The sequence below is a fragment of the Capsicum annuum genome, chromosome 7 (genome assembly GCF_002878395.1).
Source record: "Capsicum annuum cultivar UCD-10X-F1 chromosome 7, UCD10Xv1.1, whole genome shotgun sequence".
Lineage (NCBI taxonomy): Eukaryota > Viridiplantae > Streptophyta > Magnoliopsida > Solanales > Solanaceae > Capsicum > Capsicum annuum.
In genome coordinates, this window is record NC_061117.1 from 121,340,630 (window position 1) to 121,412,718 (window position 72,089).

The following is a 72,089-nucleotide window of genomic DNA, read 5'->3' on the forward strand; positions in this document are numbered from 1 at the left end:
AGAATATTCTAAAATTATACCAAGTAAGTAGAGGTAAGAAAACCCTACATTCTTTCAATGACCTCCATGATTACTTAGTTTCGGCCTACAGCTGAAAATAAATAAACTCCATACCATACCTTTCAACAATACCTATATTATGTAGACATTCATGACAATCTATCAAAAATTCAAATGCATCCTTAGATGTACTCTAGAATACTTAGGGTTTTATTTTTATGAAATTGCAGAATAGTCCATGCTCATCATCAGTCATCACTTACCCAAGTAACTGTCGGTGATACGTTCCTACTTCAGAGCCTTCACCCATCCTTAATGTTAAAGCAGCGACATGTTATAAGGTCGGGCACAGGAATATTGGAATGACTCAAGTGTTATCGGTGCTAGCCAAGCCACTTAGGAACCCAACACTTTCCAAATCACTTCTATAGGCAAAGGCATCGGGGCTGCACTATTCGATATTGACACCATATTCACTAAGGCTACCATTTCATCCTCCTCAACTACCACTTCTTTATCTTGGGCAAGGTCTGAAGCATCCTATTATGGAGGAGGGGACATTGATCTCTATTTTGTCGATCTTTCGACTAACTAGTCTCCATCCCTAACTAGTCCTGCCCTCCATCCTCCTCTTCTAGCTCTACCCTTACTTGAGGCCTACCCCAAACTGCGTCCCTTCCGACTAGTAGGGTGCTATTATTGGTACTGTTGTGGATATGGCTGCTACTGTTGCTGCTATTTTGGTGAAATGAGTATTCACTATTTGCGAACAAGAACAAATGAGTCAGATATCAATTTGGATCACTAGATACAAATCGAAATCAAGTAATAGCACGAAAGAAAGAAATTCATTTCCTAAAGCCCTATAACCTCTCGAAAAAAGTGTAGACATATCTATACCATTCTGCAAGACTCTGCTATACTTGTTCTTATACGATTAGATCTACGAACTCAGTGCTCTAACACTATCTTTTTCATTACCCAAACAGTCATGATAGGTACCCACCCTAATCTATGGTGGGAGAACCCTACCTAACCCAACCCTTGCTATCCAAGTGTTAGATTCACATTCACATTATACTAACTTCTTCATTAACAAGTTCAAAAAAATTCTTTATTCAATAGATATGTAATAATATCAAACTAACGAAATTATCAAATCGTTAATAAAGTGTGAAAACATCTATTTATTACATCCCCGAGACATGAATTCATTGTACAAGAACAACTAAGAATGTCCAAACATGTAACAAATAGATTATCTAAAATATGAAAGAAAATATGAAAAAGTCTTAGTCCCAAAACAAGGAACATGAGCACAATTCAAAAGACTCAATGGTTACCTAGTCATGGTGCTCACCCTTGAACCTGAGTCTAGAGTTACTGGCTAAGGTCGAAGTCTCATCTCAAATGGTAGAACACGCCTTACACTCAATAAAAAAAAAAAAGCACGGATAGCATAAGTACATCAATAAGTACTGGTAGGCATCATAGGTTTACTAAATTTGACACCATAAATATAAGCAAACCAAATAAATGCAAAGCGGTCATCACATAGCTTATAATCAAAGACAATAACACAATTATGATATTTTACTTTAGAGGGAATACAAACTCATACTCATATATGTTTACACTTAGTCAAATTCAGCAACAAGTTGCATCACAGCATATGATTATAACTGAACATTCAATGTACATGAATGAATGTATACATTCAAGATATGCACATTGTCTCTTTCACTTCTTAATCTCATGATTTCAATAACCTTATCATTATCGTCTCATCAACATCAACATTATCATCATAAACAACATCATGAACACCATGATTTGTATATAATCATCTCACCAACATCAATGCGTATGAATATGCAATGTAGTCTATAATCACAAGTAGGGATCGAAAGTAATTATAAATATTTAATCACATATAAGCACAGAGTCAAGAAAGTCAAACTGCTACAATAAATTGTAACCTACCTCGATTTCTTGATAAAAGTCACTTTTTAGGCCATGAATTTGTCTTTCCTTTCTCTTTCACCTTGTTCTTGATCTATAACAATAAGATTACACACTCATTTTAATAAATTCATCCCTTTTAACCACTAAGAATTAATAACTAACAATTTTAACCAAAAATTTCCCTAATTCATCATCTTAGGGTTTTCCATCCTTTAAACCTCACCAACCCCACCTCATTTAGCATGAACAACTATGATTTCACTCCCATTTGTGTATTCTAATACCCTAGAATCATTATTCACTGATTTTATACTCATTCCCATAAATTCGCATTAAGTTCTTAAATTAGGGCTAAACCTCAGTTTTCAACGTGAACAAGTTTTTGATGATTTTCAGTAATTCTTAAGAAGCAATTCAAGTAATTTAAAATATTTCTTTCTTTTCTTAACACTTAAAACTCATTTGAACTCGAAAAAATAGTTAAACCTATAATTTTTAAAAAAGATTCCAGCATTGGCATCAAAAGAAAATTATTTCATTAAACCCACAAAAATCCAACTAAAGAAAATGATTCCATTAAATTCAAAAAAAAAAAATAATAACAAGGGTATTTTTGATAGTCCGAAGTCAAAAGGACTACTTTTTGAAGATAAAATTTCAGTTCTAATCAAAACAGATAAAACGTTACAGATGCAGCGACAAACAAATAAAACGTTGCAGGTCCAGCGACAAACAGATTGCTTTGACTTTGGCAAACTCTTTCAAAGAAATTTCTTTTAATTTGCTTCCTAGTCCAGCAATGTCACACGACAAATTCGGTTTAAATTAAAAAAAAAAAAATCCATCATGCATTGTTACACTACTCCTTTGATTCTATTTTTTTTTCTTTTCGACTTTTTTGGTATGTATTTCATTTTCTATTTTCCAAATTTTATGTCTTAGTTTTCAATTATCTGTGAAAAAAAATACCCTTACCATAAACATAGTCGAAATATTTTTAAGAATCTACACGCAAATTAAATCTAAAAAATACATTTAAAAATAATGTTCTAGTTTGGATACATCCCTTAACAAAATTACAAACTCCTACAACAAGTGATTTATCTTAGAAGGTGTTTGGATTGATTTTTTGTAAGTAGCTTATAAACTAAAAGCTAAAAGACATAAGTTGGGCATGCCCAACTTTTGAATTTTAGCTTATTTTTATACTTATTCAGTCTTAAAAAAAGTGCTTAAACACACTTTCTGTCTTTTCCATACACCTTCAAAAATAATAAAAGAGCTTGAAAGCCAAAAGCTACTTAAAATAAGGCAATCCAAAAACCCTCTTAGGCTTAATCAAATGTCTTGAGAAAAAAGTGGCTTTTAACAGTGTAAAGTTCTTTATTAAGCCAAGGATAATTTTAGAAGAAAAAATTTAATTCTTAATTGTATAAAATATTACTCCATCCGTTCACTTTTACTTGTCACGTTTTATTCCATTAGAGTCAATATAACTAATCTCCGAAGTTAGATTAAATTATATGAATTAAATATTTAAATTTAAATTGCTATCCTTCTCATATAATATAATAAAAAAATATATCTTAAAATATTGATCAAAATCTGTATAATTTTACTGAAACTTGACTAGTAAAAGTGAACAGATGAAGCACTTATTTTGAAATAAATTGAATAAATAAAAGCATCATTTATTTTCAAACGGAGGGAGTAAAAATCAGAAATCTAAAAACTATACAAATACAAAGAAACTGATCGCTTAGTCAAGAAAAAAAATTGCAAGAACCTACACAAAATCACATGCCTGCAATCAATAATGCACGACAATTAAAGCCAAATTTGCGGTGTGGCATTGCAGGACAAGGAAGCAAATTAAAAGAAATTCTTTTAAAAAAGTCTGCCAAAGTCAAAGGAATCTATTTGTCGCTAGACGCTATTCAAAAGTAGCTTTATTTTGATACCAAAAGCAAATGAAGGGTACAATTAAGCTACTTTTGGTAGTTCGAGGGCAATTTTGGCCTCTCCTTTTGCCATGCGGGATTGCCATGCCAGCTTTCTAAATGGCTCCATGTGGTCATCACATTAGTTTGGAGGCACTTATGATACAAAAATAGATGGGGAGGGTATTTTTTGATACCAAAAATAGATGGAGGATAAATATGAGTTATTTCGAATAGTTGGAGGGTAAATTTAGCCCTTTATAATGCAAGGCATGCACTGAATTACAATAACTAACTACACACAAGAAAATGGATACTTGATGGTACAATGCAAAATCTCAGATTTAATAATACTGGGAGCCGAAAAATTACAAGCAAAGACGTACAACACGATATGATTTTGACCTAGCTATTCTACCCATCGTCTATGCTCTCTAGTCCAGTGTTGCATAAGGCGGCTCTATTGACTCAACAGATTTTCCTGGCATCCAAGAGGAGATCATATTTGCGTAAACTAAAGTAACTCACATTTTCAAGGCACGTCACCCTAAAACTCTCAGTTGATCTTAGGCTTGGCTCTTCTAGGCTTTAGCACAAACCAAAGAACTAAGAAAACAACTAGGAAAGCAGGTATTGTTGTCATGTCAAACTCGACCTTCACTTCTCTTTGACGGGTGCAATGTATTGGATGGAGACTGGCTAGAGTTGTATCAACATAATTTACAAACCTGCATAAGAGGAAACTTTTAGCAAAGCAAATTTATAAAACATATCAGTTAAGTGAAAAGTGAATAACTTTTGGATGCCAAATGGAAGTTACTACTTTCAAATGTAGTGAAACATAGTATTCTATCATCTCAAATTGATTGCACATGTAAAAGTGTAACACCAGCAATAAGGGTGTCTGGTGATAATTGTCACATAATCAGCCACACAACAAACAACAGATGCTAACCCTCTTGATGCTTCCTCTAAGGTATAGAGAAGTCTCAAGGCATCCAGATAACGCACTTCCCCACTGACAGTTGAAATCTGCAAGGACCCATAATATGAAATAAATTGGTCAGGAAATTGTTTCATAAGCAGGCTGAATTTAAGACAACAAAAGCCAACACATCAAACTATTTCTTGCAAGCATCATTCTAACTAATGCAGATCAAGGAGATCGAAATAAGAAACAAATCATTCTACCGAAAATGATAGTGCGCCAAGTGTTATTTATCAGGAAAAAATAGTGCAACAGGCGATTGGCAAAAATATTTGCATATATAATCTTTTTTTAAAAAATAAAAGGGTAAGGTAAATATTTATGTATATTGTACTTACTAAGGATTGGCAAAAACTGTAAAGCACTTACTCTTCTCCACAAGCTAACAACATAGTTGTATTTGTTCACCAACTCACGCTCATGGGATTTAAAAACCTTAAAAGTCTGTTCTGCTGTTCTAGATTAAGCATCCACAAAGAGAAAATCTGATAAATGGGTAATTACCTAGAACTTATATGTAAAAAAAACAGCAATTAATGCAGAAAGTCTGAAACTAGTCGTCCACTGTCCAAACCAACGGAAAAGAAGTGCTGAAACCTATTAAACCCAAAGAACCCATTAACCAACCTGAAATTTTAGGACAGACATTTTCATCTTCACAGATTGAGATAAGTTCCGATGCCATAAGATGACTGGGGACCAAAGAAATTTTCACAATGGCAATCACCATTCAAACAGATTGAAATAAATCTTTTATGCACTCTGCTGAAGACAATTCACAAAACCTTCTCGTGGAATACATCCAATGAAACAACTCACAAAAATGACAAATTGTTAAAAAAGGCAGCCCGATGCACTAAAGTTCCTGCTATGCACAGGGTCCGGGGAAGGGCCAAACCACAAGGATCTATTGTACGCATCCTTCCTTGCATTTCTGCAAGAGGTTGTTTCCACAGTTTGAACCCGTGACCTCCTGGTCACATGGCAGCAACTTTACCAGTTACTCCAAAAGTGACATTGTGCAATCAAATAATCTTACTTATACTTGTGAAAGTAGAACATTCATATAGGATACATGTCCGCTCCATAACAAGGCGATGAACAGCTGAATTGACCAATTGAATGGACTCTTCAAGAGCTGTCAATACGTAGCTTCGAGCAACAGTGTCTGAATGGAACTTGGAGAAATGCCAGCCTTGGGACGTGATGGATAAAGGGTTGCATCCAACTGACCAAATCCAGTCCTGTTTAAAGTGTAATGAGAAGAAAAGACGTAACTTGGAGACACCAGAATCAAATTACCCAGCTTTTATCTCAACGCAAAATGTTAAACCAAAAACGTGTTACCACTTTTGTTTCAAGAAAAAGAATCAAGTAAAGCATATGTAAGAATGAAGTAGACTCTTATTGTCTATATTTCATTCTCATGAATAAAAAAAAATAAAAAAATAAAAATACTTTCTTTAAAAAAGGTCCCCAGAAATAAAAAAAGATGCAATAAAACAGAAACTTTGGATTAGTGGAACTAAAGTCACATATACGCTTCAACTAAATTACTAGTAGAAAGCATTCACTGAATTCCATTGATCTCTCACAAGAATGAAACAAATTACTAAATAATAAGTATCATACTAGTGTGACAAACTTTTTACATCTTAAAATTTGGGCTCCAAGTAGGAGGCAAGAAAAAGGAAAAAAAAAAAAACTATCTTAAATAATGTCTTCTTGTTTTTGGAGAGCTTGTCCTGTCTCACTGTCAAAAGAAATAATTTGTCGAGCAAGAAGAAAAAAGGAGCAGAGGAAATGTGTGAGACACCCAAGAAGTTAGCAGCCCTCAAAAGAAGTTAATTGCATGCAAGAAATTTAAAACATTCAGGTTACAAATCTATAGACACCTAAGTTACGAGTCTATAGCCATGGTGAGATCAGTGAAAGAATCATATTCATGTCTTCCAATACCTCAATTGCAGTTTCATGGGCTTGACTATAAACAAGATGAAGGGGAAGCATTCCTGCTAGATGTTCTGACACAGCAGCCAAAGCAGCTTTGATAGGCTTCCTGTATCACAGATGAGAAAGAAAATGCCAGATCAGCATTCTCCATTTTCATAATATCTAAGAAAATCACCAAAACCCACTCAACAGAGAGTTCTTTTGAGATGAGAATTCAGGTAAGCTAAAGAAAGAATAAGGTAAACCTGAAATCACATGGAGGAAACTTGTCTCAAAACTCAAAAGCTCAACAATATCTCTAAAATCAATCCGGAATTAACTAAGAATATAATACAAGGAACGCAAAAGGTCGTTGCTGTACACCTAAATTAGGTCTGGTATTTGCCACGAGCCTTTTTAGTTTAAGTAGAGACTCTATGTTAGTGTCAAGATAAGTGTGAGAGTTGGGAAATCTAGTCTTAGAGAATCCTAATTTGCCTTGAAAGAAAATTTATTTACTAATATTGGAAGGAAATTGACCTGAATGAAGAGAAATGAATAGAGGGATATATATAGCCAAGCCAAGAAGTTAGGTCCAATTGATAGATTGAGATCAAAGATGAGCTAATTTATAGTAGTATTGAGTGTCATGAGTAATGCTTCATCTTGACATGTAATATGAGAGAGGATGCATTGCACAAGATTACTCAAGGTAAAAGATTTATCAGAAAATTACTTGCAGAGAGTTCCTTCCCAAACAATTCAAATTTGGAACGTTATCAACCTCCCACCCACCCCACCCCCACCCCATGTAGCCAAAAGAAAGAATTTAGCATTGCCGCAGTCTTATTTTGGAGACTTTTATATTCTACTTTCCAAGTTCAGAATAAAAAATATTCCAGTTCTCTGTCGCTGTCTTCTCTTCCATTACCTTAACATTCAATCAGAAGATCTCGTCGGTAATAGAAGTTTTGATTCCTTTGTGAAGTTTAGTTATAGGTCTGGCCATTCGTGTTTGCTCGACCTAAATAGTGTATATAAGAGAGTTCATCCCTAGTTGGTATGTGAAGTCCTCCATGAAGTAGGATGGATCTTAATCGTCAATAAAACCATAGTTATGCTTAATTTTCTCAAGCAAGAGTGCTTTATCAAGAATCCATGCAATTCTACCTTCTCATGTTATTATGCCTAAGGGCTCAAGTAGAGCTCTAGAGCAATTATTTTTCTTTTCCTTTTTTTCATCAAATTTATCACTTTAACCTAGCTTTAGACCAGCCTCAATCTGCATGCTTAAACCTTCGCTAGGCCATTGCCACTCTGATCTTTCCTCCAACAAATTTCATTATCATTTGCAGCCCAAAATATGTGCTTAGTTTCAACCGAGGAACTACAGAACACTTCTAGTAGCCACCCAACGGAAGAACAAAGAGAGATCAACTACTAAAGTTGCCCATTCTCTTTACATGAAACTAGCAAAATATAAGCCTAAAGCATCTAAAAATAAATGTTCTTACAAATTGCCTGAAGGTAAATGTATGAGACAGAAAATTTATGCACTAAGTTGCAACATATAATCTAAATTCATCTTAAATGCATAACATAATAACCTCAAATCCCAAAGGAGAGACCGCCCATTACACTGCAAATGACTCTCCCAGGATGGTTCTTCTGACTGCACCACAATGACCATATCAGAAAGCGCTTTGGCTTGATAATGCTTGTCAATTAACAAGGGATCACTGTGAATAAACCAAAAGATAGGCAGTTCAAGGGTAGATCTGCTATGTGCATGTGAACCTGCACTATGAAGGAAATCAAAGCATTATAATTTGCAAAACACAAGATCTAACCAGCTTAGAAGATTTGACCCAAAAAAAGAAGAGAGGGGGATAAGATGGCAGACATGAACTTGAACCATAACATAAAACAAATAACAAGATTATATAGTTGGTCTTAGGTCTCATTCCTTTGCACTTAATAATGAAGGCCTGAATCTTAAGTATTTAGATCTAAGCCAGCCATTAAACGCATTTGTTTTTTAGGTTTGAACCTAATCATTAAGTGCATTTCTATTTTTTCTTCAGCAACCACTTAATGGGTATGCATATATTTGAATAATTGAGATCTATAAAATCTTAATATCATTATGATGCATATCAAGTAATTCTGTAAAGATGGCATTTCACCACTACTACATCCATTTTCATTGCTAACAATCATCGTCACCCAACTTTATCAGCTATCACCATCCACCACCCACAACCCCATTGCCACCAATCACCATAATCAACTATTACCACCACTAGCCGTCATTTACAATCATCACCACCCACCACTATTACCACAACAACCACCAATCGCTATCGACAATCATCAGCATCAACCACCACTATTTGTCATCTCCACAGCCATTAGCTACAACTATGATCCACCACAGTTATCAGCCGCTACCACTAACTACCACCACCATTACCTACTATTGTCAGCCACCATCACCGCTAGCTACAACGTACCCACCCCACCAGCTAACAACACCACCAACCACCACCCCAGTCAGCACTCACAACCACCACCATAAGTCATTGCTACTACCAACCACCATATAATATTTTTAAAATATTTTGTTGGTATAGTATTAAATAAATTAGTATTTTATATTTATTTATTTTTAAACAAAGTTTTTTGCATTCATTTTCAGAAAATAAAGAGTCTTAATTATATAATATTCATATCTTGATAAAACACCTCAATATTCAAATGTATATTCAGCTTCAGACATCTTAATCTTGATAAACATCTTAATATCAGACGTGTGCATTCTTATTCAGATGACTTAATCTAAATAAATACAAAAGAGGCCTTACTCACCTTCAGAACTCCATATACTGATGTAAAACAAAGGAATATTTGATGCAACTACGCTTATACGATGCAACTACTCCATTTACATATTGATCACTTTGTAAATTGTCAATCATATCTAAAACTCATTTCACTTCAAATGGCTACAAGAATATATAAAGAATAACCATATGGTTATCGTTCTAAAAAAAGGGCAGCCCGGTGCACTAAAGCTCCCGCTATGCGCAGGGTCCAGGGAAGGGCTCCACCACAAGGGTGTATTGTACGCAGTCTTACCTTGCATTTCTGCCAGAGGCTGTTTTTACAAGGCTTCAACCTGTGACCTCCTGGTCACATGGCAGCAACTTTATCAGTTACTCCAAGGCTCCCCTTCATATGGTTATCGTTCTACAGATATAGATTAAACTGCCTTTCTTGGCACCATGCCTATTACAATACCGACGGAAGAGAAGAGGTGAAAAGGCTAGCAAGACAGAATGCTTTCTCTTTCATAGCGCCGCACTATGGAGACATTGTAGTGGTAGACCAGATTTACCAGAGGACAGTTGAAACACTTGCATGGTATTAAGAATGAATACTCAAAGTACAAGCTGAAACAGAAAAAATGACTACTAAGTCAATTATTATCCATATAAAATTTACTTATTATCCTCCAAACAGAATATAAATCTACAGGAAAAAAACACACTTAGATTTTCTAATTGATCACCCTAGATGCCTCTTCTTTCCCTCTCAAATGGAATCGGATTTAAGAAGAGTTGGCACGTGTTTTTCAATCTCAACAAACACTAATGGAGTACCGTAAACCTGTGATCCAAAAAACTCACCTTTCAAAGAACCATGATCATTCAATCTCTGCAACTGATGCTGGAGAATGGAAGAATCCAGATAGGAACGAACAGTTTTCCTATATGTTCCATTCACAAGCAACAGGGGAACAGCTGCCGCCCTCCGGGCTACTGAAAAAGCCATGGCTAAAGCAGGATCCTCTGACAGTGGCAACCTTTGAAACAGAGCAGACTGAAAATAAATGTGGGCATATCCAGAGAGAAAGTAGAGATTTGTATTGTGTGAACACATATTTAGAACAGAATCACAAAATTAAAGAGGAGAGTAAGTTAAATCCATGAGGCAGAAATAAAATATACACTTATTCGGACATTCATTTCATACAATATCTGTATTTAACACTCTTACTTTTACACCTCAACATATAACTAACCTACATTTAGCTTGAGACAAATATAGAGAACAATATTTATCTGGAAGGATCAACGGATAAGAGAATGAACCAAACGCATACATGTGCGCACTGAACATCACTTCCTGAGAAGATAGCACCAATGATGAAAGACCATTCCTGATAGCCTTGAGGTCAACAGGTAACTGCTTAATATTTCTGAATTTCTGCACAAACGCATAGAAAATGTAAGTACTAAGAAATGCCATTAGTTTAAATTCAAATTAACATCATACCTCCTGTGTGATAAAGAACAACTGAAAAGATATCTTCTCATAGTAGTGGAATGCTCCATCAGCAAGTGATGGAGAAATGATGTGTCTCATTGACCCCCATAAGGTTGCCCCCAAATGTGCAAGGAAAGTGTCACGAGCAACTGTATAATTTTTGTAATCCTGCATGACCATGGATATAATCAATGATGATCATTATCTTCATTCTCATGATTTTTCATCATACCATGTGAAAGAAACAATGCTACTATAAGAACTTGAAATTTTTTCGGACAAAAAAACAATATCAAAACAGCAACAATAGTTTAGCCTTCTCATAGAAGTTACTGAGTACAACTTTGCAAAAGTAGATACCTCATAAGATTCACTAAACAGGTTCCAGTTCTCCATCCTTTTCAGTGCATCTACAGCCTTTGTCCTATGGCTTTCTTCAGATCCTTCATTCTCAAAAGACTCTAGCTCATTTTTCAAATCTTGCATTCTCTCATCAAGCTCTGGTATGATGGTTTTTACAGTCATGAATTTCTCCAAAATTAAGATAAATTTGTGAATAACAGTTTGAAACTTTTCAAAAAGAACAGGAAAAACTTCGACAACGCCAACACCAGATACCTAGATATTCAGATAATTACCAGGCTTAACAGAAAGCAACTGAATGGCAAAACGACGATTTTTTTAGAAATCATGCAGGATTCTACAGTGAATGACAATGGGTTACCTTCACAAAGAGCAAGCTTGACCTTCCTTCCCTTGCAATGATTGAAAGCAAATAGTTCATATATATCTATTTCAGCTAAAAGAATATCAATGGCTTGATGATCTTTCTGGACCTACATAACAGGATAACCAATATCAGAATTTAGCACCCATACATTCAATGACAAAACATAGTCACCCCAAAAGTCAGAAGGAAAAGAGAGAAAAAAAAAAGAAAAGGCGGATATAGAAAGGGGAGTTCATAAAATTATAGTTTCAAAATTAGTAAGGGGTACAAGATAAAACATTTGGTCTTTAAAACAAGAAGAAAAAATTTAGATGACAAGTGAGAATCATTAAACAGTTTTCATTCTTTATTTGGCGGAAGCAGAGTAATCAGATTTTGAATTTCCAAGAACTTAAGCTCCAAGAATTCAGCCCATTCTACTTGACTGAGAACTCGTAATATTATTTATCCTCAAAGAAATATAAGGAGTATTCAGCCTATAATATTATTCCTAAGATGAAATTTCATCACCTAAGACAACTACTTTCTAGGTAGAGAAAAGTGAAACGAAGAGCCTGTACAGTAAGTGATTGTACTGTATCTATTTATCCTTTTGTTTAGTTAAATCTTTGCTTTTCGTACATCAAAATGTATCTTGGTCTTGCATATCCTTGTTCCATCTATAAAATATTTCTACTGGTTACTGATCAAACAATTCTCTTTTGAGCCAGGAGTCTGTCAGAAACAACCTCTCTACCTCAAAAAGGTAGGGGTAAGGTCTGCGTACATCTTACCCTCTCCAGACCCATCTTGTGGGATTACACTGGGTATGTTGGTGATGGTGGTTACTGATCAAACAAAAACCTTCCCCTATTCATGTGAAAAACTAATCGACTTTCTTTCCTAGAACGCAACTTAAAAAGAAGACATCCATTGTTAGTTCAACTATTTCTCTCCGGAACTTTTCCGCCCAGAAAAGACTTCTAGTTTCCACAGTTACTCCTAAGATTTCTCTTGACCAATTAATTAACTATTAACAAATAATATTGAAAAGCAGACTCAATGATATGATAATGAAAAATAAACTATTTTGTATTATCATACATCACCAAACACAGCAAACTTCTCTTGAATAGCCTCTTGCAATAGATCTTCAGCTTGTTCTTCTGAAATTTCTGAAAGCAAACAAAGAAACACAAAATAAGAATGCATAACGACTGTGTTTTGAGATCAAGTAAACCTGAAAAGATTTTAAACAGGAACTGTAAAGGGAAGATTCCTATTGTTTGAGACTGAAGACTCATATTTTCATCAACTAAAATGGAGTAAGACCTTCGCTATGCATCAACCAAGACCATTATGTACCCAACAGGGAGAAAAACAATCTCATCTAAAACATCCGCAATCAACTTCAAAAATACAATCTAAGGTGTATAGATCTTTTCTGTGCATCAACCAAGACCATTATGTACCCAACAGGGAGAAAAACAATCTCGTCTAAAATAACCGCAATCAACTTCAAAAATACAATCTAAGGTGTATAGATCTATCTATGAAGGCTCACAATGAATGAAAACATGTGTCTACCGCTATAGTACCTGCAACTGCGCCAATGGTTTTCTCCACGTTTGGTAAACTTAGTTCTGTGCGCACACCTTCTCCACCTACAGCAGGTCCCCATGAAAAAGGGCCCGCAGTCAAATCAATAAAAGCCCACCTGATATGAAGTGAAACAAAAATCAGAAATATGAAGGACACTGAATGAGGGAAGTAAGAGAAATTTTAACCTCTGATTTCCAATCCATGTATCAGTGATACATTCAGCATGAAAACCACTATACTGCCCAGCTTTTAACTCTCTCTCAAAACGAAGCTTCAATTCTCCATTTCTCCCATTCAGAAACTTGAAAGGAACAGAGTATCATAACAACAAGAGTCAAATAAAGGATTCAGACGTAATGTTCAAAGAAATAGTTAAAGCAGTATTAGTCATACTACCCTTTAAAATGATCAATTAGCAGGACATATCCAGGGGGAAGGGGAAGAGAATACAGTGGTGTAAACTAATACCTGCATAACCTTGTTCTGAACAACTTCAGCCATGTCCTTTCCTTGAGATACCTTCTCGACATTGTTTAATACATCTAGGCATCTATTATACCATTCTACCTGGTAAGTATATAGGAGGAGAAATATGGTGTGAGAAATATAGAAGGAGAAAAATATTATTGAATTGTGTATCTAAATTATTACATTGAGACCCAATTTATAGATACTACATTAGACTCTTTTTCCAACTAGGAAACTGACATTACAATCCTTTTCCTAGTAGGATTCTATATATTATTCCTATTTCTACTCATATTCTAACACTCCTCAAACTGGTGCATACAGGTCATGTGTACCAAGCTTGTTACAAATGTAATTAATACAAGGACCAGTGAGGGATTTGGTGAAAATATCTGCAAGTTCATCACTCGATTTCACATATTTTGTAACAATATCTTTGAAAAAGTTTCTTCTCTCTCACAAAGTAACAAGCAATCTCAATGTGCTTAGTCCTCTCATGAAACACCGGATTTGATGCGATATAAAGAGTCGCCTAATTATCACACACAAGTTTCATTTCACTTATTTCTCAAATTTTAACTCTCACACCAGTTGTTTAATCCAAATTAGCTCACAATTGGCTACCATCATTGCTCGATATTCTGCTTTTGCACTAGATCGAGCAACCACACTCTATTTCTTACTCTTCCTGGACACCAAATTACCTCCTACTAAAATACAATATCCAAATGTAGAACGTCTATCACAAGGTGATTCTGCCCAATGAGCGTCTATATATCCAACGATCTGCTCCTGATCTCAATCTTCGAAGAGTAGTCCTTTACCTGGAGCTGACTTAATATATCGTACACTGTGAACAACTGCATCCCAATAACTATCACAGGGAGAATCCAACTAAACATCTATATCTTCCAGGATCATTGATTGGCAACCCTGTCCTAGCAAGAGTTTAGTATTCGGATCCATAGGATTGTCAATAGGTTTGCATAATTGCATCCCATCATTCATGTCTCCAATGTCTAAGGTATACTTGCGTTGCAAAATAACAATACCTTATTAGGATTGAGCAACTTCAATACCTAAAAAAATACTTCAGTCTACCGAGGCCTTTAGTATGGAAATGTTGAAAGAGGTGTTGCTTTAAACTAATGATGCCGTCTAAATCATTGCGGTAATAACGATATCATCAACGTAAACCAAGTAAATACATATATTTGAAACAGAATGTCGATAAAACACAGCGTGATCTGCTTCAATACGAATCATGTCAAACTTCAAAATTATTGTACTGAACTTCCAAAACAAGCTCAAGGAGATTGTTTTAGACCATAAAGTGACCAACGCAATCGACACACAAGACTAGACTCCCCCTAAGCAACAAAACCAGATGGTTGCTCCATATAAACTTCCTCCTCAAGGTCACCAGGGAGAAAAGCGTTCTTAATATGCAACTTAAAAAGAGGCAAGTGTCGAACACCAACCATGGATAGAAAAAGACGGACGGATGCAAGTTTAGCCACATGAAAGAAGGTATCATCATAATCAAGCCCAAATATCTGAGTGTAGCCCTTAGCAACAAGGCGAGCCTTCAATCGATCAATTTGGTTATTCGAACCAACTTTCACTGTATAAAACCAACGACAACCAACAGTTGATTTTCATGAAGGGAGAGGAACAAGCTCCAACGTAGCACTCGTATGTAAAGCAGACATCTCGTCAATCATAGCTTGTCGCCATCCTGAATGATAAAGTGCTTCTTTTGTAGATTTAGGGATGGAGACAGAGGACAAAAATGATATAAAGGCATAATGGGGTGATAATAGACGATGATAACTTAATAAGATATAATGAGGCTTAATATTACTAGTGGACCATATACCTTTTCGGAGTGCAACTGGAGGAGAAAAGTTTGTAGTAGGTGTAGGGTCAAGTGCATGATGGGAGCCTGATGCTGTACGTGGACAACGATGATAAGTCAAGAATGGAGGCACGGTGATGGAATTGTAGAAGGTATTGTCGATTCCTCAAAAGTCGGTGTAGGTAAGACTAGTGGCACTGTGGATGGCGATGTAGAAGGTAGGATCCTCAAAAGTTGATATAGATAAGACCTCAAATATGTTAGGATGATCAGAATCAGAAGATGCAAAGTAAGGTTGAGACTCAGAAAATGTGACATCAACTAACATAAGGTGCCGACGAAGAACAAGTGAGAAGCAACGATATCCCTTTTGCACTTGAGAATACCAAGAAAGACACATTTGAGAGCACCAAGGTCAATTTTATCTTTCACTAGGGTGAAGTTATGAACAAAACCTGTACTTCCAAAGACATGAAGGGTAAGGAGTATAAAGGTGACTGAGGAAACAATACTGAATAAGGAATTTGATTTTGAATGGAAGATGAAGGCATCCGATTAATTAAATAGCAAGATGTGATAATTGTATCACCCCAAAAATGCAGCGGAACATGGGATTAAATGAGAAGAGTGTGAACAGTCCCGATGAGGTGCCTATTCTTTCTCTCTGCTACTCCATTTTGTTGAGGGGTATATGAACAAGTCTGATGAATAATTCATTGATGAGTAATAAATTGTTGAAATTGGAAGGGCATCTATTCTAAGGTGTTATCACTATGAAAAGTACGAATAGAGACCGAATTGATTTTGTATTTCCGCATAATAACTCTTGAATATAGGAGAGAGATCTTTCATTAAGAAAATCCTAGTACATCTTGAATAATCACCCATGAAGCTAACAAAATAATGAAACCCTGAGGTAGAAGTGATTCTGCTAGGACCCCAAATATCAGAGTTCACTAAGAAAAAGATAGACTCTGCACGATTCTCAATACTACGTTGAAAGGTAGTTCGAGTGTATTTCCCAAGTTGGTAGGACTCACAATCTAATATGGATACACCAGACAAACTAGGCACCATCTTTGTAGTTTGAACAAACTAGGATGTCCTAAAAGTTTCTAGATTATGTTGGAAGAATCTGTAATTGGACATGCTATGGAGGAGTTAGGAGAGGTGAGGTAGTAAAGACCTTGTGATTCATATCCTACACCAATTGTTTCTCCCGTACTACAGGCATGCATGATAAAAGAAGTCCTCAAGAAATAGCATGCCACAATTTAGGGCAGGAGTCAAACGACTAACCAGATGCAAGGTTAAAAGGACAACCAAGAACATAAACAAGAGAATTTAAAGTGACAGAGGATAAGAGGGTAGCTTGTCTAACTCCTTTTGCTTTGATTTGGTTACCATTGGCTAAAGTGACGGTTGGAAGAGAATATGAATAAACAATATTTGATAGAAGTGAATTATCACCAGAAATATGATCAGAAGCGCCAAAGTCCACAACCCATGATCCAAAGGTAGGAGATTGTGCAGTTGAGGCTACTGGTAAAGATATCTACTTACTTGCTCGATACTGAAGATACTCATTATATTTCTTTTTAGATAAGTACACACATTGATTACTAGTGGTGTTAGCATGCAAATAAGAGCATATTCCACGAGTATGTCCAAGCCTGTTATAATGACTATACTTAGGTTGACAATAGCATACGTCATAAGTGTGTCCAAGCCTTTTAGAATAACTACACCTAGGTCGAGATCCTCCAAAACGACCTCCCCTCATCAATTCTTCATGGACTGTGACGTTTGATTTTTTGATCTCCTCACTGCACCTAGGTCGAGATCCTCCAAAACGACCTCCCCTCATCGATTCTTCATGGACTGTGACGTTTGATTTTCTGATCTCCTCATTAAAGGCTCAGACTTAATCATAGGACTAAACCGAGCAAAAAAATTTGGAAATACATTCCGGAAAAATTTTGGCTACAAAATTTTGATTTCACAATATGATTTGACTTGAAAGCAGTAAGAAACATTAATGAGATATGAAGAAAAGATCTGAATCAACAAAAAAAACAGATGCTGAAAAATCTTACAGTCATCAAAACCCTAACTCCGGCGATCAAAATCTGGAAACAATTTCACAAATGAGGTCGGAAGACCTAGGCGTTTCCAACAGAAGAAGAAAAGCTCAAAAAAACAGATTGAAAAAGCTCCCATGCTCTCGACACGTGACCCAGATCTCGCCAGAAACCTCACCCTTGCCGGCCGCGAGAGCGCGTGAGGTGGTGGTTTTTGGTGATTCTTGTCGAGGTTTTGTCGCCTGAGATTTTTGAACCTTCTGGTAGTGTTGGTTTACGCACAACACTCACCGAATAGAAGATGACACAATTCAACTACAACAGTCGCCGAAAATTGACGCACGATGATTGAGTTTTCTTTTCTTACACTTCTCACCAATGCTCTGATAACATATGAGAAATATAGGAGGGAAAAAATATTATTGAATTGTGTATTTAAATTATTACATTGAAACCCTATTTATAGACATTACATTAGGCTCCTTTTCTAACTAGGAAACTGACATTACAATCCTTTTTCAAGTGGAATTTAATATACTATTCTTATTCCTACTCATATTGTAAGTACTAAAATCACAGTTTTTCTATTCATCTGGCAATTATGTGGACCTTTTAACTGAGCAAAGAAATGCTTTTGATCATCGGAAGGACATTGAAAGGTTAAGCTATCAAGATAAAAGAATGTTACAAAACTAAAACATGAATGATATGAAAATTTAGAGAAACAAGTGTATGAACTGAAATCTATTAACAAACCTAATGTATTGGAACTTAAGTACCAAGAATGAGCATTTGTCACAGTGATGCTCTTTTGAGTTTTGGCATACTTTAACCTTGTCAAGAAAAGAAAAAAGAAAAAAGTGACACTTCACTAATTCATGAAATACCAAAAAAACAAGGAGCTTTTGGTGCATAGCTACACGTTTGTTGCTAGCACATTACATTTTTAACAAAGTGTGTGGACTGAAATCTATTGATAAACCTAATGTACTGGAACTTAAAGTACCAAAAATGAGCATTTGTCACAGTGATGCTCTTTTGAGTTTCGACATACTCACTTCAACCTTGTCAAGAAAAGACAACAACAACAAACCCAGTATATTCCCACATAGTGGAGTCTGGTCATAACCTTGTCAAGAAAAGAAAAAAGAAAAAAGTGACACACTTCGCTTTACTAATCTACATGTTTGTTGCTAGCACATTGCATTTTTAACAACTAAGGAAACAGTGAGAAATACTAGAGAAAAATATTATTGACTTGTTGTATATACATTATTACACTGAGGCCTATTTATACACAATCTCTTTCCAATTAGGAAATTACATTACAATCCTTTTCCAAGTAGGATTCCTTTTTCAAGTAGGATTCAATATATTATATTATTCATGTTCCTACTCCTACTCTAACACTCCCCCTCAAACTGGTGCATACAAGTCATATGCGTCGAGAGTTTGCTACGACGTATATTCTAAGGCATTATCACTACAAAACGTACGAATAAAGAGACCGAATAGATTTTGTATTTCAACACAATAACTCTTAAATATAAGAAACAATCCAGAGCGATCTTTCGTAAGAAAATCCAAGTACATCTTGCATAATCATCAATAAAGCTAACAAAATAACGAAACACTATAGTTGAACAGACTCTACTAGGAACCCAAATATCAAAGTGACCTAAGGAAAATATAGACTATGCACAACTCAGCACTACGTTGAAAGGTAGTTCGAGTGTGTTTGCCAAGTTGGCACGACTCACAATCTAATGTGGATAGACTAGACAAATTAGACACCAGATTTTGTAGCTTGAACATACTAAGATGTCCCAAACGTTTGTGAATTACGTCTGAATAATCTGTAATTGGACATGCTATGGAGGAGTTAGGAGAAGTAAGGTAGTAAAGGGCTTGTGATTGATATCCTACACCAATGGTTTGTCCCGTACTACAGTCATGCATGAAAAAAGTCATCCGAAAAATAGTATGTCATTAGGGCACGAGTCAAATGGCTAACCGATGCAAGATTAAAAGGGCAATTAGGGACATAAAGAACAGAATTTAAATTGACAGGGGATAGAGGATTAGCTTGTCCAACTCATTTAGCTTTGGTTTGGCTACCATTGGCTAAAGTGACAGCCGGAAGAGACTGAATAAACAATATTTAACAAAACTGATTTATCACCAAAAATATGATCAGAAGCGCCAGAATCCACATCCTATGATCCAAAAGTAGAAGACTGTGCAGTTGAGGCTACGGGTAGAGATATCTGCTTACTTGCTCGATATTGAACATTCTCATTATATTCCTCTCTAGATAAATAAACCCATTGACTACCTATGTTGTTAGACTGAGAAATGTGAGCATATTTAGGTGGTGACCATGTAAATAATAGCATATTTCACGAGTATGTCCAAGCCTATCACAATGACTACACTTAGGTCGAGAATAGCATACGTCACGAGTGTGTCCAAGCCTATTACAATAACTACACCTAGGTTGAGATCTTCCAAAACGACCTCCCCCTCGTCGATTATGATCTCCTCATTAAGGGTTCAGACTTAATCATAGGACTAAATTGAAATCAGTGATGAACGTTTGCAGAAATTGTACTGAAAAATTGAAAAAAAGAAGGTTTGGCTACTGAAAAGTGGTCAAAATCTGAGAAAAATGATACGAGTAGGGTCGAAATGATGAACAACCCTACTGGAAAAGATAAATTATTGGGAAAGAGGCCAGATTTCGCACAACACTACACTGACGGAAATAGACGATGACGCAAATCATCGTTGACAGTAGCCGAAAATTGACACACGTTGACCTATCTGACAGAGTTTCTCACTAACGCTCTGATACCATGTGAGAAATATTAGACAAAAATATTATTGAGTTGTTGTATCTACATGACCCTAGATAGCAAGGTGTGGAGGTCACGAATAAGGGTAGAAGGCTAATGGGAATATGTGGGTTGTAGCTTGCAGTCCGGGGTGTTATGGTGTAGCCGGGTTAGTAATCTGAGGCTTGTACATAGGTGTCCTTGGTTTGTGTGTGTATGGTACGACATGGTAGGGGCCCTATGTCTTATGTCTTAGACCCTATTTTCTTTTTCGTGTCGCTCTTATTTTCGCGTAGTTCGTATTTCTCTGATTTCCAATTTACTATTCTTATTCCTAATTTTATTATGTCATCTATCCACTTGTTACTATCCTTTAAGCTTGAGTCGGGGGTCTATCGGAAACAGCCTCTCTACTTCTTCGGAGGTAGCGGTATGGTCTACGTACATCTTACCCTCCCCAGACCCCATGGGAACACACTGGGTTTGTTGTTGTTGTTGTTGTTGTACCTACATCATTACACTGAGACCCTAGTTATAGACACTACATTAGAATCCCTTTCCAACTAGGACACTACAATAAATCATTTTCCAAGTAGGATTCTATGTACTATTCTTGTTCCTACTCCTATTCTAACAGAAACATATGTTGTTCAACAACAGAAAACATTGCATGATGAATATTGATTGCACCAAACACAATATATAAAGGAGAATAAGCTATGACACCTGCAGTTTATTCCCAGCCACTGATATAGTTCAATGAACTACAACAATTACAAAATTCCTTGATCTGAAAGTTGACATTGTTCAGTCTACCTGAACAACAACTTTACATCCAGTAAAAGTGATATCGGCTTCATTTATAACTCTAGAGCATTGGCATATATTCTAGAATAAATATCAATGCAAGCCCCTCTAATAAATTATACAACTTCTTGCATGAACAAAACATTTCATATTCAGATTACTTGCTCATCTATTTCTAACAAGAATTGAACTTTCTCCCAGTAGATAGTAAAGAGCATCATATTTTCGTGTGACAAGTAAAATAGGCACATGCATAACTAATAAGTGCACATTGGGTCTCTATAATACCATATACAATGACATGCCTGAATTTAAGGCCTCCAATGATATTAAGGGGGTCAAGGAGAGATAACTAACTGTATCTGTATCTTCGGTGACAGTCCAGGAAAACTTTGCCATCGGATGCTTGGCATACAATGGTCTTGTCATCTTTTCGAGAGCTGTCACAGTTTTTGTACAAATAAGAATCAGTCATTAATTAAGCTTATCAAAGGACATAAAAATACCAATCATGCTACAGTTAAAAGAATCTGAACACACGTTTACCTACCAAGAATACTTTCTGATGCTCTTCCTGAGTGAAGAATTTTCGATTGTACCTCCTTGTTCTGTATTAAGCATCAAATCAGAGAGAACATTTCCCAAAAATAGATCTCGACAAATCAAGAACCACTGACTGAAGCATATGATCAAAAATCATGAAGCTGATGATCCATGTCCAACAAATATGAAGGGGTATTGAAATTACAATTTTACCTCCCTGAGAAAGTTAATTTCGCTCTCAGATAACCCTTGCCTACATCAGGAAATCCAATACAGATGAATCAGAAAATAGAAATAAAGAAACATGCAAATAAGGAAAGCTACTATGTGATCAGAAATAATCCGGATGCAGCAAATGGACAGAATATTTCAGCAAGAGTACATCCTACACAATGGCGTGTTGCGTTTCTTATTTTCTAAATCAGCCTGAGGACAACCTTTTCTTTCTCTTTCACTCTTCATTATACTCATTTGTATGTCTAATACCAATAAAAATCACCTAAGAAGAAAATGTGAAAGCCAGTTGAAGCAAAAGCTCAAACATATATGCTGCTAATAAGAGTCAAGACGATCTTGACCAAGTAAAATTCCAGTTGCCAGGGAAGTACTGCAAGAACTAAGAACCACATGGATAGCTTCATGGATTTTAATCCATCTCCAGCTGCCACAAAGCTTTTTAAATACTTCTTAACAAGCAAGTAGACTAGATAGCAGAGGACCGAGTTTCTAGGTAATGTAAGATTGATTAAAACAAAACCGGCCTAAGACACATAGATCAGTTTTAGATTTCCAAAACCCTTGTATGCACAATGATAGAGAACAGTCATGGGCCTGCAATGTATTAGATCGGAGCTTTGCATAAAGCCAGATACACATTACATGCTCTAATACTTGAGTTTCAAATCTGACAAAACCTTCAGAAAACTCCGTCAGTTCCAAAAATAGCTGGCCTACCTTTCTTTTTCACCATCCAAAAGAAAGTGACCTCTTTCTTAATGGAAACATCTCTCCCTCCATAAGTTCAGTCATAATGTTTAAACGTGGAAGCTATTTGTTTCTTTAAAGGAGGTTGTGTTTAACTCAAAGTCTCATATACTCATTAACTACTACACTTTTTCACATTTCTTAAATAAAAATATTTTTGAAGGTTCTCTGAAAAATTTATCTAACTCAATACAATCTACTTTAACATTTTAATCTTAGTTTTTATCGTAGAAGCAAGTCATATTTTTTGGAACAAAAGGAGAATAAAACTGTATGTGCATGTGAGCCACTAAAAATAAGTAAAAAATTTTAATTCTTTATTTTACTTTTTACGGAATCATAAATATTACTGAGGATAACTATTTGCATGAGTTCTACTAAAGAAAATAGCAATTTCAACTTGTTCTTTTTCAATTGAGTATCATATTTTTTTTGGTTTAAACTACGTCATTTTGGTTTAAACTAGGTCAAAATACTATCTAAAGGGCAGCCCGGTGCACTAAGCTCCTGCTATGCGCAGGGTTCGGGGAAGGGCCCCACCACAAGGGTGTATTGCTCGCAACCTTACCTTGCATTTCTGCCGGAGGCTGTTTCCAAGGCTTGAACCTGTGAGTCACATGGCAGCAACTTTACCAGTTACTCCAAGGCTCGAGGCTCCCCTTCAAAATACTGTCTATCTTCCAAAAATAGAATATTTCACATGAAAGTTGAAACCACGTAAAAGTGAACCTTTCACACTTCAAAAACTTGAACAAAATGAAATTTGCAAATACTTTAACTCCAATGTAATCAATTAAATCAAGTAGATGTTTTACTGAACAAGTGAGCATGGCCAATCAGTATAGGTTTACTTAAATATAAAGGTGTCAATAAAGCGATTAAGCATTGACCACACCTGTGATGACTCGATATTACATATTATAGAACTAAATAGGTTAACCATGCATTTACACAGCAAAAGAAGAGCTGTCAACCCTAATAAATAGAGCGTCATGTAACACAAGGCTTCAGCCTTAAGCAAGGCATACTTGCCACGGAATGGAATAGCAGATTGTTCCAGACCTCCAAAATGTATTCTCTATGTCACAAAATAGAAACTTACTCAAGAGCACAATGTTCACCATTATCCAATATTAATTCAACTGTCAAACCTAATCCTACATGCACAAATCATCTAAATGTGTAGATAGAAAGACAAACATATGCATATTTGCACATCCATACATGTGTGAATGGCGTTACAATAATAATCAATGCTTGATCATTTTACCCTTGTTGCAACAACTTCAAAATACTAATAGACTTGTCCTCCTTTACGAAGTTCCAACACATTCTTCTGACAGTTAAATATGGACCTCTAATCATCTTTGTCTAATTCAATAACTAAAACCTTAATAACTATGTTGCATACATAATCTTATGTGATCACACTGGATATGTTGTTCTTCTTGTTGTATTTGCTATTTGAAAGATTATACAGGTTTAGATTGCACAAATCTCTTCAGAATTCCCTGATCCTCTGTTGTCTCTCTGCTGTAGTCAGCAAAGAGGAGGCAATTTGCACCTTTATTTCTGATTATCATTGTGTTAGTGCAACACATGTAAAACTACTATAAGAAGTTCAACTTTAACAAGAAAAACCTGTATCCATATTTGACTCTTTTTCCCATGCGCCTGGGATTCAAAACAAAGATGTTATAGGCATCTTCCAGTTGTAAATACTCCACAAGGCTGGCGAAGAGAACATCCATCATATCCACATCAACTTGCCATAGAACGGTTCCATCATCCCTGAAAACATACATTTATATAGAGGAACTGAAGAAACACTGCTAAAAAATAATAATCAAGTCAGGGAAAGTTTTGCAGAGAAAATCATGAATTCTCTAATATTACAAAGAACTCCAAATACCTGTTGTCAGACATATCATCCTTGCGTCCAAAGACGTCAATGGCACGCTCAAAGATGGATGTGACCTTTTCACCCATTTGAATTGCATGAACGGAAAAACTGCACAAAGATTGAATACGTTATATCAGATCAGTCTATAATGCATTAACTATTTCATACTCATGCGATTGTATGGTTGCTTAGGGGAAGGGAAACAAAAAGTACTTGTAATTTATGTGGCTGATAAGAGGCAGATGGTGACGCTGTTCTCTGTCAATGCTAGTTTTGTAAAATGGTGTCAAAACTTCTCCTACTTGAGGAATCCTTGTATGTTCAAGGATGTGATCAATCTTTGTAAACCAGCGCTCTAGCTCCTCTGGCTGTAGCTTAAATTCTGAGTAGAAACCACATCGTAGTAGTAAAGAATAATATATTCAATAGTTACCAAATAGAAAAATAACAAAGAGAACGGTCATCCACAATTGTGTGAATGAACAATTGCATACCTTTTTATAGAAGGTAAAATAAAGGAATAATTTCATACCTTGATTACCCTTTCCTTCAAATCCAACAAAAATGAAATTCACAGGTACTGGAAGGTGCATGGAATCAACTTCGAGAAGCTTCAAATAATTTGCTATATTACCTGCAGTACAAGAGAATAATACTTTATTCTACTCCACTTTTAAAATGATATACACCCTCCCTTCCATCTTAGAATGTATTAATATTTAATAGTATGCAAAAGCACGTCAAGCATATAGTTCTTTTAAGGCTTTTTAGGAATATACACTAACATAGTTATCTCAAATAGGTAGTGCAAAAGAATATAAATGGGCTTATAACCGTCTTGAGTCTGTTCATCTATTGTCTTTGGTCACGTTTCATTAGATGTATAAGAATAATGATGTTGCATTGTGTATCATATGTTTGGTAGCAATTTTTCCATTCCGACATGATTAATACATCTATAGCTTATACGATATTTCCTGTATTATTTTGTACCAAGAACAATGTGGTATAAGCAACACTAAGATTAATTAAACATGGATAAAACATTCAAAATGGCAAAACTACCCCCTAAGGTATCCAATTGTACGTTTTTACATCAAACACAAGTTTAGAGTGTATACATTGTATATCCAATTTAGTAATATATGTATTACAGTTCCTGCATAACTTATTTCTGAACCAAAAAACAACCCCTAAAGGTTTCAAGTTGAACGATCACATTCTTCCACACAATTAGGGAAAGCTAAGGTCATGGGCGAACATCATCCCCTGCTGAGGAGAGCGTTTCCAATATCTTGGTGGCCCAGAAAAATAAGCTTGCACATTGATTAAGGGGCATTGAAGACAAATAAATAAAAAGTACCACGTATTTAAATTCTTAAACTCTTCGATGAGTAAATCAGACAATGTTACAATATCATAGTCAACATTTGATAAGCTCATTCACACTCTAGAAAATCACATGTACTGGAATCATATTACACAAGCAAAATGTTGAGTTATGTCCTGCATGGGTGGTGTGAAAAGGAATTTAATGGTATTAGACTACTTCACCATTGCCTCAGGGCCCATTTGACCATGATTTGAAATTAGGTTGATTAAATTTGAAGTTGAATTTTATTTGGATATCCAATTTGGAGTTCTTAAGTTAGATCTTTTTCTCGTACACATGAAAACACCACAATTTGTGAAAACTATCAAAACTTCCCCCAACTAAATGAGCAAGCCATAGTTTACAAACAAAGGTATCAAAATATCCCAAGGTGCCACATTAATAAATCGCACATCTCTATGTTCCTTTATAAATAAACATTTTTTGATAGCATGTTATTACAAACTTCCAAATACACACAATTATACTAAGATCCACTAGTCAAAAAAATAAATAATTGAAGTAACTAGATATTAGGTAACATAATCCTTCCATATGGCTCAGACAATCTATTCACATCTAGCATGAGTTTTTTTTTTTTTTTTTTGGCAAAATTTAAACTGATGGGTCTTTTTTTGCAAAATATAAACTTGTATTTTACATTTAGAAAATATTGAATTCACAACTTGAAATTTGAAATCCAACTTTTTGGAGAATTTGGGATTTTAAATCATAAGTTGAAATTTTGTTCACATTTCATAAACACATGTTGATTTCAAATCAACATAGAAAAATTGAATTCACAACTTGAAATTTGAAATCCAACTTTTTGGAGAATTTGGGATTTTAAGTCATGATTTGATATTGAAGTTGAAATTTTGTTCACATTTCATAAACACATGTTGATTTCAAATCAAAATTTCAAATTCAAGCCCCCAATCATATGGCTAAACGTTGACATAAGATTTTCGGTTGGATGATTAATTATTTTTACCTTGCTTTTACAAAACAATTCATTCACAGTGTTGAATTATATAATTGTCTCATATAGGTTGTGCAAGCTTTACTTCGTAGACAAGGATCATTCCGTACTTTACTTACGAGCTTGTGTTGTCCATTGTAATAGTCTAACTCTCTTATAGTGTACGACATTACATGAAATGAAACTCATCCTTTCTCGAAAGTATCTCTTGTTAGTGAACATGGTCAAACAAAAATTATTATGTTTGTTGTTCTTCATAAACCAATGGATAACAAGAGATTTACAAAAGTCTTAAAAGGATCCACTGCTTTGAACACCTTTAAGGTTTTGGGTTGGATGCTCAAATCCTTTCACAGGATATCAACGCCAACAATTTTTAAACTAATGGGTCTTTTTATGCAAAATATAAACTTATATTAAATTTTACTTTTAAAAAAATTGAAATCACAACTTGAAATTTTTAAAACTGGTAACTTTGTATATTTCTCACATACAGTACAACTTATGTACTAAAAAACCATAATTACAACATTTACTTCCAAATCCTACTAACTCCTAGCTAAATTGCATCTAGAACATCAATTAGGGAGATAGATGTCATTTGAATATACTTAGTTACACCAAAAACAAAGTAACAAAAGACAGTTTAGCTTAATCTGTTGCATACTATTCTCTATGCTATCAAAACACCTATCGTTCCTGTCCTTCCAAATTGTCCATCCATCTCTGTTTTTTACCTGCGCACCCTCCCAGCTCTAGATTGCTTTTTTTGAGGCATAGCCCATGAGATGCCTTTGAGATTTAGAAAAATCCTCCATAGTTGTCCAGTGACTTTGCAATGAAGAAATAAATGGTTAACTCTCTCGGCATTTTCCCCCCAAAAAAACAACTAGGACAAAGTGGTATCCCTCTTCTCATCAGGTTGTCTTCGGTGAGAACTGCTTCCTCGGCTAGCAACCAGATGAAACAAGCGACTTTATGAGGGATTTTGTTTTTCCAAATGCCTCTCCACTGAGGTGTTTGAATCATCCACCTGTAAGCATTACTTACTTTGAACTGGCTCTTCTTATTACCTTTCCACCACAAGGTATCTTGACCTGCGTCTAGTCCATTAACATGTTCGATGGTACTGAAGATATTTTCTACTCTTTAAATTTCCGAATCATTTATATGTCTTCTAAAGTTGAAGCTCCATCGATGGGGTGTCCAGAACTCCGCAATAGTCTTTTGTAGATAAGAGACTAATGCATAAATATCAGGGAGGGAACAGATTAACCGATCTTCCTGCCTCATTCCATTCATCTTTCCAAAAATCAGTTTTAGCTTTAATCTTAATGTTGGTTTTGAATTCACTCCACAATGCTTTGGTAGACCTCTACAGACTAACTCCGTAGGTAAAGTTATTTCCTTGGTCATCCAGTGGTCTTCTTCTTCATACTTTGCATTAATGACATTACTCCATAGAGTCGGGTTCCAATTACTATACTTCCATAACCACTTCATTTTAAGGGCCTTACTTTGGAATTTCAAGTTCTTGATTCCCAACCCCCTGTCTTTTTCAAGTTATCATTGTTTCTCATTTGACCAGATTATAACCCTTTCTTTCATTGGTTCCTTGCTAGAGAAACTTCCTCCTTATCTTGTCCATTCTATTAATAACCCCTGCCGAAATAGGAAAAACAGACATCGTGTAGGTAGGGAGTGAATCAAGAACTGAGTTGATGAGAGTTAATCTGCCTCCTCTGGATAAATATTGAATCTTTCATCTTGCAAATTTCTTTTAACACCTTTCAATCACATTATTCCATATTTCGGTTGACTGTGATTTTGCTCCAGTGACATCCCTACATCCCTAGATAGATAGTGGGTAGATTTCCCAATTCCCACCTAAGATTGCATTCAATGACTCCATGTTTCGCACCTCATTAATAGGATATAGAAAACTTCTCCTCCAATTAATGTGCAACCCAGAAATCCCTTCAAAAAGTACCAAAATCACCCTCAGGGTCATGAGTTGATCCTCTTCAGCATCATGAGAGTATCATCGGCATGAGTATTATCGGCATATTGCAAGTGAGTTATCTCCAGGTTCCTTTCTCTAATTCTAGCCACATTAAATCCTCTGAGCCACCTATTCATGTTTGATGTTTTGATCATGCTATTAAGACCCTCTATAGTTATTAAGAAGAGAAAGGGTGACAAAAGATCTCCTTGTCTTAAACCCCTTTATGCACGGAAAAATGTGCACTGAAAAATACTACTGGCGAGCCATTGATAAACACAGAAAATCTCACAATTAAGATGTAGTATTTGATCCATCGTATCCACTTCTGACCAAAACCCATTCTTCTCATAGAATCCAATAAGTATTCGAGTTAACATAGTCCTATGCCTTCTCCATGTCTAGCTTACATAGGAGCCCGAGCTTCTTCTGCTTTAGTTTGGAGTCAATGGCTTTATTAGCTATTAGCATTGCATCCATAATTTGTTTACCTTTGATGAAGGCCATTTTTTGTGAATCAATCAACTTGGCTATCACACCTTTAAGCCTTTCTGTCAGTACTTTGGCAAATAACTTATATATATATTGCCTATCAGACTGACTGGTCAAAAATCTCTCAACTCTTTGGCTCTTTTTTTTTACTTTGGAATGAGAGTTATGAAAGTGGCATTAAGGCTTCTTTCAAACATTTCTTGTTCATAGAAATTCTGAAAGGCCAGCATGATGTCTTGTTTCAGTATCTCCCAGCATTTTATGAAGAAACCCTCTGTGAAGCCATCTGGGCCAGGTGCCTTGCCTGTTGCACATAGTTTTGGGCATGTCAAAACTTCACTCTCCTCAAAAACCCCTTGTAGCATTTCTTTTTCCTCATTTGTTAGTCGGGGATAGTTAGGGAACATATAAGCTGGTCTCCAGCTTATGGTTTCAGAATACAACTTTTTGTAGTACTCCATAATTTCCCCTTCAATTCTTCCTGGATCTTGGGATAATTCTCCTTCAATAATGAGTTGATCAATGTTGTTGTACATTTTGTGTGCATTAGCCATTTTGTGAAAAAAACATGGTGTTTTTGTCAACCTCCTTCGGCCACAATGACCTTGACTTTTGCCTCCATGAAATTTCTTCATTTTTAATTAATTCCTCATACTCAAGCATACTTGTTTCCCTCCTTTCTGTCTCCTCTTCTGTCAAACTTCTTTCTTCCATTATTCCGTCAAACTCTGCCAGTATATTAAGCACATTCCTCCTTCTTGTTCCAAGGTTTTCTTGTTCACTCTAGCTCTATTCCATCTTTTAGAGCTTTAAGTTTGGATGCAAGAATGAAATCCGACTTTCTAGAGCTCTACAATTCCTTGGTTCTATCATTGAATCCTTCTGTCCTAGACACCAAATTTCAAATATGAAGTAGTTTTTGTTCTTATTCCACTCACCCCCTTGTAATACATAGGTAAATGATCAGATCTTAGCCTCTATGGTGACATTTGTATTAGATTGTTGAAGTTGTCATCCCACTCTTCTGGAAAAAAGATCCTATCAATCCTGGAGGCTATCTCATGGTTATCCTCTTTAAACCAAGTATAGTTGCAATCTTCTAGTTGTATATTAATCAACTTCAGGTCTTCAGTAACATCAGAGAATTATCTCAAGCCCCTTGATGTTCTTGGACGTCTTCTCTTTTCAAAGACGAATCTGGCTACATTAAAATCGCCACATACTACCCAAGGACCTTTCATCACCCCATCTCCTCCCATACTAATCTTCTTCCAATGTAACAATTGGAAGCATATATCCCAGTGATATCACAAGAAAAGTCTTGCAATTGTGCCTCGAATTTGCAAGTTAATGAGTAAGCACCTATTTCCAAGATTTCTCCTTTCCATGCCCTGTTGTCCCATAGCATTATAATACCCCCTCTAATGTCACTAGCTTCTAAGCAAGCAAATCTAACCCATCTTCCTCCCCAAATTTGTTTCACCTCTTCAGATAAATTCCCCTCCAATTTAGTTTAGTTTCTTGCAGACAAATAATATCTACATTCCATTCTACTAGTAAAGTTTTAACAAATCTCCTTTTATCCCTATTGTTCAACCCTCTAACATTCAATGATACAAGTTTGAATTTCATCAATTACTACTTGTCTGACTTCTTCCCTTGCTCCTATTCCATTGTTTTTGAATTTGACATCAAAAGACACAAGACTTTTCAGCTCTTGAGAGCCTCTAAAACTTGTTTTCTTACAAAAATTCTCATTATCCATTCTTCTTGCTTGCCTAGAACTATCCAAATGTAAAAGTATATCCAGAGCTTTTTCTTCATGGCCCTAAAAATCTGCTCCCAGCACTTTACCCAGTTAGATCATATTCTACTTCACTCATAATGATGTCTCCCTTTTCTTGCATATTATCAATTGTTGTTGGATTTGCAGTGTTTCTGCCTCCTCAATATCCCATTCCCCCACTATAGGAAGTGAATTTCTCTGCCTTGCCTCAATTAATTTAATTTCAGCATTGTTGGTCTCCATCTCCCCCAACTCCCTTTCAATTGTTTCCATTAATTGATGCCCACTGTTACTTCTCCCAACAGTTTTGTTGTCTTCCTCTCCTCAGTTCGCACTAGATTTCTAATCTGCATGTTTGTTGGCTCTATTTTTAGGAGGTATCGCACTTCTGAAGTCTCAATAGAGATGTCTTTATTCTGTTCCAAAGCACAACTATTGTTTAAGTTATTAAAAATGACTTGACTTGAGAAATCAGGCCCACCTCTTCTTGAAATTGTGGACTTTTTATTGGGCTTCATAAGTTGGCCCAATTTTTCAATTTCATTTAAACTGGTCGCATGCTCTTTTTTTTAGCACTGTGACAGCTTTTGAATTTACCCCCTCCTCGTATTCTGTTGCTGGCAGATCCCTAGGAAAGTGGGATTGTTATACTTCAGAACAGTACGAACCATTTATTATCCTCTGGATAACTGGGTTCTTATTTGCCCTCCTTTCTCTGACGTCTCCTCTGTCCATTTCCGGCGATGATTCAAATATGATTTTACTTTTCTACCAAATAAGAAAATAGTACTTAACACTATTTCTGGATATCGCCACTTCTTTTGGTATATTCCTTCCATTATTCGAGATCAAGACTCTAGCCCATTTCATGTGGTTCTTCAGCTCTGTTTCTTATTCTGTGGCCACCCATCCCCACATAGGTTTCCAGTTTCTTGAAAACTTTTTGTGACCATAGATGCAAGGGGATTCCAACAATTCTGATCCAAGTTCCGGTGGATATTGTACTATTAGGTACACAACCTACTATTGGGTTCCACCACTCCAGGCTGAAAGTTCGGTTCTTCCAACTCCACTGCCCTTGTAAGGTTTGTACAGCCATGTGCTTGTTGGGGAATACGAAGAGGAATTTGTCACCGTACATTTCATAAATGTTCACCCCAAAAGCCTTCTTCCACATCATAGTCTACCATATTCTTATCTGTGTCAAGGATGACTTTTCTTTGCTTCTTCCTTCCAGTTGCCCTACCAGACACCTCTCAATAGTCCAGTGTCCTTGTTATCTTTTTGAATCACAACTTCAATGTGTCCCTCCTTGTTTTTAATGTCCGCATCTCGTAGAGTTATGGATTGCCATGTACTATCACGTACGACTCTCGTGTATGGGTAGTTGGCATCAATAAGTCTCGGTGGGCCTACAACTTCCATCCTTTTAAGGCATTCAATGAAGTTCTCAATTTTAAATGTCTTGCCAATCCAACATTAATGGCTAACTCTGAGATGACTAGGACAGATCTCCCCCGTTATTAATAGTTAGGATGCTTATAAATCTCCATATTCATTGTACTTTCTTGTGCAAACATGCTCGGCAGCTCCCCTCTCTCTGCATTTTTTCACCTTCTGATCATCTTCTTATGGTTGTCGGAGGCTTCTCTTAGAATGGTACAGATCCACTCCATGATTTTACGGCTCATGGAGGATCCCCTCATCATCTTGCCGCTTCTTTCTACCCACACAAAACACTGAATTTTCAGAGTTCCACCTCGTAATATCAAACGACTTGAATCCTGCACTGAAATAGATCCTATTTTCTCCCATTATTGAATGAAGTTACTGGTCTAAAGAAGAGGTAAGGAACTAGCCTTTATGTAAGATGATAACCCTGGGTAGATGAGAAAAGAAGGCTGGGAACTCCAGCAGAAATCCATCCAACTTTTTGGAGAATTTGGGATTTCAAGTAGGTGTTTGGCCATGAAAATTAAATTTTTTTAGAGTTGGAGTTGTGTTTGCCCATGAATACAAATTGGAGTTGTTTTAAAAAATTTGTGAGAGAAATGGTGTTGAAGATATGTCTCAGAAATAAAGTAGAAGTAGATAACTATTAGTAGTTTTAAATTATTAGAGTTCTATGTGGCCTAGACTTACGAATTAGTTATACCTTTGTTATTTGAATTTGAATTGAAGTCTAGTCAGAAATTTAGCTATAAATATATGTTTTGAGTAATTAATAAAACAATTACCTTCGACAATACAATTGCAGTATTTTTTCTCTCCAAGTCTTTCTTTGTTATTTCTTTAATTTCAAAGCTAAAAATCAACAATTGGTATCTAGAGTCATTTCCTCGAGGGATTTATGAGTGAGATGAATTATAAAAAGAACTTTTCCCAAATAGCTCTTCTTGCTTTTGATAGTGAGAATTGCCAACTTTAGACAGTAAGAATGGAGACTTATCTTGAAGCTTTAGATCTTTGGAAGGTCGTGGAGGAGAATTTTGATGTTCTTTTACTGCCCGATAATCCCACGATGGCCCAGATCAAAAGTCAAAAGAAAAAAAAAATAAAAAAATCAAAGGCAAAAGCAACTTTGTTTGCTTATGTCTCCAATAATTTTCACGAGAATTATGGCCCTCAAATCAGCAAAAGAAATTTGGAATTATCTGAAGGAAGAATATACAGAAGATGAAAGAATACGAGGCATGAAGGTGTTGAATCTAATAATGGAATTCGAATTGCAAAAGATGACGAAATCTGAGACCGTCAAAGAGTACTCAGATCGACTTCTTGGCATTGTTATCAATGTATGATTGCTTGTCACAAAATTTAAAGATTCAAGAATTGTTGAAAAAATTCTTGTTACAATGCTTGAAAGATACAAAGTATCAATAACTACTTTGGAAAACACAAGAAACCTGTCCAAGATTACCTTGGCCGAATTGTTAAATGCATTGCAGACACAAGAGCAAAGGAGACTCATGAGGCAGGATGGTATGTTGAAGGAGTTTTGGCAGCCAACCACAAGACTCAAGGCAAGAATAATAATTCAAGAAAAAACTACCCACCTCAGCACTGTGTCCTCCATTTAAATTTTGGAAAAAACCAGATGCACAATGCAAGATCCACAATCAACTTGACCATGAAGCTGTGATTTGTAAAAAAAAACTCTCAAAGAAGCTATGATTTGCAAAAAGAAATCTCAAAAATATGAAAAAGATGCCCAAGTCACCAAAGAAGAAGAAGAAGAAGATCACTTATTTGAGGCAACATATTCTTCAATCAAGAAATCTGATTTTTTCAATGATTAACAGTGGTTGTACAAACTACATGACATATGACAAGACTCTTTAAAGAGTTTCTGCCTTTGAAAAATAAAAAAATCAGAATTGAGAATGATGACTATATTCCTACAGAAGGAAAAGAGAATATTGCTCTAGATGTTTTTTGTGTAATCAAGATGCAGAAGAGAATAGCCACCTATTTTTGCATTGTGACATAGCTGAAAAAGTGTGGAACATGTTTTTTTTGTATCCTGGGGATCAGCTGGACAATGCCAAGATCCACACTGGAATTTCTAAACAACTGGAAAGGAATTAGGGAGAGAGGTTCAACAGAAGATTGGTGGTTGAGTATTCCAACTAATGTCCGGTGGACGTTGTGGAAAGAAAGAAATGCCAGGTGCTTTGAAGGCAAGAGTTGCAGCATCCAAAAGATTAAAAGTCATTGCCTTAGCTTACTTTATTTTTGGTGTAAATAGGAAATAGGGTTTCGGGGGGGGGGGGGGGCGCGACCGTAGATTTCATAGATAACTTGTAAGGTTTCTTTTTTGGGTCGTCCGCTAAGAGGAAAATCCATTTGATTGGGAGTTGTAAGATCGATCATCATTGGGTGATGAGTTTTTGTTAATACAAAGTTACCTTTGACTCAAAAAAAAAAAAAAAAAAAAAAGAGAACGTTGCAATTAAAACAATTTCATGCACAAAAATAATTTCAAATGTCCTTTATATGTCCGATATTGATAAAAGTTTGTTAAGTGTTGAGCAACTAATGGAAGAAAAAAAAGGGACAACCCGGTGCACTAAAGCTCCCGCTATGCGCAGGGTCCGAGAGCTAATGGAAAAAGGATTTAAATTATTATTTGAAGACAAATATTATTGAATCTTTGATTCCACTAATCATGAGATTTTACAAGTTGAAATGAGAGGTAAAAGTTTCTTATTTAGTCCATCAGAAAATGCACGCAAGCCTTTCAAGACCAAAGATGAATTGGCAGATTTATTCAAGGGGTCAAATTTAGCCGAGCTTGCAATCTACAATTTTTGATCCAAGGAGGAGTGTTGAAGATATGTCTCAGAAATAAAGTAGATAACTATTGGTAGTTTTAAATTATTAGAGTTCTATGTGACCTAGACTTAGGAATTAGTTATCCCTTTGTTATTAAAATTTGAATTTGGATGGAAGTCTAGTTAGAAATTTAGCTATAAATATAAAGTTTTGAGTTATTAATAAAACAATTACCTTCGACAATACAATTGCAGTATTTTTTCCTCTCCAAGTCTTTCTCTGTTATTTTTTTAATTTCAAAGCTAAAAACCAACAAGTGGGAGCGAAAACTAGTTTCCAAATACAACTTGGAGTTGTATTTGGAATTCTTATGGCCAAACACCACTTTTGAAATAAAGTGAAAAAAAATTAAAAAAAAAAGTAAAAAATTCTTATGGCCAAACGGGGCCTTAATCATGAAATAAAATTGAAGTTGAAATTTTGTACATTTCATAAACACGTGTTGATTTCAAATCAAAACTTCAAATTCAAGCCCCAAATCATATGGCCAAACGCTGACAAGATTTTCAATTATCTGTTATTCTTCAAAAACCGATAGATAACAAGAGATCTACAAAAGTCTTTAAAGGATCCACTGCCTTAAACACCTTTAAGGTTTTTAAGGTTTTGGGGTACGACGCTCAAATCCTTCCACAGGATATCACAACCAACAATTTGTAAATCTCACAATTGTGAGTTTGCATTAAAATTAATGTGTACAACAACAACATACCTAGTGTAGTCCCACAAGTGGAGTCTAGAGAGGGTAGAGTGTACGCAGACTTTACCCCTACCTTAAGCAGGTAGAGAGGTTGTTTCTGATCCGGAAACATAAGCAGTAACAACAGCAAGATAGTATAAAACCGAAGCATAAGCGATAACAAGTGGTAATAGAAAACTAAGAATGAGAAAAACGAAATAGTAAAATAACAAAAATACTGAAATAGTACCAATACTACTTGTAACGAAAAGCAGAATGCAAAACTACCTACTAGTAGTCTTCTACCTTAATCCAACCTCCACACCTTCCTATATCTAAGGGTGATGAGTTATATAGTTGTAGTTATCCCAATGGGTTGTCTTAGACTACTAACCCACAATTTTAGGTTGGAGGCCTAAATTCTTCTGCAAATTCAATCATCACGATACGTAAATATATTGCATAATTGCAGTCAGCAGTCCATTCATCTAACTAGATGCAGCACCGAGAAGTATAGGAAGTAAAAGCTCTTGAGAGGTGTGCTATTTGCAAATCATACAAGCTCTTTCTTGTTAGTATTTTCTTAAGAAGCCTACAAAGTAAAATCTTGCAATTAAATGTATTTTCCAACCTCCAAAGATGGTTAAATGAGATAAGAATTTCTCTAGAAGATAATAAGAACTTGTCTATAATTTTATTCTGGGTATAGTAAAATATTCTACTACTCTTTAAATTTAGTGTTGCCATGGTATTATGTGATAGAAGAACACTTACCAAAGTAAGAGGTAAGTCCTACAAATAGTTACTCCCTCCGTCCCAATTTATGTAGCATCATTTGACTTAGAACAATGTTTAAGAAAGAAAGGAAGATTTTTGAAATTTGCGGTCTAAAGCAAACCTTCCACATATATGTGGCTATAATTCATTTTATTAAGGACAAAAAAAGAATTTTAAAATTATGTTATTTCTAATTATAGAAAGGTGACATTTTTTGGGACAAACAATAAAGAAAAGAGTGTCACATAAATTGAGACGGAGTTTGAGATTGAGTGAATATAAGACTAGCAATTTTACATGAGAGTAAATGTTGGGCCGCTAAAGTCTAGCGTATCCACGTGATGAGCGTCGCACAAATACAAATGCAAAGATATTTTTGTTGGTCATGCAAGATTTTTTAAGATCAGAAATGACCACATTTAGCAAAGGTGCAAGTAGAGCACATACAACAGCATAACCAATGGATTTCCACAAAGTGGGGTCCGGGAGGGTAGAGTGTACACAAACCTTACTACTACTTCTAGGAGGTAGAGAGGTCGTTACCGGAAGACCCTCGGCTCAAGTGAAGCAACTCAAAGTAGTAATTTAGAGAATAACGGCAGTGAAGAAAAACATGACAATTATAATAGGAAACCAGTGCGGGGAAATATATGCAAGGAACCGTGATATCAACATCAAGGTGCGATCACCTAAACGTAGTAAACAACATATGATAACAAATACCAAAAGCCAAGGACAACATGCATAGGCTAATACTAGGACAAACACGGTACTCTACACTACCACCAAGACAGACTACATGAATAGACTAATACTAAGAAAATGCTCAACTACCTGCTAAACTTCTACCCTTATCCACGACCTCCAAACCCTCCTATCTAAGGTCATGTCTTCAATAAGCTGAAGATGCTTCATATCCTATCTAATCACCTCTCCTCGGTACTTCTTCGGTCTACCTCTACCTCTCCTTGTCCCCACTATATCCAATAATAGGTCGTTTAAAATGGTTTAACCATGTCACACATCGATCGACAAATACATCAGTCCAGGGCAAGTAAATGTGTTAATCAAAGACAAGGTAAGTCGCGCGGAGGAAAGTTATCTTGAAAGACCTACAATCTCTTGGAATCCATGCAGACCCAACAAAAATAGGGTTCAACGAAAGCAAAGGATATATATAGGCGATACCAAATAATTGAAAATATGTTTATTCACATTAGTCATTTACTTTAGGTTCTATTTTTTCTAGAAGTCCTTTAGCCCCGACAGCTATTTACATAGAGAGAGAACATCTAGCACTTTAATTTTTATTTCTATTAGCATAATATTCATATGAGATTAGCTTAAATGGAGCAAAATGACCCGTTATTAAGTATATAGTTAACCCAAACTTGATTGGAATTAAGGCGTTGTTCTGGTGCTTGAACTCTTCAAAATTCAACATTCTGATCCCTCACCTTCCACCTGACATTTGATCTTCAAAGATATAGTGGAGAAGCAGTTCTTTAAAAATCTCCTACCGCATTTTCAATCAAAGTTGCACAATGAACATGTTAAAAGGGGAATACATGAGATAAACAAAAAGCACAAAGATCCTACTAAAAGCATATATCATCAGTAGATAGCTATTTAGATTTTGCTAGCTCCTTGAACCTAGTACAGTAGAGGTCTTGGTAGTTGGTTTTGGGACTGTTTCTATAGGTTTTTGCTCTGTTAAGCTCCAAATATCTTTGTACTGGAATTTTAGCAGTTTACTTTTCCGTAATTTCTGCATCTTCTTGATGCCTTTCCTAATACATTTTATTATTTCATCAAAAAATTATATCATCAACTAGAATGCAATTTTCTATTTGACTTTCTAAAAAGGGATAGTTCATGGGTACCCCCAATGGAACAGTTGAGGTGCACAAAAGCAGGTCCGAACACCACCTGCATTACAAAAAGGGATAGTTCATGGGCAAATCCCAGGATGGGAGTCCCTGATTCCATCATTTTTCCTTTATACAAGTTTTACAATGTTCTGTACAAACTGCTTACATTTTCTAGGACACTAGAAGCTTCAATAGATAAATAGAAAGCAAATGCATGACACGGAAGAAAAAGCTTGCTTCATTGTCTCAGGTACTTAAGTTAAAAAGGATTAATCTTATGAAGATCTGATATAGACAATTGAGAAGGGAGTATAATACACATCAAGGCAAATCTAAAAGAAAGAGAATTTTGGAGCAACACAAGTACCTGCCTGGGTGTAATTGAGAATACTCACTTTTCCCGGATTAGATGTTTCCAGGTCATCGAAATCTGCACCCATACATCATAACCTTAATGGAAATTGGGAAGTAAAGTCATCTTTACAACCAATTATACAAAAAAGCATGTAATTCAAGAACTTACCACCACCATGGATAACAGACTCACTCCAAAATTTGCTCTTATCTTTAAGGTTAAACAACGAAAATACCGATGACTTCCCTGTTTTACGATTTCCACCCGTAGCACCAAGTGAACTGTCACTCAGGAACTGCCAAATATTATTGGAATAATCAGTACTGTTTCTGTAGTTTCTCTCTTTGCATTGCAAGTGGGATTAAAAGGCTTTGAGAAAATCATCGGTGCAACAAACTATCACAGAAGTCTGAAAATACTTCCCAGAGTATATACAACAACATACCACAAGTGGGGTCTGCGGAGGGTAGAGTGTACACAGACCTTACCTCTACCTCGTGGAGGTAGAGAAGTTGATTCCGAAGGATACTTCCAAGAGTAATGATACACAAAAAAGAAACATAAAGGAAATAATTTAATCAAAAGCTATTGAATTTAAAATTCCGAAGAAAGTGCCAAATTTTTAAGCTTGTCAATATTCTCCTCCCACAACCATTATCATGAGTAAGGTGTAAAAATATACTGAAAAGAAACAAAGAAGAAAAATCATTATACAATAAGGACATTCACAATTTAGACAAACTAAGGTCTGCGGACATGTAACTCTAGTGTCTCAATTTAATGCACAATGAAATGCTCCTGAAATCAACAAGCTCATAATCCCACATATGGTTTCTGAAAAATCAAACCCCTAGTCACAAAAAGGAAGAATATATTAGTCTGAATGTGAAACAATTATATTCACTAGGTAATTTCTTCCCATCTACCAAGCTTGGTGAGCAAACTTAACCGCCCTATGTCACCAGGGGTGGAATTAAATAGTCGAGGTGCACACAAGCTGTACAGGACACCATCATTAAAAATATATATGAATATTCACCCATTCAAATGAACTTTCCCCATCCTAACCTATTTAGCAACAATTGGAGGAGCTTCTAGAACCGCTGGGCATTAATTTCTTCAGTCACAGGGCATACAAACATTCAATTCACAAAAACATTGTTGAGAGTGTAAACAACATCAGAACGAGTAACACCAATAATCAAATAATCAGAAAAAAAAATTGCATACAAACATTCAATTGGACATTTTATGTAAATCCATTATAGGAAAAAATTGAGTTAATCTGCTATTAGGGCGTGAAAAGAAAAATGATTGTTTAAGAAATTCATGTTTACCAAAACGAAGAGGAACAAGAAAGCCAAGTGAAGACGCAACATGACTGGAGCCTTGCAGATCTTCAAGGGAAATGAAATCGGAAATTCAAAGGGAGTGTGAGAGATTCATCAACTGCGAGGGCGGGGGAGTAGAGTGAAGACTGAGGAAGACCGGAATCGACCGTTTTGACTGACTACGGCAGTATAGCTATATATTCATGAATCTAACCGGAGCAGCCCATTTCATTTTTTTTATATAAAAATTAAAAAATTTCAACTCCCTAAAATAGAAAGAGAGTAAAGTAATGAATGTTAGGTTTATGTCGGTTATGTTATGAGCCCATTTCATTTTTTTTATATAAAAATTAAAAAATATCAACTCCCTAAAATAGAAAGAGAGTAAAGTAATCGAATGTTATGTTTATGTCGGCTATGTTATGAATATTAACAGAGAGAATAAAGTAATTTAAAAAGTAAAGAAGAGTGTAATTAATTTCAAAATGTTGATATTTATGTTATTTATATTTTATTTTTTTGGACCCATTTTTCAACCTGTTTGGTTACTACTACAATTTTAAAAATAGACATTTTTATCCTACTTTCTGAAATACTACGGATATAGGGTGTGTTTGGTATGATGGAAAACGAAAATGTTTTCATAGAAAATAAGGTAGTGTTTTACTTATTTTCTTATGTTTGGTTGCTTAGTGAAAAATATTTTAAAAAAAATATTTTATGGTATTTGGTTGGTGAATAGAAAATATATTTTTTTATACCTAAATTTTAACTTTACATGAGTGTGTGACCCTCTAATTAAAAATATAATATATTTTCTAAAACATAATATTTAACTACATATTTTTAATCATTCGGTCAGTTTGTATAAGATGTGACATCAACAACTATATATTCATCTGACCAAATTTAGAAAATAATATAAATTTTTATCACGTATTAATAAAATAAATTTATAATTACGTATTTTTTATTTTATTTATTTATTAAAAAGTAACTTCTTAATACGATTTATCAAAGAAAAAGTCAAAAAGAGGAAGTTAGGTGGTACGTAATTTGACCAAATGAAGCAATAACTTTTTAAAAAAAAAATTTGGTAAAAAGCGTAATAAAAAGTTATAATTTATAAATTGTAATAAAAAGTTTTAATTTATAAAAGTTATAAAGTTTTAATTTATAATTTTTTTTAAAAAACTTAGTGTACTATCACATCACTTCTTTATGTCAAATCATATAAACGTAATAAATTATTACGTTTTACAAAAAAAATTGTAAAACGTAATAAATTATTACGTTTTATAAAAAAGTTTTATAAAATGTAATAAATTATTACTACATTTTACTAAAACTTTTTTACTGTACACATCCGCTATCAAACCGTTAAAAAAAAGGTATAAAACATAATAAATTATTACGTTTAGCCTATTTTGGTAACTTATTAAATAGGTGGCTTATTTTGATCACTTTATTCAAATTTTGGTTTTAAGTTTCCATAAGTCACTCAATATTTTCTATAAAATGACTTCCCTTAGCCCATGAAGGAAGTCATTTTCTTTCAAATGGAGGAAAATGAGTTCCTTTGGAAAATATTTCCCCAAGGTTATATTACAATCAAACAAGGAAAAACAGAAAGAAAAAATTCAGAAAACATTTTCCATCATACCAAACACACCCATAGCACTTTTAAAACCCTCTATATATAAATAAATAGTATACCATTCAAAACAATATATAAGAAATATCTTTATCATTAATTATAGAATAATTATGCTAGTATTACTATCAATTTAATGTGTGTTTGGAATGAAGGAAAATATTTTTCAATTTTTTCTTCTTTGGTTACTTAAAATGTCTTGGAGAATATTTTTCAAATAGATTTATTTTTCTCAAATTTAAGAAAAAAGATCTCTCTGCATAAAGTAAGGAAAATATTTTTCAAAAACTAGCTTTCAACTTCACCATCTGTGACTTGATCTTGCCACGACACAAGACTCAATTTTTTATCCCGACTCAAGACTAGATCTTGATTCGGGATCCGACTCTCAGGTCAGGGTCGAGGTTTGGTCATAGGTCAAGATCGGGAGTCAGGTCCCGAGGTTGGATCCCAAGTCATGAGTTGAGTCTTAGATTGGGGTCAGAGGTCGAGTCTCGAGTTCATCATCATGGCCGAAAGTTGGATCCTAGATCATGTTTGGAGTCAGGTCCCGAGTCAGTAGTCAAGTCAGGAATTAGGGTCGAGAGTTAAGTCAGAAGTCGGGTATCAGTTTAGATTGATGTCAAGTGATGAATTGGGTCTTAATTTGGGGTGGGGTATTGTGAGTCGTGCCTTAGGTTGGGCTTAGGAGTCAGGTTTTGAGTCTAGGTTAGAAGTTAAGTTTGTGAGTGGAACCCCGAGTTGGGGTCGAGTCTTGGGTCATGAATTAAGTCTCGGATTCGGGTCTAGAGTTGGAGTCATTCCAAGATTAAGAGTCAGTGTTAATAGTTATGTCTCAAGTCGATGTTAAGAGTTAGGTGTAACACCACATATTTCGTTATGCCTTGATGAGACTTTAAGGTAAAAAAAAAAAACCAAATTTTGTAGTCCCAATAAATCATGAGTCAATCCATGAGTCATGGTATAAATTCACGAGTCGTAAAATGAGTCATGATCCGAACTCAGACTTGCCGTGACAGGTATCCCAAGCCCACCTAGGCCAGAGACCACCCCTTAGCCTAACCTTCAGAGCACAATAAAAATAAACAACCAAATCCAACCAAATAGTAATAAGAAGGATAGATAAACCAAATGAAAGTTTAAGAGTCAAATTCAACAACCAACCCAATACTTGTCCACAAAATCCTCTAAAACCAGAAATACCAACTAAGTCAGGACATGCCACCAACTATGACAAAAATAATCGAAAATGAAATACTAAAAAAATACTGAAAATAATAAAATGACAGGGTCTTTCGAATGATGGAGGCTCACTATATCATGAAATGATGTAGTGTTCGGGGATAGTTAGTGGGCCGAGCACTGACATGTAACTCAGGGACAGGGATAAAATAATGTAATTACCAAAATCTAGTCATAAACCATATGCACCACATTTATATACATATATATAGGATATCGGGATATGGATAAGGGTCATGAACATGAGAGTTTAAAGTATTAGCCTAAACTATGTAGCTTGCTCCGTCCTAAAGGCATCCATGGGCTATATGGGTTCAGATCCTCCTGCTAGAAGGGCCCCAATGTGTGTTAGTCGCACAAACTGAGGAAAAACCAAGGAAAGGCTTAAGTGACCAAGGTTATAGCCCTCCCAAAATATAATGTATGCACCAAGCACACGGTCACGTGGACTTCCAATGTCGACAAATATAGTTTTCAGTGTTGATCCCCCTGAGACCTACACCTTCACGATGAGCTACACAATTTTCTTTAAGCCCAAACTAAAATATTTCACATAAACCAACCAGTAACCCAGTAGTCTTTCATTAAAGCATTTACCAACTTAGTATCATCATACCAATATGCTTGCAAGCTAATTCAATTATGTCAAACTAGTCCATATAACCAAACTGACTCCCAAGTTTTATTTAAAATTGAAAACCAAGGCCACCAAGGCCATCCAAAATCATATCATTCATTTATCCTTTAATGCAATGCAATAGGTTCAAAAGACAAGTTAAACTATGCAGTTATCCATATTCAAAATCAAGTTTACAAGGCAGGTTGAGGTTATTGCCATTATCAAGCCAAAATTTCATCAATTTGGGGAAACTAATGTCCCTCATTCCAACTATTAAAATAATACACCAATTCAGTCTCAAAATTATCAATTAAAACATAAAATAATTCACTTAAAACATGGGACAAGTAATTCAAGTAAAAGCAACCAAAAACCCTCAACCCCAATTTCAAACCCGCAATTTAAATCACATGAATATCCAATCAATTTATACCATAATGTAAAATTCAAGTTTGGAAAAGAGAAAATATGCATGAAATATAATTTGAAGAGAAATCGAAGTTTGGAGCTTGGATAGTGAATCCTCTGTAAAATCCTTAAACTTTCTTGGGTTGAGAGTAAAAAGGAGAAAAGTAATATTCTTTATCTTGAAAACTAAAGGAAAAGGGTCACCCAAGTATTTATAAGTTATTTAAGGGGTAAAATAACCAAAATCCCCTGACCCCAAGTGAAAAAAATAAAAATTGGATGAAATTTACATAGCAGCGTCGTGGAGGGTAGTGATGTTGGGTGTATTTATGCATTCTAGCCTTGCTATTTTAGCCTTGTTTTGAGGATAATTCATATGATTAATGTGTTGATAATGAGATAAATGTGAATCTAAGTGTCCATGTATGTTTTTACAATATTTAATGGTGTTTCCACACAAGTTCTGATTTGAATTGGTCATTTAGAAGTCAACCGAGAAAACTAGTGTGACTAACTTAAGCTAGGTGTTTTTCTAGTCTATCGTGTTGGGTTATAACGTGTTTAATGAGTTACTAAGGTTGTTATTGAATATTTATATGTGAAAAAACTTGGTTATAATGTTCAAGGGTCAATTGGATCAAGCCAAGGGTCAAAACAATAAGTTAGAGATCAAAGTGAATGAAGCATATGCTTAGCTCGTGTTTCTAGTTCATCGTGTTGGATGTTGTGTTGTTTTGAGCCCTAAATTGTTGTGTTTAATGATATAATGTGCTTGGTAAATGGAATATGGTGATATATGAATAATTTAAAAGCTTCAAATCAAGTGGAAACAACTCAAAAAGTCTTGGAATGGACCACAGAAGCACAAAACACAGCTTGACGCAATTTTGGACACCTGAAATGTATTGGGTGAGTGAGGGAGCGTGAAAAGGGATATTGGTGCGTGAGTCACCACTGGATTCAGAAGGCACCCAAAACAGTGAACTAATGCGAATTAGATGCGATATGACGTTCCTTCAACCCGATAACCAACGCGACGCGTCACTATTTCCACAAACGGTAAAAAATTGAATCTTTGTTCAACAAGGCATAAGCTATTTCTTCTACTATAAATAGGACTTTATACACGTTTTTATTTATTCTTGGATGTCTTTGGAGATTGAGGGGCTTCTATAACTTCATCTTTTTAGGTTTTTCTTATTTTAATTTAGTTCATTCATGTCTTTAGTTGTTAATTACAATCGTATAATTACGATTATGACCATGTGTGGCTAAACACCCTTTCCAAAATCATGACTACTTTTGCTTTGAATTAAGTTTGTTAGGTTGCTTATCATTATTGGTTGTTTGTTTATTCTTGTTTTAACTATTTTAAGGATTAGCTACCCTTAAAATACATTAATTGTCAACCTTGTGAACTCGGGAGAGGGAATAGGGCGATAGAACATGGGAATAAACAAAGCATGATTTGTATCTTTTATGAAATAAGAAATTCAAATTAGTGTCTAGGACAGGAATGTACTTAGATGCCTTACTTGATTCACAAGTAGGATGATAGTTTAAAGAACTTAATTGAACTATTACTTTCCTACTCAATGATGTAGTTGTAAGGTTCAAATTAGGTAAACGGTTAGAGGCCAGGAGACCATAATCGTGCGATTAACCCTATGAATCAACAACCAAGATTAGCGATTTAATGAATGAAGTTTAATAACGTAGTATGATTATTAGTAAGCCTTAACCCTGGATCTCTACCCATTGATTGTCCGGAGTCATTACTTTTCCGCTTTAATTTAGTTTCTTTTTAGTTTTCAATTCTAAAACTTTATTGTTTACTTTTTCTCAATTATTAAACTAAAATTTGATAGTTGTCAACACAAGTCCCCGTAGGATCGATACTTGGCTTCTTGAAGGCCACTTTACTACTTGGTAGACCACGTACACTTACGTCTGCGCTTGGGTGTTGTCAGGTAGCCTCCGTACCACGCCCTTATCGCGGAAGTTATCCTCCGTGGCACGCCACTATCGCGGAGGCTTACTACCTCGAGGTCCCAAACCCCTTCCAAAAATTCTGAAACTTTCTCAAAACACTCTTTTAACATCCCTAATTATAATTCAAGTAAAAAATTGACACTATGCACGCGGGAGGATCAAAAGTAAATTCATTAAAATTTTATGGGGTCTCACAGATGCCCAGAAATAGTGAAATTCTCAGGTTTCATGAGTTATACAGTGTTGAATAATGAAATTTTACCGACAAGTTGACAATTCTCCTCCAAACTAGGGGTCAATAGTATGAACCATGAAATGAGTTTTTACAACCTGTATTGAGACTTGTGAAAATAAGTCCAGAATAGATTCAATTGATCAAGTCAGACCACGACTCATGGATCATAGCAACAGTCTATTTAAGAACGGTTTTAAAGGGCAAATTAGCCTTTTCCTTCTATTTAAAGCTTTATTCTATTTTTCCTTCTATTTAAAGCTTTATTCTATGTCGTTGTACATTCTTTTAAGTATGATTAAAGGTTAAATATATAATTTCCTCTCATTCTCATGCTTTAATAGTTATAAAATCATAAGGATTTCTCTAATTCTCTTTCAAGAAAATGCCTAGGGTTCATCCTCAAGCTCAAATTCTCCAAGCCATAGTTCAAGAGTCTCCATCAAACAACTATGTCGGATTTCAATGGGCGCTTCTTTTCATCCTCAAGTATAATGACCCTTCAGGTTGTTTTTTATATTTTCGCCTATTTTCATCATTTAAGCTTCTCCATATTTGCCTTAGGTTATTTATGACTTATTGGGATGGACGGTTCGATTATCGGACAGTTCGTTTGATTTTTAGAACCAATTCTCTATCTAGAAGTCATTATTGGTTCCAAATGGCCACCAGGCAAAAACTTTAGTGAAACAATCTTGAATGCAAATTGCGACTCAGATTTGAAATATCAATTTTAGGCTAGGTAGATCTTTGGTTTGGGTTCCAATGCACCCGAGCTCATTTTGATCTATCAATCAAAAAGTTGAAAATTTGAAAGTTTAGGCGTGTGACCCATATTTGGTCTAAACGACCTTGGATTGAAAATCTGACTTAGCCAATACATCCGGAACGTTAAATTTTGTGTGGTCATATTTTGTTTGCAAAAATTAGATTTCAAATGCATCCCGAGGCATTGGTCGAAACTTGGAATCAAATTCTAAGTTCCAACTATCGTGTAATGTAGCAAAGGTACCGCAATCATAGAGGCCTTATCGCGATCGTGATACTGCGATCGAGGCTAATGTGGGTGTGCAATCGCCCTAGTTAAGGGCCTGGGAAGGGTTGTTTTAAATACTCTTTTTGGTCGAGAATAGATTATTTCTCCATTTTCTTGAGACCCATAAACCCTAATAGAGTGTGTAGACCTCGAAGTGTGTCTTGGGTGTTGATTAAGAGCTTGAGTAACTTATATATTCATGATTAAAATTAAATCTAAGGTATGAATCCTTCAATTTTAGTGTAGAATTCTTGATTATTTGACCCAAAACCCCTAATGGCTTGAGGCTTGATTTTAGCCCAAACAAGTTTGATATTCACTTTATTATTGAGGGTTATAACTCCCTAATGGTATTTAAACAATGGTTTGGTCTCGAAAACTCATTTTTCATATGTGGGATCCACTTGGGATTTTTGGTGTCATGTTTGGACCCAAAGCACAATAGTGCAATATAGGTATCGTTAGACTCGTATTGATGAGTAGATTATGATTTTGTTAGTGTGATGATATTTTGGAGATTGTGAAGTTAAGATGAGCATGTGATGCATGATGTGAGGTTTTGCGTTTCGGCTTCGAGGTAGGCTTTTGTTTACTTTTCTTCATAGATGATGTATGTTATATATTGCGTATGAATTTGGATGTTAGGCTTGATTATGAGTAGAACAATTTAGCCTTGATTGATGATGTTTGGGTTATTAGATGAGGGTTTTGGACCTGTAAGATGGTATTTTATAACTCTTTAGAATCTCATTGCCTTCTCCCTAGTTAAGATTAGTTTATATAGGATGCGATATAATGCTAGGTTTGGGATGTGGTTTTAGCATTGGAGGCATGATTAGTATATATTAATCTTATTGGGCTAGTGTGGTGTATTGAAATTGTAATTTAGATAGAGTTGACTTAGATGCCCTTGTTTCTAGACGAAGTTCCTATCTTAGGATTGGTTATGACTTGTTTGACATCTAGAAGATGAACTAGATACCTTAGCCTATTGGGGCACAGTGTGCCTAATTATGGAAATTAAGGATTAGAAGTGGATTATCCGGCCTACTTAGGCCAAGACTTGTGTTAGCCTTGTGTACCTTGTTGCAGATGTTAGGCATAGTTGAGACTAGTAAACCTTAGTATAAGGTTACTCAGTGGCTTATTGAATGATGATGTGTTTTTCCCTAAATAAGATGTCTATAGAGATGCTACATCCTCCTAGACTTGATTGTTGGGCTTATAGAGATACTATTTCTCTTAGATATGATTGTTGGGCCTATGGAGATGTTATTCCTCTTAGATATGATTGTTGGGCCTATAGAGATGCTATCCCTTTTAGATATGATGTTTGGGCCTATAGAGATATTACTTCATCCTAGACTTAATTATTGGGCCTTTAGAGATAATGTTCCTCTTAGTTATGATTATCGGGCCTGTAGAGACGATATTTCTCTTGGTTATGACAATTAGCCGAGAGAGGTGAGAGTTCTCATAAGTCAAGATATATGGCCTATTGACATGAGATATCTTATAGATAAATATATGCTTGTTTATATTATGCTTCTTAGATGTAAGATGCCTCCTATATGTGAGATGATTAGAGTCCTACTACGACTTATAAATATGATTAGCCATATGAGTTTCGGATATGTATATGGGCCGAAGGCCATGATTGTGATGTTATGATTATTCTAGGCATATTAGTAGGCCAAGGGTCGTGTTATGATATTGAATGAATATCCGAGAAGTGCTTATCATTATAAAGAATGCAATTATAGTTTATGAATATGCATATATATGCTTATATACACATCTCTCTGATATAGGATGAAAAAAGATGTGGTATGTTGCCTACGACTTTGTTGATTTAGATACTAGTGATGACATGCATAGATTTAGTATATTTATAATTATTATATTGGTAATTAATGTGATTATAACTGAATTACGATCTTATGACTATTCTTTCTAATTAAGGGTTAAGCTATGTGGTAGCTAGTTATCTATTCAGTGACTATAACACTTGGTGGCTAGGAATCTAACGTATCAGTTAATGAATCTTATTTAGCTGAAATATGGTAGCTAGTAATGGTTCGTACATGGCTAATGATGATGTCGAATTTAGCATAGGTGAAAATTAGTGATATTAATGACTAAGTCTATGATGTCGATTAGTTGTTAAACGAGGAGTTGTATATTAATGAGGCTAGACAATAAGTGATGTAAGTGATAAAAGCCGACTAGTTAATAATGATAGATAGTTGGTAAACGAGGATTTGTTGGTAAATGACGGTTAGTTGATGAATGGTGTTGTTTAATAAAAGATGGTTAGATAATAGATTGTAACGTGTTGACTAATAATGATTAACAGGTATAGGTTGATTATTTGATAATGATGATTTGTGGATAAATGACGATTATGGTCTAGTGATGAATCTTGACTAGATGTTAGGTATTGGCTACTTAATTAATAATGGTTAGTTATTGTACCATGAATAAGGATCATATGAAGGATAATATTCAGGCTAATAATTAGAGGTCATGTGAAGACTTGTGAATTAGTGGTTTAATGATCATAAGCGTTGGTTAGCTAATGACGAATAGTTGAGAAGTATTGACAAGTTAGATATTCTTATGATGATACGATTATGATTATAAGTATGCTAATAATGTTGTAGATTTACCCTTCTTTTTGCCACGTCTTGAGCCCGTGCACCTATTTTATGTCTATAAATATATGTGTATTGATATTGTGATGATATATTGATCTTGGGCAAGGCCGAAGGATACTATGGTGATATATTGATGCCCGACAAAGTTGGAGGATACTATGATGATATATTGATATCCGGTAAGTCCGGAGGATACTGTGATGATACATTGATACTTGGCAAGGACGAAAAATACTGTGATAATATATTGATACCTAAAAAGGCTGGAGAATAATGTGATGATATATTGATACCCGACAAGGTAGGAGGATATTGTGATGATATATTGATACCTGGCAAGGCCGGAGGATACTGTGATGATATATTGATACGCGGTAAGGCCGGAGGATACTGTTATGATATATTAATACCAGGCAAGGCCGAAAGATACCGTGATGATATATTAATACCGACAAGGCCGGCAACTTGATTATACTGACAATGAACACGATGATGACAGTTATGATGAGTTGTGATATTGATTGTGTACCTTGCATTCATTCTTACTTGCGCTTCGCCTATCACCAGTATGAACCTATGTCTATCAGACGATATGGGACAGTTACATAGATGTTAGTGAAAAATATGTCTTGCGTTATTGTACGTTGATTAAACCTTTCAAGCTTGGGGCAGTGGGGGTACGCATAGGCTCGGCTAGGTATTTGGTTGTCCGGAGTAGTCGGTTATTCGTGTTGTTGTTGATATTGTTATTATCATTGTTATGATTATTATTATTATTATGGCTAGCTTATGACATATCGGTCGTTGATCCGCTATCGAGATTGAGGTATGTTTTCGAAGTCTTCTATTTTATGATGTCATTATTATGCATGACTATTTCATGTCCAGACAAGTGGATTAGAAACCCTGAGTATGCTAGTATTAGATCTTGATAGTATCATAATGAGGTCTTAAAATAAAAATATGATCATCTAGATTATGCTTTGAGATAACCTCATGTTTATATATATATATATATATATATATATATATATATATATAAAGCTACGATACTACCGTATATCCCGTCTTTCATTTGTTCAAATTGTATTCTCATTTCTTGACCTTGTATATTGCTATTGTTGACACCTAATTTTTGCCCTCCACATTTCAAATTAGTTTTTAAATTTCTCAATTTTAAATAGTTTTAAAATATTTATTTCAAGTTATTTTGAAATAAATTTCAATCCTAACTTTTGAATTTAGGCGGAATTAATATATTTAGTGTTTAATTATACATGGTTATATAATTATCAGTTAAAGAAAATGCTTTAAAATTTATTCAAAGTGAAAAGTATGATTAATTTGCAAATATTCTACTTTTCTCAGGATTGAAATTGATGACATAATTAGTTTCTTAATTTTTTAATTATTATTATTATTAAAAAAAATCAAATTGTGTTTCATTAAATATTTATTTTAAAATTATTAAATTTGAGAAATTCGTTAAATTAATTAAAAGATAATTTCGTCTCGACTTTACCCAAATTTATTCAATTATGACTATTTCATTAACATAAAATAACCTTTCCTATTTTGGGCCAGCCTTTCAGCAAACCCAATATTAATAGCCCACTCCAAACCGCCCCAACAAGCCACAAACCCGGCCCAAATTCCCCTTTTCCTTGTACCCGGCCCAACAACTTCCTTTCCCTTTTATTTTTATCCAACAAACAACAAAACAACATCAGTAATACACCGACAGTGTACAACGCTATACAGTAGATACATAACAATGAATAACATCGACAATAACTCGGTATAACACCACATCAACATCTGATACGGGAATAATCATGGATATGGACTAATGGGAGTGCATGTTGGGTCCGAGACTTGGTGTGTGCAATTGAAGTGTAAAAGGGGATCTAAATGCACTAAAAATCAGCTAACATACTACACTTGATGGGCACCTAAGTCTCTATGGGACCTTTTATTTTTTTTTTTGTATTTTATTTGTAACCTAGTATAAATAGAACATTGTTGGGCTTTTAGACTTAGCTATTGGATATTATTGTAAGTATTGTAAGACTTGAAACACCATAGTTAGGGCTTGGAAAATCCACCAACTGAAACTAGGGCAAGATCTAGTGTGGAATCACTAGTGATTGTATTTTGCTTGGAAACGTAGATGCTAGAGAGGTGAAATTCGATCTTGTGTCACGTAATATATATATGAATTGAAGTGTGTAGTGTTAAGGATTCAAGAGTGGAATAGGCTCTTGAGTTCTTAAGATTACATCTTCATGTAATCTATCTATCTTTTTATCTTATTGTAATCTTATTAGTGTTGTAACTTGAATTCGTTTGTTCTTGTGTTTTAGTGAAGTCGTGAATTATTGTTCATCTTATTGTTTGTCATATTAATATCATCTTGTTGTTTTTGTTACTTTTTTGGTGTTATATACACTATCATGCCTTGCATTCTTCTTTACGGTAGCGAATTCGAGAGTGGTCTCAAAAAGGGTCCTCAGATCCTTAAGATTAATGGACTGATTTAGAGTGTGTTTTGATACTTCCTTGGTTTTCTTGTATTATTTGGTATCAGAGAATGGTTTGATCTTGTTCCTACAAGATCAATCTTGGGCTTGCAAGTTAGAAAATAAAAAAAAAATTGTTGAAAAGCTGAAAATTCCAGAAAAGGCGCAATCTGTCCATATTTTGTTCTTGGCTGAGAAATTGTTGTTCTTATTGTTGTAGTCTTGGACGAATTGTGGTGTCTAGATCGAAGTGCTCTCTTGTTTGATTTGTTGTTTTTAGTGTTAGCTTTTCTTCTTCTCTAACACTCTTGAGTCTTGATCTAAAATTGAGTTGAATTGTTGAGACTGTCATTGCGAATATTATTGTGGCCGTGTAATGTTGTTTTTGTTGTTGTGGATTTAGTTGGACGTTGGTGTTGTTGTTGTAGATATTGAAAGGTGGTTGTTGTGATCTTGTTGTTTATCATAACCTTTCTCTCTTGCTAAAATCGAAACACAACATAAAAAGACTAGGCCGTTTGTGGGTGGTTTTGTAGTCTTGGCCGTGTGAAATATTGTTATAGTGGAGTTGGCCATGTGGTTCTGTTGTGGATCTTGGTAGTGGTTGTTGATTTTTCTTGATGATTGTTGAAGTGTTCTTGATGTTCTTCCCAACCTTCATACCTTATTAAAATAACGTGAAAGTTAGATCCAAAAGGGTGAAGGAAAATGTGTGAGATCTTTGTTAGTCTTGAAAGACTTACCATCACTCACCAACTAGTCAATCACATCTCAACCACTTTCCATAAAACAAGGGTCCATGTTTTAAGGAGAAGTACAAATAAAGTCAAGTCTTCCTTTTTGAAATTTGAAAAAGGTTTCCAAGATTTATATTTCCTTCCTTAACCAATTCTCACTAATTCCAAATTGTAAAATTGATTAAGACTTCCAAATTTGGAAAATAAAATTGTTGAGAACCGAGGACAATCACGGACTGCCACTTCACCAATTATTATTCACCGACAAACTTTAAGCTCAAATTTTGATCTTCTAGTTTCAATTTGTTATTCTTTAGTCTCGTTTGTTGATTCCTTTACTAACTTACGAGTTAGAACTAGATTGTAAATTAGTTTTGAAACAGTTTTTCGTGTTAACTTTCCTTTGTGTGTCTTAATTCTTGGAGTCATTGTCATACACCTTGTGCGTTTTCTTACTCTTTGGAGTCTTTGTAAACGTGGATTCACCTCTTAAAACCTCTCGGAGTACAAGAAAGTTTACAACACTTGTGAGATTGAGAGTGAGGAATCCGAGATGCAAGAAATAAAAAGAGAAAGTGAGGATGTTTTTGTACAACTAACGTGTTTTCTGTTTTGTAGGTAATTTATTTGCCATAATGGACACCATTTTGTCCCACCTTGATTCTATTGCCCGAGAAATAGCAAAATCCAATGCGGGTCTTGACAAATTAGGCTCGGATATGTCTACTATACTTGAGAGGTTGGAGCAAGTGGAGAGTCGAAGGAATTATCGTGATTCTACTTCCGAAGCTCTACCTCAAACAATCAATTCTCCAAGACCACTACCAAATGACATAGACATAAGCCAAGACACCAAATGTCCTCCAACCCGAGACCTACATAGGTCAATCCCTCCTCCATTCGATCAAGTCCAATAAAAAAGACTTGGAAGCCAAATCCCTTCCGTCCAAGCTCCACCACCGAAGCTCTACTTTACCAAATCAATCCTCTCAACTGAAACTCCACTTCACCAAAGCCGATATGTCCACGTAGAGGAGAATGGTAGAAAGGAACCTAACGGATATGGAGTCTACGACGATGCTTGTATGATGGTAGGAGACTTGTTTCAGATGAGATTAAAAACAAGGCTCAAGATGGAGAGGAAACTGAGATTCAAAATGAAGATGTTTTCCGAGACTTATGTTAATGTGCACTCGGGTTCTTCATGATTTTGTGGGGTGTTTTTATGCCATCTCATGTTTTGCGGGCTGTTTTGAGTGTTTTTTTTAAGTGGCCGATTGAACAAGGTAAATTCGTGAATTTGTGAGAAAATTCCTCTCAAGATGGAGAGGATGATAGGGGAATAAACACGGATATGGACTCATGGGAGTGCATGTTGGGTTCGAGACTTGGTGTGTGCAATTGAAGTGCAAAAGGGGATCTAAATGCACTAAAAATCAGCCAACATACTACACTTGATGGGCACCTAAGTCTCTATGGGACCTTTTTTTTTGTATTTTATTTGTAACCTAGTATAAATAGAACATTGTTGGGCTTTTAGACTTAGCTTTTGGATATTATTGTAAGTATTGTAAGACTTGAAACACCATAGTTAGGGCTTGGAAAAGCCACCAACTGAAACTAGGGCAAGATCTAGTGTGAAATCACTAGTGTTTGTATTTTGCTTGGAAACGTAGATGCTAGAGAGGTGGAATCTGATCTTGTGTCACATAAGATATAGGTGAATTGGAGTGTGCAGTGTTAAGGGTTCAAGAGTGGAATAGGCTCTTGAGTTCTTAAGATTACATCTTCTTGTAGTCTATCTATCTATCCTTTTATCTTATTGTAATATTGTTAGTGTTGTAACTTGAATTCGTTTGTTCTTGTGTTTTAGTGAAGCCGTGACTTGTTGTTCATCTTATTGTTGTGTCATATTGTTATCATCTTGTTGTTGCTATTACTGTTTTGGTATTATATAACCATTGTGCCTTGTATTCTTCTTGTCGATAGCGAATCCGAGAGTGGTCTCAAAAAAGGTCCTTGGATCCTTAAGATTAGTGGACTAATTTGGAGTGTGTTTTGATACTTCCTTGATTTTCTTGTATCAGCATCCCAACGTCAACGACGTTAACAGCAACAAAAACCGACAACAACAACAGCAACCCGTATCAGCAACAACAATAACACCCGTAATTTCAATGCAACAACAATGACAAAAACAGCTAAGCTACCTCATCTCAATTTTTGAAATTCAAATCTCAATTTGTTTTCCCTTTTTACCCCTCCATTTACCCCAAAATCAGTGTCAAATCTCTTATATATACCCATGTGTATAGAGTGAGGAGGAGAAGATTTTTTTGGGGGGAAAATTGAGGATTCAGGAGGCGCATGCTTCTAATCCTACATAACCCAAAAAATTCTCGACGAACACACTCCAACAATCTGATTCCGGCGAAATGGTGGGATTCCGGTGAAATTTAATTCTAGCTCCGGTGGTGGAAATTCTTCAAGGCTGTGAGTCCTGATTCGCTGCCCGAAAATAGGTGCGAAACCTCATATTTTTGCATTCTTCTTTGTCACGATTTGATATTGTAATGTGAATCTCATGGTATTGATGAGTTTGGGGATTGATGTTTGAGCTATGTGTATTGTTTTTATTGAGGGTTAAGATTTTGCCTTTCCGGAATATATGTGTCGAATACCCTCAAATTCTGTTATTTTCATGGGACTGCATGTTGTTGTTTTAGTTTACAAAATTATTTCTGTCCTGTTTGTCAAAGATGGAGGAAGGGATTTTACTTCGAGACTTAGCTTACGTGTTCTTTTGACTGCCAAATGGTGATAATTCAAGGGTTGAATTGCTAAAATCAGATTACTAAAGATGTGTTGGTAATGTTAAGTTGCTTGACATGCTTGTTTATGAATGACTAGAGTAAAACTGCACATGTTTTAATTTCCTGGAGACATTATGCCGCCGCAGAGACAACAATTTTTGGTTTTTTTGAAGGCTGCATACATTTTTTAAAATTATTATTAGGAAAATAAGTCAAACCAAGTGCTAGATTCTGGATAATTGGCACAAAATAACTAGCCGAAATGCATTCTTAGAAGTAATATAACAAGGATTATCGACTAAGCATCATTTTCCTAATCATCTTAAGGCATGTTGCAATTCAAAATTATCCAGTATTATCTATGGTCACAAATTGTCGAATATTTTCTCCAACTTGCCAAAATCATCTTATTTTGTTCATGTTTACTCTACAGAACCATGTTTATAAATATATCTCTTATACCATAATTTTGTTGCATTTTTATGTATGCTGGTGTGTGTATTTGGGTTTAAGGAGTGCACATCGTTGTTTGGTCATTTTGAAAGTATACTAGTGTGCTTGAACTCTCAACTTTGGCCAACTTCTATTTATTAATATGTTTTTTTTTAATCTTATCTCATCCTATGCTATTTTAGTTATTCGACTGATTTCTAATCCTTATCTCTTCTTCTCTTTACATGAACTCTTCCAGATGAGTCCAATGGGACTCCCATATCCTTGCATTCGAATGCCGTCAAGTTGAGTCTCATTAAAGTTCAAAATTGGACTGATATACACAGAATGGCACCAGTATACAAGCTGGTATATGCTGATATACAGCACGTATACACGGAAAACAATAGCTGCGCTTGGTCACACGACTTATGATGGAAAGTGGAATCTTCGGTGCTGATATACACTGTATATGCAGTGATATATGGAAAAACGTTGAGACTTAAGCTATTGATATACAGATAGTATACATTTCAGAAAATGGATCCAAAGTTCATAATTCAAAGCCCAAAAATGGGCAGCTTTGGTTTTGGGCCAATTAAGGGCCCAATTTCAATTCTTGTATCCATTTTTATAGCTTATATATTTAGGTAAAATTCATAAATAGCATACTTAAGACCATAATTATGAGATTCATAGTAACACTTTCATAATTACTTAAACTAGCAACTTGTATATTGTATTTGAACAAATTGTTGCTATAAATACATATACAAATCGCTTTACTGCCCATATTTAACTCAAATCAGTTGAGTTAAATATGGTATAATTAGCCATGAATTAAATATGGAGATTTCTTTTTCCATTAAAACCACTTAATTAATATGATTTCCGTTATTTGTTACCAACTGAAATCAAAATTCAAATTTCAGTTTCACATTATTGTTTTCAACAACAACTACAACAAACCCAGTGTATTCCCACATTGTGGGGGTCTGGGGGGTAAGATGTACGCAGTCCATACCACTACTTCCGAAGAAGTAGCAAGGCTATTTTCGATAGACCCCCGGCTCAAGATAAGGAATAGTAATCAAATTCATATAAAAAGCATGGAACAAGGTGACAAGATATAAATACGACACCTAAAGGGAATAGTAAATAAAAAATAGTAAGCGATCGTAATACAGCATACAAAAAGCTAACATAACAAGAATAATACACCCACCAAGTAATGTCCTACCCTACCTACCCAAATTGGCACTAGCCGTCAATCCTAATACACATCCTCCGGATCTTCCTATCTAGGGTCATGTCTTCCGTAAGCTGTAACTGCTCCATGTCTCGCCTAATCACCCCTATCCAGTAATTCTTTGGCCTATCCCTGCCTCGCCTGAAACTATCCAAAGCAAGCCGCTCACACCTACGAATCGGTGTATCTGTGCCCCTCCCCATCACGTGTTCGAACCACCTCAAACAGACTTTCTGCAACTTGTCCTCCACCGAAGCCACTCCAACCTTCTCCCTGATAGTCTCATTCCAAACTATATCACCCCTAGTAAGCCCACACATCCAGTGCAACATCCGCATTTCTGCCACCTTTAATTACTGAATGTGAGAGTTCTGGACTAGCCAGTACTCCGCTCCATACAACATGGCCGGACGGACTGCCACCCTATAAAATTTTCCTTTAAGCTTGGGCGATACCTTCTAATCACACAACACCCCCGAGGCGAGCCTCCACTTCATCCATCCCGCCCCAATACTGTGGGAGGTGTCCTTATCAATCTCACCATTCTCTTGAATCATAGACCCGAGATACTTAAAACTATCCCTCTTACACACCACCTGAGAATTCAACCTCACTACCACCTCGTCATCCTCCCTCAAGCCATTAAACTTAAATTCTAAATATTCGGTGTTGCTCCTACTCAACCTGAACCTTTTAGACTCAAGAGTCTGTCTCCACACCTCTAGCTTATCATTTCTCCCTCCGAGTCTCATCAATTAATACCACATCATCTGTAAAAAGCATATACCATGGCACCTCTTTTTGGATACGCCATGTCAACACATCCATCACCAAAGCAAATAAAAACGGACTAAGAGTAGATCCCTGATGCAATCCTGTCAAGACAGAGAAATGTTTTGAATCGCCTTCTGTCGTCCTCACATGGGTCTTAGCTCTATCATACATGCCCTTGATTGCTCTAATATACGCCACCGGGACCCCACTTACCTCCAAGCATCTCTAAAGAACTTCCCTAGGAACTTTATTATACATCTTCTCCAAATCCATAAACACCATGTACAGGTCCTTCTTCCTTTCCCTATACTGTTCCACTAGTCTCCGCACCAGGTGAATTGTCTCCATCGTAGAGCACCCGGGCATAAATCCAAATTGGATCTCCGAAATAGACACTATCATTCTCAACCTCAACTCGACCACTCTCTCCCAAATCTTCATAGTCTGGTTCTCCGAAATAGACATTCTTGTTTTCATCCCCCAAAAAATCAAAATCAAAATCAAAATTAAATTCAACTGAATCTTCTTCTGTTCAATATCTTCAAAAATTCAATTTAAACCATTACTGTTGTTGAAGGTATTTAATCGTAATTTTGTTTTCTTATATAAATTTCATCAGTTGATTGAAATCAATCAAAAATTTTTCGTTCTAATTTTTTATGAACCATTACTATTATTTCGTTCAAATTTTTTTGAGCCATTACTGATGTTTCGTTCAAATATAGTGATCGAAATTGATTTTTTGTTAAATTATTTTTGAATATTTTGAGCCATTAACGATTTTTCGTTAGAGAGATCTAAATCAATTTCCATTACGTTGTATAATTTAGCAATTTATTTCGTTAAATTGTTTGTGAATATTCTATAAACGAATTTTAAAAAAAAGTAATGTGAACAGTAAATTGAATTGATAGAACAATATAGTGATCAAAATCAATTTTTCAAGCTGCTCAAACTCAATTTTTTTTCCTTTTCACTTTTTTTTTTGTTTTTTACTCTTTTATCTCTAACTTCTATTTTGAAAAGACAAATATATATATCACATACACATATTCAAAAAATATACAAAATACATAGCCATACAGATCTGGATATGTATTTGCAGTATAAAACATACATATATATCTGCATATGTATTTACAAAAATACGTCTCTCACTCATATGTATATATAAACATGTAAGACACAAAATCTCTATAAAAAAGAACAACTATATACATATACATATAGGTAATAAAAAAATAAATGATATATATTCTATATGTTTATATATATATGTGATCAGGTATGTATTTCTGTAAATATATATGCAGATATATATGTATATTTTTTACCGTAAATACATATGAAGGTCTGTATGTTTATTTATTTTGTATATTTTTTGAATATTTATATGTGATATAGATATTTGTCTTTTAAAAATAAAAGATAGAGATAGAAAAGTAAGAAAACAAAAAAAAGAAATAGACAAAAACGAAACATAAAAATCAGAAATAAAAAGAAGTAAAAAAGGAAAAAAAAGAAATAAGAGAAATAGAAACTAGAATAAAAGTGTAAAAACAAAAACGAAAAAAAGAAGAAGAAAATGACAAAAAATATGAGAAAGAAAAAAAAAGAAAATAAAAAATAAAAAAATAAAGAAAAAACGAAAAAAGAAGAAGAGAAGTATAAGTGAGAAAATAAAGTGAAAAGGAAAAATGGAAAAGAAAAAGAAATTAAAATAAAAAAATAAAATGATAAAAAATAAAAAACTAGCTAAATAAAAAGGTTAGAGATATAATTGAGTAATATTTTGAAATTTTGAATATCATGGAGATAATAATCTTCATAATTGAGTTTGATTTTTTTTTTTTTGGTTTCTTATCCGGTGTCCGGTACCCGCATTGGAGCTCGACTAATCTAGATTCGCATCGGGTAGGGCCCCATTCGGTGGTAGCGCTCCCAACAGAGTTTTCTCCATGCTAGGGTCGAACCCTCGACCTCTAGTTAAGGGTGGAGTAGCTCCATCCGCTGCACCACAACCCATGTTGGTAATTGAGTTTGATTTGGAAAAGAAATCTACTAATTTAAATAAGAGAGTTTGATTTGGAAAAGGAATCTACTAATTTAAGTAAGAGTAATTTATGGAAAAGGAAAAAAATTGAAAGAAGAATCTAAGATGTTTCAAACAATAAAAGGTAAAGTAAAAATCAGTTAAAGGATAGAGAAAACGAAGTAGCATGAAAAAGGAAACCTTATACATGGTAACTTTTCAAAGGCAGTAAATGGGGGACCACACTTAAAGTAATTTTATGTTTGCTACACAATGTAATTTCATTAAAGTGTTGCTAATTTTCATAATTTAAGTCTTAAGTATGTTATTTCTTGTAGTTTTTCCTATATATATTGCTTATTTGTAGCTTATATTGTTTATTTATATTAGCTAACTTTTTAATCAATTAACCTAGAAAAATTCCCTAAAGTGTTGTCGTTTTATTTTATCTTAATTTTTTTTTACTTAATTCATAATTTCTTCACCTAATTTGTCTAGTCTAAAAAACGGATTAAAATATTTTGTTCCATTTTCTCCTAAAAACAAGTAAAAGTGAATATTTCATTTTAAAATGACATTTATTTTGTTCATATGATTAATCATTCATTGGAATTAAAATATTTTTTCTCAAAACCTAAGTAACTAATTTATATCGAAAATCAACTCTTTTCAAAAATTAGCAAAGCAATTCTAAATTTAACACTCTCTTAGTATTTTGCCAAAGATGTTTATCTATAACATAATCAACTTTTCTATAACGATTAATAATAAGCAAATAATTTCATAATCTCCTTTTACGAAATCAAAATCCGTTCTCCTTTTAAGTTCCGAAAAAACACAATATAGTTCAATTCAAATAAATTGTTTTCTCTCTTAAATAAATAAATGTCATTTTTGAATGTTTTTAATATTCTCTATAAGATCAAGTCTTTACGAAAATTAGCCACTTTTTAATTAGCCAAGTTAGTTCCTTTTTTGGTTAACCATTTTAAACGGACGCTCCTAAGTGCCTTAAAAATCTTTTTAGGATATTAATTGAAACCTTACCCATTATCTCTAGTTTTAAAAGTTTATTTATGTTCTTGAACCTTTGAAACTCACTTAAATTTTTTCTATAAAACTCAAGTGACGACTCTGTGAATTTCTTAAAATTATTTTGAATTTTTTGTAAATCTTTTGAGATAGTTTTAAAGAGGTCAAAACCATTTTTCTCGCTAAATGAAATCCGAAATAGATAAGACAATTATATATCTTTCTTTCGCTCTTCATTCGTATATTAGCCTGGATATATGGTATAGTAATTGACGTCCTAATGAATGTGGTTGGAATAGGATAGTTCACCCTGATACTTCCTTAGTCTTATTATGTTAGACTCTTGGACTTGAAGAAGATAGTTTTCCCTTATTATTCTCATTGACTTGTTATATAATTTTTGGACTCTTGGGTGTAGTTTCCATTCTGTTTATATATGGTATATATCTGCTTTATCTTGGAGCTCAGTTGACAGTTGCCTATTGAGTAACATTTGTTTGGTACTCATACTACACTTCTGCAACCTGCAAATTATAGTACGGGTTCTTGCTGTTGATTATTGTGTCGAGCGAAGTAGCCATGGTTCATAGATTTAGTGTGAGCTCCTAACATTCGAAGTATCACTTATCTCTCTCTTATGTATTGGACTAATCTCTATGTTGTATTCGGAGATAAGTTGATCAGTGTATCTCCCTTGATATTTTACTTTTGTACTTTTATTATGTTGGAAGCTCTTGTGATGATACTACCAGGTTTTAAGATTTTATTATGTGTTGATCTTTATTTCATTTATTTCACATTACTTTTTCTTATATCATTAAGTAGTCTGTTACTATCCATTTTAGACTACAGGTTGGCTTACCTACCGGTGGATTATGGTACGAACCAACATGACTAGAGGAATTGGGTCTTGACAAATTGGTATCAGAGCCTAGGTTACATCAGTGTATTAGTACAAGAGCTAAGTATTTAGTAGAGTCTTGTGGATGGTGCAGAGACATTCATTACCTCTCTTCGGAAGGCTACAGTGACATTTTAGGAAATTTACTTCTTGAATCCTTATCATATGTCGGCATTTCTGTGAACTTTGAACACATTCTTTAACTCTATTTATCCCTAAAGAACGATGTGACATGGTTGACAGATGTGAATAAGATTTCAACACGCTTTTCTAAAGTTTCAGAGCAACATCAGGCTAGAGGGTCAGAGATGGATAGTGCAGATCTTCACCGACAGCCAAAACGGATTTAGGCCAGCTTAGGCTTCTGTAAAGCTCATGACTGCTTCAACCTTTGAGGTTTAATATTAAAAATTCGAGTCATGTTATAGATCTCTCTCAGCCATGGATGACGTTTGATTCATCGAGCAGTTCTCAAACCAGAGTTTGGTCTATTGGTGTTCATTAGAGTTCTTTACCAGTTTTGAGTATGAGATTAGATTTCTCGTATGGTCTAGACATTTTCATATGCTATATTCTTCTGAGCCGGACATTGGTGCATAAATGTGTTAGAGGGTTAGTATTGTCACCCCATTTGGTGTCAAAGCACTTGATAGTAGCCGAATCTTTCTTTCCTCAAACTGTTGATTATGAGAGGACCATAGAGAGCATATATGGAGACTTATGGAAATGGTGGCAAGAGACATGCTATCAATTTAGTGTTATTGGTATTTTATTCGAGAGTGAGGATCCTTCTAGTAGAGTTCAGCTTTACCTACAACCCATCAACTCTACGCAGACAGTATTCCATACTATGAGTAGTTCTCAGATTAGTCATGATGATCATAGTGGGCAGAGTCCCCATCAGACTTGCAGAGTATGGTATGATACTTCGGGCCATAACGATTATTCTAGATTATGAGAGGCAATATCTTAAATTATTCTAGGATCTTGGTTTAGTTGTGTCATAATGAGACACTGGTTTGGAAAATACCCAGTTATAAAATAGATGATCAGCTAGAGTTAGCACGTATCCCTCGCCAATGTAGAGTTCCTGAGACAGGTTATGATTTTGAAAGTATGGACATAATTTAATGAATTTCTCTCAGTGTCAGTTAGCTAGTCATTTGGGTTCAGTTCGTGTTCTCTCCATATTGATGCTTCAAGAGTTGGTACGACTGTAGAGAGACCGACTACTACTCTAGAGAGTGTCCCTGACATGGGATTTCTAGTCATTCAGATCATTCAGGTCAGCCTCGTGATGTTGTGGCATATTTAGTTAGAGATAGCGTATGTGGCACCTCAGTTGATGATTCAGTCGGTCGGTTTGAGTTGGACCTATTCATATTTTTTTCCTATGCCCGTCAGGCATGTGATTGCAGATGTCGCACGATTAGTGTACTTTTCTATCCTACATTTATCTCTTATTATGTGTGTTGGGTTTTTCATACTTATTGATGATTATATGCCTTGATGAATTGATATCGGTCATTGTGTGCCTTAATATTAACTTTATGATTATGTTTCTACTTCGTGATTTATTTTTTTTAGTATTGGATGGAGTAGATCTGTTTTGATATTTTCTTTTATGGGTGTAGTTCTTGGGTTTGAGTCCTATTTATCTTGGCATATTAGCCATACTATGGCCCTTGAGTGGTACACGATGTTGATGTTCATTTTGGTACCACCTATTCAATATATTAATTTTGGTATTGCTGTTGCTACCACTGTGTGAAGTAATTGATATTGCTCGATGTTATTATTTGATGTAATTGATTCTTGTCGGGTAGCTATACAAACTATTGTTATCTAGTTAGACTTTCATTCTCTTGTGACATTATTCGTGGCTTGAGTAGATATAGCCCAATTTGATAATTTTTCCCCTAACACAGTGAGGTTGACTGTGTTCTCTCTTGGTTAGCTGTATTAGATTGATTTGGGGATATATATTGTGGTATCGAAGGTAAGTTGACCTTCCATGGTTCTGTGTGGCTTTTGCGTCAGCAATTTAGTTATGTTGCCTATTATTTAGTTTAAGATTCTTAGACTTGCCTCATGTGTTGCAAAAGTTTTTGCTTTGGCTATCCCTTTCTATATAGCCCATTTGTAAGATTAACCAGTTTGAGGTTCGTTCTTGGTTTGTGGCTATTTTTTCATCCGATAGTGATTTTGATATTAATGTTGAGATATCATTGAGTCATCTCATAGGTTTGTTGGGTTCGTTTTCTAGGGATGGGTTGCCTTGTTGTTAGTGTGGAGATTGGATACAACTTTATTGTTGTGATATGGTTTTATCTAGTGGAGTTGGAAAGTTAGAGGCTGGTGCCCTTTTCTGTGATCGCTTCCTAAGTTGGAAAATTAAAAACTCTTTAGCTTGAGTTGTTGATTCTCTGATGGTGGTCTCGACTTTGACCTTTGTTTTGAGATTGGTATTTCTTCTTTGATGATATGATTATTGGGTGGATTTAGGAAAATCCCTATTTTAGCATTTGTTTGGCCTAGTGAGGCTTGCTGGAGTGTTTTTCTTTGATAATATGTGTGTGTGTCTATTCTTTGCTGAGGTAGAGTGTTAGATTGATTAGTTCCCAACTTAAGTTACATTTTCCTGAGTTGCTAGAATTTTTGCCAATACTGGTATGGTTTTCAACCTTGGGAAGTTTTTAAGCATGTTTGGTTAGTTCATGCTCTTCAGTAGATATGGAGTGAGTTATTTGCATTTTCAACCAGTGATTCATCCTTTGGCATGATTCTTATTTTGTGGCTATATTTCATACCCTTAAGTTGACATAGAGTTGGTTGCTTGCGTTTCAGTCGATGGTTATCCCAGTAGTGGTTTTTTCTCTTCAGATATATCTCGACTGTGGATTGGTATGATATCTTAGAAATGTCAGATTTGGATACTAGAGTCGATTTGGGGTAGTTGACTTTGATATAGCCTTATTGGCTCAATTTTTTATTTGACACCTTAGAATGGAGATTTGGAAGTATGATGGATTGGGATCATTAATGCTTACTCGTCTTCAGGGTTTGGTTTGTGTAGTTGATATCGAGTGTATTGAGATTTTAGCTTGGTGTTGTTGAGTTTGCATGCAACTTTTATTTTAGACTTTTCTTTGTTCAGATTTTATTCATATGCTGGTTGAGTCTACTCCATGATTTCCTATTCGGTCTTCTCGATATCAGTTGGATTATAGTTGGTAAGTGTTCAGATGATAACCCATGGGCCCCGTATTGGTTATTTAAGTTTTGACCTAGAGTTTCAATTTTCTTTAGGAATTTTGGATGATTTACTCAGTGGGAGTAATATACTCAAGTTGTATTCAGTATGTCTTCATTCTTGGTAAATGAGACATCCTGGAATGGAATATTAAGCGGTGAGTAGTTATAACTTAGATTTTGAGATTTCAGTTTGATTTTCATCCAGACTGGTTCCAGCATTAGCATGGATTTCAACCCCCGATTATTTCTATTTATGTGCTTAGACAGTGCCTCTTGAGCTTATTCTCTTGTTTTTTGTACGAACTATTAATGGATCAGCTTCAGTTCTTTGAGTTCGTTGTGATGAGACTGTGTGGGCGAGACTCAAGTGATTTTCTCCCTGGCTTGGAGTAGATAGCATGTGTAAAATGGTAAATTAAATGTATATTTGGATTGAATTTGGTGGCATGACTCATGACTTAGGTTGGCTTTGGCTCCGATGAGCCTTTGTTAATTTATGCGGATATAGATATGGTATCAGTGTGTTGTGGCTCAGATATACGTGTATCAGCTTTCTTGGGGAAATTTGAGGCCAGTTAGCGGTTAAGTTGAGTGTTGGCTGTTTGCAAGTGTTCTCTCCTCATTGAGGTTACTTACGAAGTCATGTCAGGAGCATGCGGGCCCAATACCTCATCCTTTCGAGTTTTTGAGATTCTTTTTATCTGTTGACTTTTGGGGGTGAAAGTCCTTTTAGTGGTGGATAATGTAATGACCCTTCAAGTCATTATTAATATTTCGGCTTATTTCTGCTGTTTGAGCTTCTCCATAGCTGCCCCAAGTCATTTATGACTTTCTGGGACTGACGGTTTGGTTACCGGGCAGTTCGTTTGGTTTTAGAACTAATTCTCTATTTAGAAGTCTTGCTGGTTCCAAATGGCCACCAGAAAAAATCTTAAGTGAAACAATCTCGAATGCGAATTCCGACTGTGACAACAGATTTGGAATATTGATTTTAAGCTAGGTAAACCTTTGGTTTGGGTCCCAATGCACCCGATCTCATTTCAACATATTGATCGAAAAGTTGAAAATTTTAATGTTTAGGTGTGGGATCCACATTTGGTTGAAACGACCTCGGGTTGAAACTCTGACTTTGCCAACGCGTTCGGAACGTTGAATTTAGTCTGGTTACATATTTATTTGCAAAAATTGGATTTCGGATGACCCTGAGGCATTGACCGAAACTTGGAATCAAATTCTAATTTTCAGTTGCCGTGTAGTGCAGCAAAGGTACCGCAATTACGATTGTGATGCCACAATTGCGGCTAGCGTGGTTGCGCGATCGCCCTAGCTGAGGGAGTAGGAAAGGTTTTTTAAATACTCTTTTTTGCCGAGAATTGGCTATTTCTCCATTTTTTTGAGACCCATAAACCCTAATAGAGTATGTAGACCTTGGAGTTAGACTTGGGTAATGAGTGGGAGATTTAATAACTTGCATATTCGTGATTCAAATTGAATCTAAGGTATGAATCCGTCAATTTTAGTGTTGAATTCTTGATTGCTTGACCTAAAACCCCTAGTGGCTTGAGGCTTGATTTTAGCCCAAACAAGCTTAGTATTCACTTGATTATTGAGGGTTATAACCCTAATAGTATTTGAACAATGAGTTGGTCTCAAAAACTCGCTTTCCGTATATAGGACCCACTTGAGGGATTTTGGTATCGTTTTTGGACCCAAAGCACAATAGTGCAATATGGGTATCGTTAGACACGTATTGATGAGTAGATTATGATTTTGTTAGTGTGATGACATTTTAGGGATTGTGAAGTAAAGACGAGCATATGATGCATGATGTGAGGTTTTACGGTTCGGCTTTGAGGTAGGTTTCTGTCCACTTTTCTTCGTAGATGATGTGTGATATATATTGTGTGTGAATTTGGATGTTAGGATTGATTATGAGTAGAGTAACTTAGCCTTGATTGTTGAAGTTTGGGGGATTAGATAAGGGTTTTAGACCCGTAAGATGGTATGTTTATAACTTTTAGAATCCCATTGCCTTCTCTCTAGTTTAGATTAGTTTATATTATGGATGAGATATAATGCTAGGTTTGGGATGTGGTTTTAGTGTTAGAAGTATGATTGGTATATATTAATCTTATTGGGCTAGTGTAGTGGTATTGAAATCGTAATTTAGGTCGAGTTGACTTAGATGCCCTTATTTTTAGAGGAAGTTCCTATCTTAGGATTGGTTATGGCTTTTTGACATCTAGAAGTTGAACGAGATACCTTAGCCTAGTTGAGGCACAATGTGCCTAATTATAGAAATTGAGGATTTAAAGTGGGATTGTCCGACTCACTTAGGCCAAGACTTGTGTTAGCCTTGTCGACCTAGTTGCGGATGTTAAGCATAGTTGAGACTAGTAAACCTTAGTATAAGGTTACTCTATGGCTTATTGAATGATAACGTACTTTTCCCCGAATATGATGTTTGGGCCTATAGAGATGCTACTTCTTCCTAGACTTGATTGTCGGGCCTATAGAGATGTTATTCCTCTTAGATATGATTTTTGGGCCTATAGAGATGCTAGTAATCTTAGATATGATGTTTAGGCCTATAGAGATTCTACTTCCTCCTAAGCTTAATTGTTGGGCCTATAGAGATGACGTTCCTCTTAATTATGATTATCGGGCCTATAAAGATGATATTCGTCTTAGATATGACAATTGGCAGAAAGAGGTGATATTTCTCATAAGTCATGATGTATGACCTATTGATATGAGATATCTTATAGATAAGTATATGCTTGTTAATAGTATGCCTCCTAGATGTGATAAGACTCCTATATGTGAGATGATTAGAGTCATGCTACGACTTATAAATATGATTATCGATGTGAGTTCCGGATATGTATATGGGTCGAAGGCCGTGATTATAATGTTGTGATTATTCCTGGCATATTATTGGGCCAAGGGACATGTTATGATACTGATTGGATATACGAGAAGTGTTTATCATTTTAAAGGATGCGATTACAGTTTATGAATATGCATATATATGTTTATATACACATCTCTCCCGGTATGGGACAGAGAAAGATGCGGTATGTTGCCTACAACTTTTTTAATTTGGATACTGGTGATGGTATACACAGATTTAGTATATTTATGATTATTATATCGGTAATTGATGTGACTATAGCTGAATTACAATCTTATGAATGTTCTGTCTAATTAAGGGTTAAGCTATGTGGTAGCTAGTTGTCTATTAGGTGACTATAACACTTAGTGGCTAGGAATCTAATGAAAATTTATGAAGCATGTGCATATGATTATAATTCATCCCTTGAAGAGAATGACATATGTGATAAGCATCGTAGTTGCTTGATCATTCTTAAAATGAATATATCAAGATGAGATAAAAATTATGAATAAGGACATGCTCATGCATAGTTGGATAAATATCACATCTCACCTTTATGAAAAGTTTGAGAAAAATAAAGAAAATTTTATTACGACCTAAACGTTCATTGATCGCGTACTTGTAGTATGCCATAAATATTTTGATATATTTATCATGGATTACCAAAGGGTAAAAGCAAGAAACAAGTCTTCCTTATATAATATTTTAAGATTATGATTGTACTTATATGATTTTTCTCCTTGAAGGAGATGTTCACCATATGAATGGTGTGTGAAAATAACATACAATAATAAATTAAATTTTTTTGAAATAAATATCAATTGGCATGATGGTTGACCATCCCGGTTCAAATGTGATGCAAAAATAATTGAGAATTCGTGTAGTTATATATTGAAGAAATTAAAGATTCTTCACGAATTCTCTTGTGCTGCTTGTTCTCACTATGAATTGATCATTGTACCAGCTAAGGTTAGAATTGTATTTTCTAAATATTTGGAACATATAAAAAAGTGAATATGGGCAAGTTCGCTTGCCACGTGGACATATTACAATTAAATAGTTTAATAGATGCATCTATGATATGGTCACATGTGCTTTTCTATTAGCTTGTAATTTAATTTTTGCAAAGTTGTCTACTCGACTTAGTAAATTAAGAGCACAGTACCAAACTATAAATTACGTTGATAATGCTGTTTGATTTAGTAGATATTGTATGCCTTCAATTCTAGCTAAATCATTGATTTTGAGAATAAATCTTTCAAAATAAATTTGGTATGAGACGTGTCATTTAAAATATAGCAACATTCATATGCATCAAGCCAACAAGGCTCCCCGATCACTATTGGTTCAAGGTCAAGAACCAAATAATTTTCATCTATATATTTAAATGTGCGGCATATGATGGAATTATTTCATCACAATGCACAAATATGAATCCCAAGATAAGGTTGGGGGTAAATGTTAGATTTCCTAACATTAGGGGGAGAGTTGATTAACTGTTTAAAATTATGTATGAATAAATTCTATAGATCCTCATAAAAATATATATGTGAACTTGAAGTTCAAGAGATAATTCATTTGCAAAATATTGCAAATTAATTGTCGAATGTGTTTGCTGACAATATAATAATTCAACTGTAAAATGCTCCAATGAAAAGTTTGCAAAAGGACAAAGTCTATTGCACGCTTGAAGTGTGATATACCGATTGATTCCAAAGGTAAAATTTCTTGAAGAAGGAAAGGAGGAAATGATCAAGATGGTCATGATAATGAGGCATGTGCTTTGAAATAACACTGACATAACACTTCATAAAACCTTGGCAAAGGTGTAGGTACCTGAATATAATGAATATGAAGAAATATTCATAAGTTATGTTTTATTGAAATCGATATTAAACAATCATCGATAATATCTTTGATATAATATAGTGCTTAATATTATAACATCGAGGATCTTGAATACAAATCTGTCAAAAAATATGTACAATAAATTATTGGCCAAATAGAAGTATGTAATTCAAGTAGTTTGTTTCGCTTGAATAGTAAATTTTGAACTCATAATCCAAAAACCAGAGGTATAATGCCAGTGGGGTACAAATGATTTACTATGCGAAAAGTAAAATTCGTAAGATATAAAGTATGACTTGTGCCTTGGGGCATAAAGGTTTCACAAAGTTCGTAGCATTATTGTAGGAGAATTGTTCTCCTCTAATGGATGAAATAAGGTTTATTTTAATTTAACAATATTGCAAATCTTGAATATGTATAATAAATTATCGTCATGTCTAGCTTGATGACAAAATTTATATGAAAATCCTTGAAGCATTTCAAAGTGATTCCACTAAATACCCCAATTATTATAAGATCGCGTAACTTGAAAACATATCAATTTTGATCTCATAAAAATGATTAATAATTATCATATTTTAGTGCAGTTGGTGCACTTATGAATTGCGGAGCACCATTTATAAGAGTAAAGTGATGTTTTAATCGATGTGAGTAAAATACAGGCTGCACTCTTTTTTCTTAGCCGAGGTTTTATCTCACAGGTTTTCCTGATAAGGTTTTTAATGAGACAACTAATAATGCGTATTACTGAATGTGTATTAGGGGTGTTTGGCAAATGAAATATTTTTCCATGGATGAACATATATTGAAAAGGTATTTATTTGATCCACATAAAA

At 35.1% G+C, this 72,089-nt stretch overlaps 1 protein-coding gene across 3 annotated transcripts; it reads right to left on the reverse strand.

Annotated features, from left to right (window-relative positions):
* Nucleotides 1-4,112: 4,112 nt before the first annotated feature.
* Nucleotides 4,113-41,231, reverse strand: LOC107854049. 3 transcript variants are annotated; one of them, XM_047393677.1, is made up of 25 exons: nucleotides 40,932-41,231; nucleotides 39,763-39,889; nucleotides 39,607-39,669; nucleotides 25,476-25,577; nucleotides 25,157-25,325; nucleotides 24,953-25,051; nucleotides 24,682-24,831; nucleotides 22,270-22,309; nucleotides 22,064-22,121; nucleotides 21,871-21,953; nucleotides 13,934-14,032; nucleotides 13,651-13,766; nucleotides 13,462-13,580; nucleotides 12,968-13,038; nucleotides 11,879-11,990; nucleotides 11,515-11,654; nucleotides 11,164-11,322; nucleotides 10,991-11,094; nucleotides 10,515-10,690; nucleotides 8,433-8,622; nucleotides 6,853-6,952; nucleotides 5,969-6,137; nucleotides 5,263-5,345; nucleotides 4,861-4,937; nucleotides 4,113-4,633 (listed from the first exon to the last, which is right to left on the reverse strand). In XM_047393677.1, the coding sequence occupies exons 1-25, from the start codon at nucleotides 40,971-40,973 to the stop codon at nucleotides 4,462-4,464; spliced, it is 2,820 nt and encodes a 939-aa protein (XP_047249633.1). In that variant the 5' UTR covers nucleotides 40,974-41,231; the 3' UTR covers nucleotides 4,113-4,461. The 3 variants fall into 3 exon arrangements, 2 of the variants coding, with proteins under 2 accessions (XP_047249633.1, XP_047249634.1); XM_047393678.1 differs by lacking the exon at nucleotides 40,932-41,231 and having other exon boundaries at nucleotides 39,611-39,669; nucleotides 39,763-39,780; XR_007042906.1 differs by lacking the exon at nucleotides 4,113-4,633 and having other exon boundaries at nucleotides 4,902-4,937; nucleotides 5,263-5,342; nucleotides 40,932-41,136.
* Between the last annotated feature and the right edge of the window lie 30,858 nt (nucleotides 41,232-72,089).

Excerpts from the sequence above, each read along its gene's own strand:
- LOC107854049 (XM_047393677.1), bottom strand. The coding sequence starts at position 40,973 with ATGTTGCGTCTTCACTTGGCTTTCTTGTTCCTCTTCGTTTTG. Across the intron at positions 39,670-39,762 it reads GTCTGTTATCCATGGTGGTG|ATTTCGATGACCTGGAAACA; the intron begins GTAAGTTCTTGA and ends GTATGGGTGCAG. Across the intron at positions 21,954-22,063 it reads AGCATCAGAAAGTATTCTTG|CTCTCGAAAAGATGACAAGA; the intron begins GTAGGTAAACGT and ends AAACTGTGACAG.